The sequence below is a fragment of the Rhineura floridana genome, chromosome 15 (assembly GCF_030035675.1).
Source record: "Rhineura floridana isolate rRhiFlo1 chromosome 15, rRhiFlo1.hap2, whole genome shotgun sequence".
NCBI classification, from domain to species: Eukaryota; Metazoa; Chordata; class Lepidosauria; order Squamata; family Rhineuridae; genus Rhineura; species Rhineura floridana.
Window position 1 is genome coordinate 28127930 of NC_084494.1, and position 55406 is coordinate 28183335.

At 46.7% G+C, this 55406-nt stretch overlaps 1 protein-coding gene across 2 annotated transcripts; it reads left to right on the forward strand.

Annotated features, from left to right (window-relative positions):
- Positions 1-6250: 6250 nt before the first annotated feature.
- Positions 6251-36785, forward strand: VSIG10L (V-set and immunoglobulin domain containing 10 like). 2 transcript variants are annotated; one of them, XM_061596587.1, is made up of 11 exons: positions 6251-6411; positions 16036-16365; positions 21528-21791; positions 23146-23433; positions 24322-24579; positions 25244-25519; positions 27723-28010; positions 30402-30524; positions 32144-32205; positions 32904-33035; positions 34440-36785. In XM_061596587.1, exons 1-11 carry the CDS (start codon positions 6345-6347, stop codon positions 34521-34523), a joined length of 2172 nt encoding a protein of 723 aa, XP_061452571.1. In that variant the 5' UTR covers positions 6251-6344; the 3' UTR covers positions 34524-36785. The 2 variants fall into 2 exon arrangements, with proteins under 2 accessions (XP_061452571.1, XP_061452573.1); XM_061596589.1 differs by lacking the exon at positions 21528-21791.
- Positions 36786-55406: the final 18621 nt, after the last annotated feature.

A 55406-nucleotide genomic window follows, 5' to 3' on the forward strand; every position in this document is an offset into this window, starting at 1 on the left:
ACTTCAGGTTGGAGAGGGGGAATTATATGGGTTTCCTATGGAGCGGGGCAGGAATTCCCTGCATATACATAGCAAGTGTGTTGGAAAAGGCTAGGCTAGACCTGTTCTGCCTGATAACTAATTTTCTCCATGGTGGGGATGAGAGTGGGGTATATGGTAGGTACATTCAGTCGTACGGGTTTTCCCCCCTACCGTCAGTCTAAAATGGTAATGCTGAGAACGTCTCCTGTTCATGCAAACTAGATCTAGCAGGCGGTTAAGGCCCAGAAAGGAAACATTTTGTAGTTTTTCTAGGAATTTTCCTGCTGCTTGAAATTATCCCAGAATGGCTCATGGTTCCTTCTCCCAAGTTGGACACAGAATGCTCCTCTTTTGGTGATTGCATTAGACCAGCGATTCTCAAACGGTGTGCCCAGGCACACTGGTGCGCCCTAAGAGGTGGCTAGGTGTTCCTCAAATATTATGAAAGTATATTTTAAAGATGAGAAGAAACTCATTTGTATAGGGTAAGAATAGTTTTCTATAGTTTATTTTTATTCATAGTCTAAAATATATTGATATATTTCTAATTTTGTACACGAAGTGCGCCAGAAAATTTTTATATGTTTCACAGTGCGCCGTGAACCAAAAAAGTTTGAGAACCACTGCATTGGACAAATTCATGAAGGATAAGGCTATCAATGGCTACTAGGCACAATGGCTACGTCCTCCCTCCACTGTCAGAGGCAGTATGCCACTTGCTGGGAATCACAAGTGGGAGGGTGCTTTGCCACTGTGATCCTGCTCTTGGGCTTCCCATAAGCATGTGGTTGTCCTGATGCAGCAGGACTCTTTTTATGTTCTTACATGGCTGAAGGGGGCATTTGGAGGTTTTAATTTTGTTCACAGGAGATCTCAGGCAGCAATTATCGGGCAAGGCCCAACTCTGCGTTGTTAAGTGCATAGATAGGCAATGTGTTCAGACAGTCTATTCACATTGTATGCCTCGTGTATGTTGGCTGGCTTCTTACCGGGCTATGCTGCCAAGTCCGATCTCTAAAACATCAGGATGGCACAGGAACAATCCATAGGGACAGACGATGTTTTAAAGTATGTTACAGTGCGCCTTATTTTAACTAAGTTAAGCACTCCACTCTACCCATTCCCCTTGCAGCCCCTGCACAAGTAGCCCCCTCTCCTGTCTTCATATAATGATAAACCCCAAAGGAGGGGGGAACTTACAGCCAAGGGAGATGTGACCAAACGTTTTTAAAATTGATCCATATCAAAGAACATCGCACCAGTTTCAGCAAGTAGGAGGATTCAAGCTTTGGCAGTTATTAAGTGTCTTGGCTTAGCTGGTAACCTGGCACAGTACTCTAGAATAATGATGCATTCTAAGCTTCAGAGTGCCACATGTAATAGATAACATACACACACACCCTGCACCAGCAACAGGCTTAGGGTTCCTGCCAAAAATTAGGAAACTTTTTGTTCGTTTTGCCGCTACGGTAAGGGATATAATTTGGATTTTCTGCTGCAAATATGTAGAGTCTTGAGCCATCTTGGAGCAGAGAGTTCCACAGGCCCTGTTACAAGCAGTATTGAAAAGACAGTTGCTGTGTTCAGGTTTGACTCTGCTGATGCCTGTGGTCAAATCCTCTCGGTCAGGGGTAGCCAACATGGTGTGCTCCACATGTTTTGGGTTAAGGTTCCCTTCAGTGCCAGCCAACATTGCCAGTGATCGGGGATGATGGGAATTGCCCAGAACACCTGGAGCACACCACATTTTAGCTACCTCCTGCTCTTGATATTTCAGTCCACTTAGGGTATCTCTTATTCCATAACTCAGTTAGTCCACCATTGTCTATAGCTCCTTCCATGATTTTGGTTTGCCTAGTCCGTTGCAGCATTACTCATACCACTACCTAAAAATGATTATTTTAGGGTTTTTTTCTAATTTATATGAGTCCAAGGTGGGGGGGGAGTTGCTGTGATTTAAATAGCATCTCTAGGATATTTCAAGGTAAAAAATATACTTCTGTCCTCTTGATACCAAGAACTGCATTTCCCATCAGCCTCTTTGGTAGCTGAACTGAATTCCTGCCCAGTTGGTGTTGGACTACAACCTGGGAGACCAGAGTTCGAATCCCCACACAGCCATGAAGCTCACTGGGTGACCTTGGGCCGGTCACTGCCTCTCAGCCTCAGAGGAAGGCAATGGTAAACCCTCTCTGAACACCACTTACCATGAAAACCCTCTTCATAGGGTCGCCATGAGTCAGGATCGACTTGAAGGCATTCCATTTCCATTTGGTATCACCGTCATTGTAACCAATTGTACCTGCAGGCAACAAAAGTGAATCTTTGCATTGATGCTTGTGTTGGACACAGCCTATGGTGGGGATTCTTGGTATTTATCTCACTACAGAGTTGGGAAGCTGGTAGGATGAAGAAGAGAGGATTAAAATGTTTTCAAATGGTGCCTGATGAGTTTTGGATTTCACTTTTAAGTGATTCACATTGAAATCAGAGCTTCTATGAAGAGCAGGCACGAACCAACAAAGGTATGTGGGATTCTTGTTAAGCCCTCTGTTGTGGGCCTTCTGTTTTATATTCCAAGGGTCAGCTCTTGCTCTCATCTGGCGTTCCAGCAATCTTTTCCCTTGCTCTGCAAGCACTCCAGGCCTCAGAGTGTTGACGCTCTTTCCCCCTTCTACAAAGGATTTTTGGCAAGTATTAAGAGGTAGCAAACCTCTGGCTGTTTGCTTGCTAAACTGGCCTGTGCTGGAAAGACCACAATAGGGTGGGGCTTAGGAGAATTGGTCCTTGATGACGAATGGCAGCCCTACCTATTTGAACCAGCTGCACACTTACTGTATGCTGACCTTCCCTTTCTTGAAGTCAGGATGGGGAGAGATTCCAAAGGAGGCAGCCAGGCAACTTCCAGTAGTTGGGTGATATGTGTGTGTGAGTGAGTGAGATGGGATAGAAACAGCCACAGTGGCTGCGCCCCAGACCAAGCCTAGTTGTAGGGGAAGAAAGCACCCCAATTTAATAGTATTTAATGTAAGCTGCCTTGGGAATCCTCCTGGATCAAAAGACACAGAAGGTTCAACTATGATGTGAGCTTTCAGTTCACCCTCCCAGTAACCCCACGAGACAGGTCACTGCCAGGGCTGTATAAACTCCATGCTAAATAAACATATTTTTAAAGTTGTCTGCCCTGTATAAATAATGCAAATTTTAAGCAATGCTAGTTCAGCATCTTTCCTGTTTTGCACTGTTTGGTTTTGCTGGGCATGGGGGTGGGGTGGGGGACAGACAGAGAGCTTTGCATGTGCCTGACCCCTGGAAAGTTCACTCCGTTGCCCCTTAGCCTTCTGTGATTTAAGCAGGTATTTCCCATGTGTTTTCATGCAGTCATAAGGGCTAGAAACTTGGTTGAGTCCCCCCCCCCGTAATATCGTTGGGATACTGACCTCTGCACAGTACCACATTTTGGCCTTTTTCTGTGCTCCCACAGAATCCTAGCATATGCACAGCATCTTGTTCCTCGCTACTCCGTCTCTGTCCATCAGCTAACCTCTCTCACTGACCTCCAAACACTGATCTTTTTTCCCAGTGGCTGAAGAACAGCTAAGTCCTGGCTATCCTGTCATATAAGAAAACAGGATGTGTGTAATGAAAGCACCAGTTTCTGCTTCAAGGATCTAGAGCGCAGAACAGAAGACCATCTCTCTCTCTCTCTCTCTCTGTATATATATGTGTGTGTGTGTATATATATATAAATAATGGGGTAGGGTTTGTTCCCTAATATTAGTAACGTTGCCTAGCAGCTACTCTGAAATTTTGCAAGAAAATTTGACCGACAGCAGTTGGTGTGACGACGTTTCCCCTCGGACTTGCCAATTTGCATAAATTCTAGGTTACGAGAGAGACTCTACAAACCTAACCCAACCAGCTTGTCTGCTTTGAAAGGTGATTCAAGCTTGGTGCCTCTTACGGATGCACAAACCTGACCATTTCTGTTCTCTCAGTTTCTCATTTTTCCAAACTTAAATCCATTTCTCCACATTTCTACAGCAATATGCGAATCTTAGTTAAAATAATCCTCATGAAAATTTTAGTGCAAATATCTCCTAATACATACAGTTTTCTATGCACGCACATTATCCTAAATATAATGCACTTTTGTGCGTTATTTTTACTAATACAGTCATTTATATGCACACATTAGATTAGTACATGCATTTTTTTACTCTTTACTTGCCTGGAGAACTGTACTGCAAAATTCTGCAAAGTGCGAATTTCAAAGGATGGCTGAGTTTCAGTTCTCATATTGTTTCAGAAAGTGCGGCTTGAAATGTGAACTGAATCAAGATTCTTGCCCATCCCTAGTGTCTCCTAAAATCAAAAGGCTTATATATTCTCCTCTGTATTATGTCCAGCCATAGTCAAATCAACTCTGTGCTGTGCCCTTAACTGCAACCCAGTCTCCAAACTCCTTCCTTGGCCAGGGAGAAGCCCTGCTGCAGGCCTGTTTTGTAGAGTTATGCCAGGGAGTTGTATATAACCCTGTTGTGTATACCTGTCCCTGATAGCTGGGTGAACTCTGATACCATTAATCGCCATTAATAAGGGTTCCATACATAATGCATGATGTCAGAAGTGGGTTCCAAGCTCATGATTGGAGCGAAGATTGGTAGCTTGAAGCTGCCTGTGTGCTTGTGCTTTAGAGAAGGGTTCAAATGGATCCAAAGCAAACGAAGATTCAGCAGGGACATCATGATAGCCAGCTTCCAATATTTATTTTATATCCCTCCCTTCCTCCCAAAAGGAGCCCAGGGTGGCAAACAAGTGATAAAATACTAAAAACATCTTCAAAACACAGCATCTTTGAAAACATTTAAAAATCATTTTTCAAACCATTCCAACAGATGCAGACTGGGAAAGGTCTCTACTTAAAAGGCTCGTTGAAAGAAGAAGGTCTTCAGTAAGTGCTAAAAAGACAACAGAGATGGTGCCTGTCTAATATTTACGGGAAGTTAATTCCAAAACACTTAAGGTCTGCTTCCTATGTTGTGCAGAACGGACCTCCTGATGAGATGGTGTCTGCAGGAGGCCCTCACCTGCTGAGCACGGTGATCGACTGGGTATGTAAGGGGTCAGACGATCTTTCAGGTATCTGAGGGGCTGTCATGCAGGAGATGGACTAGACATGATTTCTTGCTCCAGAAGATAGAACTAGAACAGGGGCTCCCAAACTGTGGTCTGTGAACATTATTCAGGTGGTCCATGTCGTGTCTGTAAAAATACAATTAAAAAATCTTACAGGGTTGTACACAGCACATTGCAATTGCTGCAACAGGCAGAAAAATCATCAGGTGGTTTGCCAAGACCCTCAGCAATTTTTGAGTGGTCCGTGGGGAAAAAAAGGTTTGGGATGGAAGTTGCAGGGAAGCAAATTTTAACTAAACTTGAAGAGCAGCTTCAAGAGCTGTTTCTCAGACTGTCTTGCAAGGTAGTGGCCTTTCCTTTCGCTAGAAGTATCTACATAGAGGCTGGCAGGTCATCTGTCAGCAGTGCTGCAGTTGCATCCTGGGTTGAACAGAGAGTGGACTAGATGACCTCCCAGTAGCCTTCCTTGAGTTATGAATCTATGATAATACACACAAGCTGGCTCCTGTGTCTCTGGTTGCCCTTGCTCATTCCCACCAAGCTTCTGCTGGGGTCGGATAATTCTGCTGCATTCAGATGTTATTGGATCATTGGATCGCCACAGCTGCACATCCACAAACACTGGCAATGCCTGCAGAGATGCAGAGGGTGGGCTCCTCTTGTGTGGGGGCCGTTTGTACTCTTGTGCCCCAAGGCTTTTTTTTCTTAGCTTGTGGAATGTGCCTTCATTTTTAATTCAACAAGAGTATAGCGTGCTTCAGAGGATTGGAAAACATTCTTCTAAGCAGCCACTCCTTGCCAGGAATGCTCCCTGCATAACTCCTCTGTGCCCCGCCAGCCTGTGCCTGCCTGCTCCAAATCATTCCATACCTCAATTACGAAACGCTTGACAACTCGGCCACTGATTCTTTTACACTTACGCTCCTCCCCACCTGCAACAGTCCAACAGGTTTTCCTGCTGCATGATTCGAATAATTGAGCTATTGTCATCCCTCCCCTGGGTGGTGGGGGGAGGAGGAAGATCAGGTCTCCTCCTGGGCCTTGCCACTTCTTCCGCTACCTAGTGACACCTGCCTTCCGGCAACACCAAATGGTTCTTCCCTGTGGCGCTCAGTTGAGAGAGTCCTTCCTAGAGCCAGCAACCCATATTACGCCTCCTCCTTGCCCCGTTGGGGCAGCCTGGCATGGCTTACTGGCATTCCGGCACCTGTCTGTCTCCTACCCTGATCGGCTGGGTTCTGTCACTGCTGGGTGAGTCGGAGAAATTTGCTCTAGGGTTCCTTTCCCTTTCTCCCCACCCTTCCTCCTCCTCCAAACAATCAAGTCTGATCTTGTTGATACCTGAGAGAATTTGAGCTGTATTGGGGACGGAGAGAGGATCTGTCCAGGGCATCTTAATATGGTTAAGATGCTCTCCCCCCCCCCTTTCCCCGGAGGGCCAGGTAATAAAGGGAAATACTGGCCGGTGTCGGGCCTATCTTGCTACGAGTGCCAGGTTTCATGCAGAACAAGCCTCTGTCTTCTGTTAACATTTGAGGGGCAAGGGGAAAAAATGGTCAAGTGCCACTTCTCCTCTTGCGGCAGGATTGCACAGCGAGCCCTTGTTTGAAAAGCCACCGTGCTGTACACCCGTTAAAGCCACCTGTGCAACTTGCAGCCCGCGGAGCCGAATGGAGCCCATCCTGTTGGAGTCTTGTGGAGGATGCTCCATTAGGGCAAATGGGGCACTGCCCCACCAGACACAGTCTCTCCCCTCGGCCAGTGCCTGCCTGCCTTCTTACTTGCAACCAGGCCAGGGGGTGGCACTGGCTGTGATAGTTTCCTCCCCCTTCGTCTCTGTGTTGCCTTTGTAGAGTTTGTCAAGGAAGAGGATGGAGACAACACTAGAGTTAGTAAGGTCTGTCTGTCACTGGCTCTGGCGGCCCCACGAATCACTGCCTCTGCTTACTGTGGGTCTCCTTGCCTTCTGCCCTACCAGTCCCAATGGGCACGTGCGTGCCACCTTTGGACCTGCTATGTGCTACAACTCTCCACCCTCCCCTTTGTTTTGCGGTCTCCGGTAGACAGCAAAAGCCAGAGCCTTAGCATGCTGCCACAGGTTGCATTGAACTTGATGGCCACAGAGGCCTGCAGTAATGGCACAGGAAAAGGCCTCTTCTCCCACATTTTAGCCCCTCCTCAATTCAGGGGATGCTTCTGGGGCAGTTTTAACAGTTGCAATCAGAAAGGGGGATAGCTGCCCCGATGCGCTCTTCCTAGCGCCCTTGAACACGCAACCTATAATAACCTACCTAGAGGAAGAAACTGAGTTTGAGAGAAATGAAAAACCTGGCTGACTTTTTCAGGAGTCATAATTGTATCTCTGATGTTTTCCCTGATTAGGAAATGCTCGGATTTAAAGGATTCCGGTTGTAACTATTTGCGTGGTGATTTGAACCCCTTCGTTGCTGTCTCAAACAGGGTGGCTACTTAACATATCAAGAAAGAGGAAATGCGTTGCCCAAAAGAGAGAGGCCGAAACAGGACACCAGTTTGCATATGTGAATATATATATGTAGAGATGCCAATTTGGCAATGATCACTAGAATTTAAATAAAAATACATCTCGCTATGGTGGGAAAAGCTGTGATCAGATGACCTGTGTGCCTGTAGCACTGCCTGCTGTGTTCAGGCGCTGTTGATGGGCAATTTCAAGCGCACTGATTCCCCCTTCATAGGGTTCTTTATCTTTTATAAACAGGCAACCCTTCAAATATAGGTCGCTCAAACAGAGGGCTGTCCTCTGACATCTCTTCAAGTCAGACATATGGCCATCCTATTTTAATGCTGTTTTTTTCCAGTTTGATCACTTTCCAAATTGGGAAGAGTTATTTGTATATATCATGTTAGTCTCCCCCTCTTCCTCTGTGGCAGGTCTGGGGAACCTTTGGCCCTCTGCATGTTGCTGAACTAGAACTCCCATCCTCCCTGGCTATCAGCCACGCATACTGGTGCTGATGGGAGTTGTAGTTTGGCAACAACTGAAGGGCCAAAGGTTCCCCACACCTGCTGTATGAGATTAGCTTGCCAACAACCAAAGGAGGGGTTTTGGGTTGAGATCAGGAGTGACTTGCCTAGTGGCCACGCAGGAGATATTGTCACTGGACAGACGTTTGAACCCAGGTCTCCTTGCCTGGACCACTGTTCTATTCACTGCACCACACTTGCTCTGACTAACTAAGGCCTCATCTGCACCGTATATTTAAAACAGTATTACAACATTTTAAACTGTCATGGCTTCCCCCAAAGGATTCTGGTAACTGTTGTCTGTCAGGGGTGCTGAGAGTTGTTAGGAGACCTCCTGTTTCCCTCCGAAGAGCTCTAGTTCTCAGAGTGGATTAATAATCCATCCCTCTTCCCAGGGAATGCAGAACTGTAACTCTGTTGAGGGGAATGGGGGTCTCCTAACAACTCAGCACTCTTAATAAACTACTATTGCCAGGATTCTTTGGGGGAAGCCATGACTGTTTAAAATGGTATAATATAATTCAGTTCTTTCTTTCTTTCTTTCTTTCTTTCTTTCTTTCTTTCTTTCTTTCTTTCTTTCTTTCTTTCTTTCTTTCTTTCTGAGTTTGACATTTTCTCCCTTTAAATAAAAATTAATTTAATAATAAAAACATAAAGCAGTATAATATTGCTTTAAATAGTGCAGATGTAGCGTGTGGCACTGAGCGGTGGTAATCTGTAGCCTAACATTCTCCTCCATTGGCCTCCACACACAAACACACACCAAATCCCATCCCCCCAAAAACTCGTTTGGGATCTTTTCCCATCCCATGCTTTGACCTTCTAGTCCACAGTAACAATGCCCTTGTGGAAAGTAGGCTGCAGAGTTGTTGGCAAAACTCAGATCATTTTGACTAGGTTTGGGGGGTGTTGGATTTTGAGCACAGGGCTAGCGCCAGAGGGCAGCCAGGCTGGGCCCTGGTAAACAGCCCCTGCAGCCAAGAGGGTGGGAGGATGGCGTTCCTGTTCTGTGATCCATGGCAGTGTCAGGTCCTGCAACCCACTTTTGCCACAGATCATGAAGAGGGACCTCCCAGGCACTCCCCCAATAGAGACAGTGTGGACTTCAACAAGCCCACCCACATTCCCCATCTACCTCTCCCATCAATGTAAATGCCGTGCATGGTGTGCACACATGCCTGCCATCACCCAAGACGTCCCCGCCACCATCTTAGTTGATGGCAGGCTTGCACGCTATGTGTGTCTGTCATACTCATGACACGAGAGGTAGGTGGGGCACGCGGGCAGGATTGTTAGCCCCATGCTGCCTCTGTGTGGGGTGTGTGTGCTGGGCTATGGCACAACAGGCCCAGGGCAGGCTGGTGCCCATGGGTCCAGTCATGCCTGGTGCCAACCCTGTTCAGGCATATAATTAAAGTGATACCATGTATGAAATGGTCTCATGCTGTCCCAGAAGTCATGTCATGCTCATTCTGACTCTCCCACTATGAAACACACCTTCCCTGCCATTCCTGAGGAATCATCTGAGGGGGATTGAAATGTGAAGGCCTGGGGGGGAAAACCTGGCAAATTTTAGCGGGAAAACCCATCCCCCCTTTTCCCCTCAAAGGCTCCCCCCCAAATGAAAAACAACAGCACGTTTCCCCCCAAATATTTCTGTTTTTTCCCCTCTGGACCTCTCAAGGGGGATGCTCCTGATTTGTGCTGGGAGGGTGGGATGCATGTCGCAAGAAGGCCTCCAAGCCAGGCATAGGGAACCTGTGCCCCTCCAGAAGTTGCTGGAGTGCAACTCCCATCAATCTGCCAATTGGCTATGCTTCCTGGGGTTGATGGGAATTGGAGTCCCACGCCAAGACCCGTATTTTCCTGCAGAATGTTTGTGAGAGTTTCTTCAAGGTTGGTTTCATTTTTTTTCATGCAAGCATTATTCATCTGTAATCTTGCTGGAAGCGTGAGGCCACTGGGCCTGCCCTCTCCACACTTAACCTTGCTGCATTCAGTGGCAGGGTTGAAGGGGGCTTTGTAAGCATGCTCACTAGATCATACTTACAAGACCCCTTCAGACCTTGTTGCTAAATGCGGCCAAGTTGAGTGGAAAGCGATGGGGGCATGCGCGGCCCTGCGCCTCTAACTCAATTGCAGATTAACAATGCCTGAATTGCATCCCAATGATGTATCTGTAATCTACCTTTTGTTAACTTTGGGAGTAAGAATAAGCTGTCTGTAGAGTTGACAGCAGGAAAGTGACAAAGGCTTCCGTCTCCTAATTTGGGTTGTAAGACGCATTGCAGTCTGATATTTGCTTCTGAGTAGGAACAGGGAGGATCAAAGGGTAAACTGTGTGAGCTGGGAAGTGTGTGTGGTCCAGCATCTACCTCAGCCATGAAGTGGCCTTCAACTAGCTGCTATTCTCAGTCTTTGCTTCTCAGCAACCTTGTCGGTTGTGTGGGGCATAATTATGCTGACCATCCTCACAGAGCTAAGATGACTGAGGTAATGTAAGTAAAATGACTTGAAAAGTCTATTCCTGCTCCGTCTTCCATCTCGCCAGCCATGTCTTCTTTCATAATACTCCATTCCATCTCTCCCTCCCCCCCCCCGCACCATCCCCGTTGACACTCAGCATCCAATGGCCCCCGAGCAAGCTCAGTTCTTCTCATGGGGTTGTTTGGAGGGAGGGGTGGATTCATGGTGGTGTCATTTTGCCCCTTAAATATTTTTTCCCCTATAGATTTTTGCTCCCTCCTTCTACAAACCTTGGGGTTCCCCCAAGCATTCTGATGTCTCTTTCTGGCTTCTTGGTAGTTCTCTTTTTGCCCTCATAACTCGGCACCTTAGTTTGCCATTAGCATATACAGCAGTGTTCCCCAACTTGGTGGTCTCAGATGTGCTGTCCTGGCTGGGGCTGAAGGGAGTTGTGATCCAAAACATCTGGAGGGTGCCAAGATGAGGAAGGCCTGTGTACATGATAAAACATACAAATGATGCTTCATGCGCACCCTACAGGATTTCACTGCCCATGCCCTCCCAGTGTGGAGCAACAAACCATAGTTTTAAAAATGGTGATGACAGGGGTAGCTAACACGCTGCCTTCCACATGTTATGGAATACAACTCCCATCATCTCTTACTATTGGCCATGTTGACTGGGGCCGATAGGAACAGTAGTCAAAAACATCTGAAGGCTACTGCATTGGCTACCCTGGGTTATGAAATACTAGCACAGGGTCAAATACACCTTAAGCGGTACTGGATGGAGTGTTTGTGTGCGAGAGAACAATATTCCAAACTGCCAGCTCTCCACTCTGTCCAACCTCCAGCCCCTTCGTTGCCACCTCAGTAAGGGAGACGAGAGGGCCAGCGCCTTTAATGACCACATGACAGGCAGAAATCTTATCACAGCATCTTCATTCCAGGTGACGCTTCCCCTGTTGATTTCTGCCTGGCACATCACTACGAAAAGGCCCAGGGCCTTTCAGTTTTGTTAAGCGAAAAGGAATGAGAAAAGATGGCCACCTTCACATCAGCCCCCTGCTGCCACCTTAGAGAACAGACTAGCGCAGAGGAACCTTGATGCCCACCTACCCACCCCCTCCTGTTAGATTTATGGCCTGCTCCCATCCATGCCCCACTCTCTTTCCCCACAGGGAGCCGGCCCATCCATTACAGCCTGTGGTGGATGCTGGGCTCCCACTGAGCCAATTTCCATCCATCTTCCCCTGTCGTCCCCCCCTGCTGCCTCCCAGCTCTCCTCACTCAACTCCCGCTAATGCAGCCCCTGGCGTGTGGCCGATGCTGTTGTTCAGCTTTTAATTTACAAGGGCTCAGACCTGCAGGCCCCGCCGACCCGGGGTTTGTTATATGGATGGTTTCAAAGAGCTGGAGATGGAAAAGAAGGGTCCGGATTAGACTGGGCAAATAAATCCGAGTATGTTGTTGCTGTCCTCTCAGTAGTGTTGACAGACAATAAAAGGGCTTGTGGAAGGAAATGAGAAGGGGAAGGACTTGAATATTGAGAGAAGTTGTTTGTTGCATCATCTCCCATATTATCGGCCAAACGGGAGAAAGGGGGGAGAGAAGGTCACAATGCCACCACGAACCTCCCCAAACTGAAGGGAACACTGGAATATTGCAGTGACTTGTGTCACAAGCTTCAAAAAGGGAAGACCAGCTCTTTGGGATGGGGGAGAAATTTGATTCAGTTTGCATTTAAAGCCAAATGTGTCAAATTCATACTTTCCAAAGCAATATGAGAAACTAAAACACAGTCATCCTTCAAAATTCACACCTATCCGAATTTTGAGATGCAGTTCGCCAACCAATGTTTACAAGAATGCATATTTTTAGGGGAAGGTGTGCATAAAAAATGAATATATTTGAGAAAATAACATACAAAAATACATTATGATGGGAGAAATCGCTTGCAAAGGTGTGTATATCAGTCAGAACTGCAGCCCCAAATGTGTTTGTTAGGAGAAATTAGCACTAAATTGGTGAAGAATTTTCATGAGGATCCACACCAATTGCTGCGGAAACCTGGAGAATAGAATTTAGGAGTGGAAAAAATGAGAAAACCAAAACTGACTTATTTTTCCATTCCCACTGGTTCTTAAGCTTGTGAGTTTTATATTCTTGGCCCAGCTATAGGCAAACAAAGGGAAAGAGAAGGCTTCTGGGTATGGATGGGGGAGAAATCTGGTTCGGTTCACATTGCAAGGTGAACCTGCCTCATTCACACTTTCCGAAACAATACGTGAACCATAACACAGCCATCTTTCAAAATTCACATTTCTCCAGATTTTGAGATGTGGTTCTCCTGCCAAGTATAATGCCTTCAGGCTGACAGGTGTTCCCCCACCCTTGGTGTGGAGTGTCAACCAAGGATGGGGAACCTTTGGCCCTCCAGATGTTTCTGGACTCTTAACTCCCATCAGCCCCAACCAGTATGACCAATGGCTGGGGATGATGAGAGTTGCAGTCCAGGAACATCTGGAGGGCCAAAGATAATCTCTGGTGCAGACAATCCTGAGCTAGATGGACCAATGGTCTGACTCTGTATAAGGCAGCTTCCTAGAATCCTGGTCAAGCCACGTTCTGTCCGCATGGAGGAATCCCTACTAGCATACCTACAGACCCCTTCATACTTAACACCAATGATGCATTGAGCAGAGGTGTGCAGCCAGTACATGTACTACTTATGTGTACTTTATTTGTTGAATCCCTATCGGTACTGAATGCTCATATCGGGATAGTAAAGGTGTACATGCATTCTCCAGTGCCTCTATGACTATTTTCGTGATTCTCTCATGGCTCCCTCGTTCCTTTTGCAAAGTTGCTATCCAAGAAACGCTCCCTCTGGTTGCTTCTCGAATGCAGAAAGGGCCAAGCCTGTATTTGTGAGCCAGGCAACTCCAACCTGGGGAGCGAGGTCAGAAAGAGGACCATGAGATGTCCTCCGATTTTACCTGTGCTCTGAGCCGGTTGTCTTCTTTGGTGCTGCCCTGGGCCCCTGTGGTAGAAAGGATGGGATACACATTGATTAAATAATTTAATAAAATAAACATGTCAATTGCTCTTGGTAAGAAACATCCTGCTCTGGATTCCCACCTCCCCTGGGCTTCCTTCTGTGTGGTCTCCGATAGCTGCAGTGGGAGCAGGTTAGGGAAATTGCAGGGCTGGGGCAGGCTTCATGGAGTACAGGCCACAGTCTATAGGCTAAATATGTTAGGCGAGGGCTTTTTGTCTGGATGCAGATAAGCGCCTGTCAAGTCAGCTGTGTGAGAAGGCTGCAGCTCATGAGCCGGTGTAGATTCACTGGCCTCCTATTTTGCTGTCTGAGGGGAAAGCTGTGTGGCAGGACCAGCCCTGCCTGCTTGGCCCAGACGGTGTCAGCTGCTCTGCTCCCAAATCTCATCTGGGGTGGTTCTGGGGAGTGCTTCCAGGAAATTGCTACTATGCTAGTCAGCTGGAATCTGCACAGACAGAACTATATGTCATAAGAAATGTACCTTTAAGAGCGGGGAGATGAACTTATTTTTTTCCTTCCCCTTCTCGTTTCCTTTTCCTCATGTGCTGTGTCTTTTTAGAATTGTAAGCCTGAGGTTAGGAACTGTCTTACTACTGATTTATTTGAAAGCTCTCTAGGAGCCTTTTTTGGCTAAAGGGTGTGGTATGAATACCTTTAATACAGAAATAAAACGACGTGTCACTATTACGGTACAAATGAACGGCATGTATTAGGCGGTGAGGAGACTATAGAAGTCTGCTGGCCCCTGCCCTGGCTAGTCAGGGGCCCATTTTGAAAGGCCTTCCCTATCAAGTTAAATTAACTTGAAATTTAAATTATGTAAACGTATGCAAATTTAAAGCAGCTGTTGGAAAACTTTGGGACTGAGCTTTAGTATTATTGTTCATGGCTACATAACATTAATTCGAGCTAATTAGGAATTAAAGCTGTACATAGGCTATAGGTTTCTTTTTTTGAGAGAGAGAGAGAGAGAGAGAGAGCATTGAAGGTTGCATGACAGGCATTGTTTTCTGTGATGTATGCATCCATTTGTTTTGTCCCATCATCCTCTCCAAACAAACAGGTTTAGCAGGTTTTCGAAGCACAAATCCTACAAGACCTGTTTAAAAAAGAGAGAGTTTGGCGGCAGGGTCATTGCACGCAAAGGCAACAAAAGACTTTTACATTTGCTAAATAAATAAATCAGATATCTCTGTCATCTTTTGAAAACTCACAAAAAGGCTATTGTCTTTATCTAGGATAAAGTCTGTATCTCCCATACCTGAAGCTAGAGGAAGTTGTAATCCAAAATATCTGGAGGTTGGCGAAGGCTGATCTAGGAGATCTGTTCTGTGTGTCAATAACAGAAGTTATTGAGTTATTGCTTCAAGTTATTGTTGACTTGGGATAACAACAAATGTAAATTGCAAAGTGGGGGGGGGCAAGGAAGAGATACCTAAGACTTGTTGGTGCCTGAAAATACAAACAACGCCCTGCTCCCTATAATAATAATTAAAAAAATGCAAATAAATACATTAAATAACAAAACTAACTTGATATTTATTCAGTTGTTTATATGGGGTGGCACAAGAAAAGGCACAGCTCCCTAACTTTGGGGGACTGCCTCTCTTTGCTGCTGTTCTTAGAAGGCTAAAATGGGGGAAGGGGCACTGTACTCTGGCAGTGGGGCTCATGGATTTTATTTAGGACCTCTCCTTCCATTTCACCACATAATTTAAGCATAATTTTGTGAGCCATCCAAATAGCACATGTTGTTGTGTGGTCATACAAATGCAGTCAGTAAATGAAGAAATCTGTTGCACTCAGATCCTGTTTGCAGACTTCCCATTTGGGGCATCTGGTCGACCACTGTGAGAACAGGATGCTGGACTAGATTGACCTGATTCAGCAGCCGGGCTCTTCTTATGCTCTTATGATTTATTGTCCTTTAATGTTAACCTCTAGTCAATAGGGGGCAATATGCCAGTTGCCGGGAATCTCAAGTGGGGAGAGTGCTCTTGCGCTCAGGTCCTGCTTGCGGGCTTCCCATGGGCATCTGGTTGGCCATTGTGAGAACAGGATGCTGGACTAGATGGGCCTTTTGCCCTGATCCAGCAGGCTCTTCTTACGTTCTTAATGGACCCCAATACTAGCCCTGTGTAATGGTAGTTTGGTCCTTTACCCTCACAACACCCCTGTGAGGTAGGTAAGGCTGAGAGTAAGTGGCTGGCTCAAAGTCACCCAGTGAGCTTCATGGCCGAGTGGGGACTTGAAACTGGGTCTCCTGAGTCTTGGTTCAACAAGCCGCTGCACCACGCTGACTAAAACAAAAACATCTCTCTCTCTTTCTCCCTCCATGTTCAGTCCCTTTATTCCTTGCTCTCCCTTCATCCCCCCTGGTTGTACAAGTGGGGGATTCTCTTTCCCTTCCCATCCCATTCTCCTTACCCCCCGCTCAGATCCAAACCACCATTATCTGGAGGAAGAATACCACCACTTTAGCAATGGGGTATTTGAGCCCCAATTTCACTGTGGTGGTGGCTCCCAGCTTCCGGCCTCACTTCAGGGTGAACCCTGTGCTCGGCAACCTCAATATCACAGCAGTGACCACCTCGGATTCTGGGTTCTACACAGTGGAGATCTCCCCGCTAGGGAGTGTGGTACAGAAGGGCAACATCGCTGTCAGGGTGTATGGTGAGTACTGAGTTTTAACACTTTTGACGTGCGAGTCCCTTTCTTGAGCCCCTTTTCTTTGCCTCCAGCCTCTGAAACTACAGCCCCATCCACATAATGCATTTAAAGTACTTATGACTTTTATAGTCTTGGCTCCTCCCAAAGAATCCTGGGAAGTGCCGTTTGTGAAGGGTGCTGGGATTTCTTAGCAGACCCCCGTTCCCCTCACAGAGATACAGTTCCCAGAGTTGAGTTTCCTCAGAAGGGTGATTGATTGTTCCACCACTCTGAGAATTGTAGCTCTGTGAGGGGAAGAGGGGTCTCCTGAAAACTCTCAGTGCTCTTCACTACAGTTCCCAGGATACTTTGGGGGAAACCATTTAAAATGGTATCATAGCGCTTTAAATGTATGGTGCAGATGTGGCCTATATTAAAAAGGAAGCAGGAAGAGGCTCCTAGCTTGGCTAGTCAACTGCCCCTGTTTAGAACTCTTTTGTCTTGCTACACCTGGGTGGGGAACTGGATTTGGCCAGCAGACTAGATCCTTATTTCCCTGGTTGTCCGCAGGCCAAATTTGACAGGTGAGTGGGGCCATCTACCTGTCAGTCACCTGACACCACAATGACATCAGGTGACCTCTTTTTGCATAGTGCAGGTATAGGATATGGCTTGCACCAAATGGCAATGTGGGCCAAATGGGGGAGGGCTGGCCAGCCTCATTTGGCCTGCAGTCCGGAGCTTCCCCATCACTTTGCTACCCCCAGCATTCTGTCAAGGGTCGGCTGAAGGAAATTTGCCACCTGAGGCAAAGGACAAGATGGCGCCCAATCCCCTCTCCCCATTCCATGTACGGAAGCTGACTGGACTGGCAGTTAAATTTTCCTTCAACACTGCCGAGAGGACAGAATCCTCCACTGCACCTGGGATAATGGGCCAGAATAGGAGTCTCCTAACAACTCTCAGCACCCTTCACGAACTACACTTCCCAGGATACTTTGGGGGGGAGCCATAACTGTTTAAAGCGGGAAAATTTATTTTTATTTATTTTATTTATTTTATTTCATTTTTAAACCGCCCATAGCGAATAGCTCTCTGGGCGGTGTACAAAAGATTAAAAGTACAGAAATACAAAATATCACAATAAATAAACTGAAACAAAGAGATTTAAAATTGTAACATTAAATGCTTTAAAATGCCTGGGAGCATAGCCAGGTCTTAACCTGGCGCCGAAAAGATAGAAGCGTCGGCGCCAGGCGTATTTCTTCGGGGAGGCTATTCCACAATTCGGGGGCCACTACAGAAAAGGCCCTAGATCGAGTAACTGTCCTCCGGGCTTCCCGATGGGTTGGTACCCGGAGGAGGGCCTTAGACGCTGAGCGAAGTGACCGGGTCGGTTCATAGCGGGAGAGGCGTTCCACAAGATACTGCGGTCCCACGCCATGTAAGGCTTTATAGGTCAAAACCAGCACCTTGAATCTGGCTTGGAAGCAAATAGGTAGCCAGTGCAAACGGGCCAGAACAGGTGTTATATGCGCTGACCGGCTGGTCCTTGTCAGCAGTCTGGCTGCTGCGTTTTGCACTAGCTGAAGCTTCCGAACTGTCTTCAAGGGCAGCCCTACGTAGAGCGCATTACAGTAATCCAACCTAGAAGTTACCAGAGCATGAACAAGTGAGGCGAGGTCATCCCTGTCCAGATAGGGGCGTAGCTGGGCTACCAACCGAAGGTGATAGAATGCATTCCTTGCCACCGTGGCCACTTGCGCCTCCAGAGACAAGAAAGGATCGAAAAGAACCCCAAGACTACGAACCTGTTCCTTCAAGGGGAGTGTAACCCCATCTAGAACAGGGTAAGCATCCACCATCTGGGCAGGGAAGGCATTCACCAACAGTGTCTCAGTCTTGTCTGGATTGAGTCTCAGTTTATTATCTCTCATCCAGTCCATTATCGCGGTCATGCAGTGATTCAGCACATCCACAGACTCACCTGTAGAAGATGAAAAGGAGAAATAGAGCTGCGTGTCATCAGCGTACTGGTGGCAACGCACTCCAAAACTCCTGATGACGGCACCCAGAGGCTGCATGTAGATGTTAAAAAGCATGGGGGACAAAACCGACCCCTGAGGGACTCCACAATGGAGAGTCCAAGGAGTTGAGCAATGTTCCCCAAGTACTACCTTCTGGTGACGATCCACCAAGTAGGAGCGGAACCACTGCCAAGCAGTGCCTCCAACTCCCAACTCCGCGAGTCTCCCCAGAAGGATACCATGGTCGATGGTATCAAACGCCGCTGAGAGATCAAGGAGAATCAACAGAGTCACTGTCCCTCTCCCGACAAAGGTCATCATACAGGGCGACCAAGGCTGTTTCAGTGCCAAAACCAGGCCTAAAACCGGATTGAAACGGATCCAGATAATCGGTCTCATCCAAGAGCACCTGGAGCTGACCGGCAACCACCCGCTCCAGAACCTTGCCCAAAAAGGGGACATTCGCCACCGGTCTATAGTTGTTCAGGTCATCTGGGTCTAAGGAAGGTTTCTTTAAGAGAGGTCTTACTACTGCCTCCTTGAGGCTACTAGGGACTACTTCCTCACTCAAGGAGGCATTTATCACTTCCTTGGCCCAGCCGGTGGTAGTAGTCCTGCTAGCCTTCACTAGCCAAGATGGACAAGGATCTAGAGCAGACGTGGTCGCCCGCACCAATCCAAGTACCTTGTCCACTTCCTCAAGCTGCACCAACTGAAACTCATCCAATAATGAAAGACAAGACCGTGTTCTGGACACTTCAATGGATTCGTCTGTCATAACATCGGAGTCTAGGTCCCTACGGATGCATGCGATTTTATTTTGGAAGTGCCCTGCGATGTCGTTACAGCGAGCTTCAGATGTTTCAATAGTATCTTGAGGACCAGAATGTAAGAGTCCTCGTACAACCCTAAAAAGCTCTGCAGGGCGGCAGAGAGATGTCCTGATAGAGGCAGCGAAGTGAAACTTCTTCGCCGCCCTTATGATATGAATGTGGCCCTATTGGGGTCAGGACAGACTGTGTGGCAAGAAAGGGAAATGACTGGGGTACTTAGGAGGAACAGCTGGGGGCTGCTTCTGGGCCCCTACTCGAATCATCTAAAGGCAGCGCTGCCTGGATCCTGCCTCCTCTGGTCTTCAGATTGCCCCCACTTCAGGCTTATGAAAATGTGACCACAGAAAACCAGACACCAGCAGCACTGTAGACAATGTCAATTTCACTGAAAGCAGGTTGCCCAGTTTCCTTGTGCAATGTCAGCACACCTAGCCTTGCCTGTATGCAATGTGCTGGTGTGCTGGTGCTGCACACATAGCAGTTGAGGGTGGTTTTTTTTTTTTTGCCAACATGTCCTCTAACATTTCATTGTATGAAAAGAGGGTCATGTTTGCATGTTTGCTCAGTTCCCTTACTAAGGATCAGCAGCCCACATGCTGTTATGCATGCATTACTAAAGGCTCTGCTCTTCCAGCAGCAGACTTATTTTCATGTACTCTGCCCTAGAGACAGGCAAGCTTTCCCATGCTCATCTTGGATTAACTGAGTCAAGCAAAAAACACAAAACAAAAACCAGAGGAGCTCTGATCTTTTTTTCCCCCTGAGCTAGTCCAAGACTCAGAAAAACGACCCACTTATTCGCCTTTGCATTCTTCTCTTTTTCAAGAGGGATAATTAAGAGACCAGTCCAGCCTTGGGCTGCAGAGGCAAAAGCCAAGAGTGAGGAAGCCTTGCAGATTTGCCACGCTGGCTAGGCTCCCCCAACAGTGGCTGGTGCTCATTGGGACTGGTAGGGCGGAAGGCAGGGAGGCCAACAGCAGGTGGAGCCAAAGCCAATGACAGGCAGAGCCAAATAAGGCGGTACACACCATACATTGGAAATGTATGGTTTCCCCCACCCCAAAAGAATCTTGGGAACTGTAGTTTATCCCTCACAGAGCCGCTAGCACCCTTAACAAACAACATTTCCCAGGATTCTTTGAGGGAAGCCATGTGCTTTAAATGTATGGTGTGTGCGCAGCCTAATTCTAGGTTTCCCCCCTTCCTCCTCCTCCTCCCCCCTAATGAGTTCTACAAGGGCAAAACTGAAACTAAGTTGGAAAAAGCTGACAGGCAGTGCCACCCTCTGGATTGGTTGTTTACTAGGTAGACAAGTGGGGGCTGGCTGGGGGCAGACTGAGATTTGTGGGGCAGTGCCTCATTTGCCCTAATAGACCATCCTCCACTGAGCTCCCCCCCCAACTTCAGTTTTTGCCCTGTAGCCTCTTACAATTTCTGTGTTCAGTGCAATGAGGCATGGCTGGCCATGCATCTTCTGGCACATGAACTCCAGCTGCCAATCTGTCTCTCCCTTTCCCTCTTTCCTGGCCACCATGGCCATGGCCATGCATGCCCTTGGGCATCTGCCCTGGCACCCGCACGCACGCCACACCTACTTACCTTTCCCTTGAAATGAATGCTGCCCGCGCTATGTGCACATGCCTGCCATCAACCAAGATGGCAGCTGAGACTTCCCTAAGGGGCTGATACCTCTGCCGCCATCTTGGTTGATGGTATGCACGCGTGCTACACATACGCATACCTGCCATCAACCAAGATGGCAGCAGGGGCCAGGCCTCTGGCGCCAGCCCTGCTGGCTACACAAAACTTTTGCCAGCCAGGGAAGCCATCAGTTCTTCTTCAGCTCAGATTTTCATTAGACTTTGGGAAGAATCTTGTGCAGCTTGGCTCTCCTTACAGAGAGCATAAAACCAGACTCTCCTTTTGCGGCACGGTGCAACAAGGCCCTGTATTTCTTTTCCAAACCTAGTTTGGGAGAATTCTGCTTAAATCTGTATTCTGCACATGCCTGACATTGGGTGGGGGCTGTTTATGGGGCTCAAGAAGCGTGTGCGTGTCTATGTAGAAGGGAGGTGGGAGGCAGGTCTCCTATGTTCACTGCTCCATCTGGGAAGGAAGTGGGAGTTAGTGGCTAGAAGAGGGGTAGCCAGGATGGTGCCCTCCAGATGTTGTTGGACTACAACGCTCAGCATCCCTGACCATTGCTGGCTGGCGCTGGTGGGAGTTATAGTCTGACAATATGTGGAGGGCTGCACATTGCCTGTTTCTGGGCTAGAGCAATCCTACTGGGGCAGCTCACAAATCCCATTCCTGTACGTTTTCTCAGAGGAGGTAGGCAATGTGTCTGTGACCCCACCATCTGCGAAGGTGACAGAAGGAGACAGCTCAGTGTCCCTGAACTGCACCCCTGTCCGAGGCTCTATCTCCTGGACCAAGGATGGGCAGAACCTAGATGAAAATCCCCGATACCTGCGCTCAGCTGGCTCCTTGCAGATCAGACGCCCGCTACGTACTGATGCCGGTGTCTACACCTGTACCATCACCAACCCTTTCAGCAATGGGACCGGCACTGCTAACCTCACTGTCTACTGTGAGTACACACTAGAGACAACAGTTTTTCTATTCTGAGGCCATGTCGCATAGTAGTTAGAGTGTTGGATGTAAACAGCAGAGATCCAGGTTCAAATTGCTGCTTAGCCACAAAACTTACTGGGTGGGCCAGTCACCGTGTCTCAACCTAGCCCAACTCACAGAGTCGTTGTGATGATAAAAAGAGGAGGTGGGTATTCTTCCTTGAATTTCAGTTGTTCGGTGACAAACAACAGGGGAGGTTGTCATGCCCAACCTATGGGCTTCCCGGAATCATCTGGTTGGCCATTGTGAGAATGGAATACTGGACTAAATGTGCCTTTAGTCTGAGCCAGCTGGTCTTTTCTTAAGTGATTATGTTCATCTTTGCATAATGTGTACTGTGGCCCTCATTTGAACCAGCAGCTGCAAATGGATCTGAAAACTCCAGAGTAGAGGAAGTTGATTGGTTGTTTTAAGGGCGAAGTGGCATAGGACTATTCACATATCTATCCTGTTCCCAGGCAGCTTTTGCTCCAGGCTGCATAGGAATGTAGAAAGCTGCCTTATTCTGAGTCAGACTCTTGGTCCTTCTAGTTCAGTATTGCCTACACGGACTGGCAACAGCTCTCCAGGATTTCAGACAGGGAGTCTTTCCCAGCCCCACCTGGAGAAGCCTTCTGCATGCAAAACAGGCCTTCTGCATGCAAAACAGATGTTCTACCACTGTGCTATGCCCCTGTCCCCGAAGATCAGATAGTCTGAGGCTGTGAACACATCATACATTTAAAGCACATGGCTTCCCCCAAAGAATCCTGGGAATTACTTTGTTAAGGGTTCTGGGAATTGTTGTTCTGTGAGGAGTAAACTGCACTTCCCAGGATTCTTCGGGAGGGGAATGTGCTTTAAATGTATGGTGTATATACAGTCCTAATTATTCATAGGAGTGCAAGCCCTACTTTTGCACACTGATTCTCCGTCCTTGGGAATGCACCCTGCAAAATTGCAGGGTGTGCTTGCGGCCAATGGCTCGGGTAGCCGTTTCTCCATGCTTCTCAGGGAGGAAAGGCAAGCATCCCAGCCACAAGCGGAGGAGAAGCCATGCAAAACTGGCTTTGCTGCATTTTCCCCAGTGCCTGGGCAACACAGCAGACCATAACACCGCCTTTCTGTAGCTAAACGGCCACTCCATCAATTTGAATGGCCGCATTCGTCTGTGAGGTCACAACCTGGATAACCAAAGCTGTCAGGAGGAGGTGGGGACACTGCAGTTAAGGCCTGACAGGCGGATTCCTTGCTGTGTCTGTTTTCTATCTCAGAAAGAGACACTACACTGGTGCAGTATGACATGGCTGTGTCTTTTTGATTCCTCCCAGATGGCCCAGAGACCCCGATGATTACAGTCTCATCGTCGGACCGAGACTCCAGCGCAGGGCATTTTGTGCTGGTGAACAGTACCGTGAACCTAACGTGCCTGGCGCCATCTGAGCCCCCGGCAAAGATCTACTGGAACGTGGCAGATACTCAGGACCTCTACGTGCCCTCCTTGCCTGTCCTGCAGCTCCCCAAGGTGCAGCTGAATCAGGCTGGGCCATATTCCTGCTTGGCCATCAATCAGCACACCCAACAGCGGGTTCGAAACACTCACAGTCTCATTGTTGCCCGTGAGTTGGATTGAACATTGGTCCTCCTGCCCCACTAGGAGGTCTTCGTCTCAAAGGCAGGGAGTCAGGCACAGAACAGCTGTGAATGTGTGTGTGCGTTTGTGTGCATGTGCAGATAGATAGATAGATATAGATATATGTAACTGTGATTAACAAAACAGATATATATATATATAAGCATTCACACACACACACACCAGGAAGGTTTACAAATGAGTGTGGAGTGTTCCCTGTACTTCAGGCAGAGCTTGGAAAAGTTACTTTTTTGAACTCCAACTCCCATCAGTCCAGTCCAGTGGCCATGCTGGCTAGGGTTGATGGAAGTTGTAGTTCAAAAAAGCAACTTTTCCAAGCTCTGTCTTCAGAATCTCATCAAGTTCCATCACCCCCAGTTTTCTGTTTGTTTTTTCCTGTTCTTGTAAACCAAGAAATGGCCTATCCAGACAATGAGATAGTTCTCTCTACGATTCTTATATCTGTATCTCTCTTTCCTCATCCTCCTGTTCTAGGATACTCCATTCCATTCCCCCCTCTCTAGTTTTCCACACACCCCGTAACAGTTAGTATTCTGTAGTCACTGAGCATGCTCAGCCTCACTGGAAAGTGCAGCACTTCCTCAACGTTCCAAATGTGCCTTCTGTGGCCCAAAATGGTTGGCTACCCTGGCCTAAAATTGCCTGACTGCACAACCACTTCTGCTTCTCCCTGCTCTGCCCTCCTCTTAACAGGCACTGGTTCTGACAGGTGCATGTGTGCAAGAGTGGTGTTCTGCTTGTATTGTTTGAACATCTTTTCCTCATTAAAAAGTATTGTTCCCCCCCTCCCCTGAATCTGGGCAATCTGATTTGTGTGAATTCGTGAGCCATTTCTTTCTTTCTGTTCCCTCAGAACGACCTTCTGGATCCCCTCGCTGCTCTGTGACTTCAGCAGACAACGGCACTGCTTTGCTTTTCATCTGTTCCTGGCCTGGGGGATTCCCTGCTCCCCGCTTAACTTTTCGGGGGCTCCCAAGGCAAAAGGAGGAGGTTGGCACCTCCAAGCTGCAGCAGCTGCTGGTCCCTCCGCTCCCAGCTGAGCTCAGTGGCAACAGAGTCACCTGTATGGGACACCATTTAACAGGGCAGGACAACTGCACCTTGATTCCAGGTAAGACAAGCAGCTACTAAACTGGCCACGGCTGTGCTACCAGAAGCTCAGTTGTTCATCTTTGTCCGAATCACAATCTTCCATCCTATCCTACCGTACAGGGCTGTTACGAGGATAAAATGGAATAATCCCCACATTTGTTGCCTTGAAATCTTTGGAGGAAGAAGGTACAAATGTGATGAATAATACTGAAAAGGTACACTGAGGCAAAATAACTCACCTTATCAGGCAAAATGGACATTATGAAACCAACCTGTGGTAACCGGTGTGGTAGAGTGTCAGACTGGGATGCAGGAGATCAGGGTTCAAATTCCTACTCGGCCATGAAGCTCGTTGAGGACCTTGGGTCACTATCTTTCAGCCAAACCTACTTCATAGGGTTCTTGTGAGGATAAAATCAGGAGGGGGGAAACCATGTTTGTATGCCCCCTTGAACTCCTTGGAGGAAAGGTGGGATATAATGATGACGATGATTATATTTATATCCTGCCCCTCCTCCCAGAAGGAGCCCAGGGTGGCATACATGTAATATTATGTATTTATTATATGTCATAATAAACAATAATAACAATAATTAATGACGTGAGATTCAGGTCTAAATTTGTCTTGTTTCGAATGATGTGAAATGTTTTACCAAAATAACTTGCTTCCCCCCACCCCTCAGAAGCCCCCTCAGGGATCTCGCTCTCATTCCGGACACACAGCGATTCCGAAGAGTCAGTTACCATGGAATTGCATTGCCAAGGCACCTTCAACCCTGTGGAGATTGACTGGTTTCGGGACAAGGGGTCACCGATCCCTGTTGGAGGCCATTATGAGCTGAGCCCCGACAGAACGCAACTCACCATCTGGAACTTCACTTCCCCACAGGACCTGGGTGATTACAGTGCCACCTGCTACAATCCGCTGGGATCCCAACATTCCAACCTCACCATCCTTGGTAAGAGATCCTTCCACCACCACTGATTTGCATACAAGTCCTTCCTCTCTCCAAACATGTCTGTTCCTTTTCATGGGCTCCCAGCACCAACCCCCTGGTCTGTACTGTAAATAGAAACCAGGGAGTTGGGTGGGCTTGAGAAAGAGCATGCGTACCTACCATTTTGAATTCTGGCAATGAGAAGCTAGAAAATAAACATGGGGGCACTGTGATGTTCCTGCTTATAGTGTAAATATGGTAAGCGCTGTTTATATAGAAGACATATGGTAAGTGGAGTGAAAGAGGAGGGGGGAGTACATGAGCAGGAGAATGCTGGATGATTGGCTGAGCGTTTGAGTGGCTGGGAGTATAAATGGAAGAATGACAGTTGAATCTGGGTGGATGTTAGTAGGGTGGAGAAGAAGGTGTTTGGTGGTGAATGTTGGGAGTGTGGAGAAAGAGGTGTTTGAGGGTGGATGTTGGGAGTGTGGAGAAAGAGGTGTTTGAGGGTGGAGGTCAGGAGTGTGGAGAAAGAGGGAGTTGGAGTTCTGATTAATAATAAGTCAAGTACAAAACAGGAATAGATGAAACCATACGCTTGTGAAACATTCTAAAACTAATCTTGTTATTTCTGATGTTTAATAAATACTTATTTGGTTTACCAAAGGCCTGATCCTTGGCTGGGGGGTATGCATACCAGAAGAGAGGGCAAGGTAATTACCAAGGCTGAACAGAAACAGTATCTAATGGTGGCAGCGGTGAAGGGAGGAATAATAACAATTCAAGTATCCAGAGCAACCCAGAGTTGTATGCGTTATCTATAAAGATACGGAGTTGGGAACAGCATAAGCACGCAGTCACAAAAGTAACCAGCTAGAGAGAGACTCAGGCAAAGTCTCTGGGAGTATTGGTTATAGGACGTGACTGGTGGTGCTGCCTAGCAGGGGAATCTAGTGAGATCTGTGCTAGAGCGGAGTGAGAAACCATATAAAGGACGGTCTGGACTGGTGGTATCCCTGGTGGTGCCTAGTGAAAGGCAGTAGCCACAAGCAGGTGGGAACCTGACAGGGAGAACCGGCGAAGGACGTCACAGGCACCATTTTGAATGAGGGCATGGATGCTCACTTTCCTAGACAAAGTGAGATGGGGAAGAGAATCAATCAATAAGTCTTTTAAATCATCATCCTCCAGCCTGAGGGAGAGGCTGTGCCACAGGTGTGGAGGACCTTTGGCCCTCCAGATGTTGTTGACCTACAACACCCCCCCCATCAGCCCCAGCAAGCATAACCAATGGCCAGGGATAGTGGGCGTTGTAGTTCAGCAACGTCTACATTCCTCACACCTGCATTAGATAGATAGCCTGAGGATGGCAGAACCAAAGACAAGCACACTCTGGCCTCTACCACCAGCCACTGGGAGAACCATCCACCAGCTGCTCTGTTGCTTGCTTTCCTCTTTCCTCCCCATTCCTTTTTCCTTTTGTGTTATGTCTATTCACTTGTGGGCCAAAGGTTCCCCACCCCTGCTGTATTGGGTGGCTGGGTAGCTCTAGGTTTGAAGGGCGATTTTGCAAGTGATGGGCCTTCCCCATATTGGTGGGCCCCAGGCTTACTTTAATTAATTTCCCCCAACAACATTATTTTCCTGATCTAAATCATCCCACCTGCAAGCTGGAGAAAAAAAAATGCAGATATGATACAGACAGGGTTACTACCAGCTTGGGGGGAAAAGGGGGAGTGATGCAGGCTGCAATCCCATATCCAGTTTCCTGGGAGCAAGCCCCACTGCAGTAGGTGGGAGTTACTTTTGAGAAGATATGTTTAGGATTATACCGGTGAACCACGAAATGGACTCTCTCTCTCTGTGTGTGACATGTCAAATATGCACACTGCTGCTTTTCCAATTACCAATTAGTTGGGGGATCCGATCACTGAGAGGAATATGGCAGGGATGGGAAATCTTTGGCCCTCCAGATGTTCCTGGACTGCGGCTCCCACCATCCTCAGCCATTGGTCATGCTGGCTAGGGGTGGTGGGAGTTGGAGTCCAGAAACATCTGGAGGGCCAAAGGTTCCCCATCCTTGGCTGACACTCCAAAGCTTATGGTCCATCTACCACTGTGCGATGGCCCTTCCCCATTAAATCTTCTGTGCAGTACCTGGTTTGGCCCTAAGCGGCAGCCCCATGTTGGGCTGTACCCTCTGAGAGTTTCCCTCTCTTGGCAGGTCCTTCCATTTCTGACTGGACCCTGTCTCGTGGACCCCATCCTGGTTCTGCCTATCTGGCCTGGACTGTGCCAAATGGATCAGCGGTGACCAGCTTCTGGATCCAGATGCAGGACCCTAAGCAACGCCGTTCTGCTGAGGAATGGAAGACGGTGGAAGTCTTAGGAGCTGCCAACCGATCCACTACTATTATGGGTCTGGAACCCCAAAGTCCATATTCCTTCCGGGTTGTGCCTCGTTTGGGATCCCAAGCTGGGCGTGCCTCTAGCATTCAAATCCTCCAACCAGGTGTGTGTTCCTGACACACGAGACATAAGGATTTGGGGGTGAGGACAATATTTCAAATAGGTCTAGAAAAGTTCCTGGTCATAACAGAATGTACCAGCCTGCACTTGCATTGTTAGAAGAATGCATTAGCTTTCATTGTTGGAAGATTCAGGGCAGACAAAAGAAAGTACCTCTTCACACAGGCTGGCAACCAAGAGGTCTTCTGTATCTTTAAAAGCTGTGCAGGGGGAAGGGAGAATTCCACCTTGTGGTTTTTCCCATTGCAATGTTGCAAGAAAACCTGCACTTGGCTGAATTTTCTCTTCTCTTAAAGATACAGAATCATTCTCAGGCCCTGAGCCTGGCAACCCTACACAGCGTGCAGGTAAACTGTGGAGTTCACAGGATGGCCACCAACTTGAATGGCTTTAAAAGAGGATTAGACATGGAAGATAAGGCTTCCCATGGGCACCTGGTTGGCCACTGTGAGAACAGGATGCTGGACTAGATGGGCCATTGGCCTGACCCAGCAGGCTCTTCTTAGGTTCTTATGCACAGACACACAGAGTCTGCTCATGTTGAAGAAACAGAAATTGCAGTAAATAAGTTTAGTTAAACTTTTCAAGCTGCTAATATTTACATGCACCTCCACTGTATTATTTCACAGGGACTTAATAGGATCTGTGAATGACACTAAAATTTATTTCCAGATTTGCACGACATCCATTCCTCCCAATGGACAATCCACTGGCATTCATTTCAACAACTAACCACATTTTTATTGAACATTTATATAGCACTAACCCCCATGCGGCCCTAACCTGCAGATGAACAGAATTGGGGCTAAAAGGGCAAGGGAAACTATAACTGCACAGAAGCAAAGTTGTAAGCAAACATGAAATGTCAGACTTCACACCATTTCTACTGCTCCCATGGTATGGATATTAAAGCTGGAGCCTTAACTTACAATATCCATGCTTTTTGATGCATAACTTAATCTGGGAAAGTCTCAACTTTTCACTTCAACCAAAGTGCTTTTTAAAATATATCATAACCTGAATGAAAGGGAAATTCTCTTCCAAATTGTGCAAGCTTCGTCGTTTGGTCGTCTGATGAAATTTTTTACCTCAGGTGACCAGGCCAGTGGCTAATGAGCCTGGTTTAAGGGAAAATCAGAAGAGTTGGGTTTTTATGGGACTGAATTGACACAAAAGGATGAAAATGCTTTAAATGGCTTAACATAATTTTAACACCAGTACTAAGCATTCACACCTACTGCTTTTTAAAAAGCACTTCACAGCTGTTTTATATGCTTGACCATGATTGTTCAAAATGAAGCTCTTTAACAAAAAGTAGGATAAAGAAGAGCTACTCCAAATGTTCTCCTGTTTTAATCTTGAGATTAAAAAAACACTGCTTGCAGAGAATCAGAAATATTTTTCCCCCAACATTCATGAAGTTTGTGGCTATCTGCCTTGTTTTGAATTTTGTTTGCTGCTGCTGTTGTTCCTCCAATATGCTTCTGCTTTCTTAAAATTAGTAATACTTGGTCTTCTTTATGAGAATAGTCACATGGGTGATCCTGGCCAGTTGGGGATCTTGCAGTGAACATGATAGATTTGACTGTTTGATGACATCCATAAGGCCAAATGAAGGCAAATGAAAGTGAGAAGAATGCATCCCTGGGATAGTCACATGACCAAACCTAGCCAGTTGTAAAAATTAATAAGATGTCATCATGAAAACTTTTTTAAAAGAAAGCTACTATTCTCAGAATGTTCAATTCCATGTGTGGCAGCACACAGACCTGATTATAACTGTTATGTGAATGCTTGGATCACTTCCTTGTGCCCTTTGTGGGTCCAGCCACCCCACCATACTTTTGGCCCAGAAAGCAAAGTTTTTCCTCTTGGCCAATAGAAAATGTCCTGTCATGTGGCCTATGTGGCTCCTTGTACAACACTTTCCTATTCATATTACTTGGTTTGGACAGTTCTCCCTTTTATGTTCTGCAGAGTGTTTTGAAGGTCTACAGCAGGAAAGGGGGATCTGCAGCCATCCAGCTATTGTTGGATTCCATCTCCCATCACCCCCAACCATTGACCATGATGGCTGCAGATAAAGAGCTTTGGAGTCCAGCAACATCTGATGGTCCACAGGTTCCCACCACAGGCCTGCAATTTCAAGGAAAGCAGCTGGTGTAATCAGATTCCTGGCTTCAAAATGTTTCTGGCTCTAGATTCCTTGCCAATTGGGTCTCAAATCAGACGTTAGGACAACATTTACTGGAAAAGTTTCAGTGTCAGGATATGAATATGTGAAGTTCAGAAGTTCCTCTGTGGTTGAGGTAGAACAAGCTTCAGGGCTCCTGTGTTTCTGATCCTCACTTCTCCTTTTTCCTGTTCCTCGCAGATTCAAGACTGAGTGAGGGTGCAATTGCTGGAATAGTGATCGGCTCCATCTTTGGGATGCTTCTGATCCTTGTACTCTTGATCTTGTTGATCTGCCTGATCCGGCCAATCTGCCTTCGCAAAGGTGGGCTGAATCATAAACCACTCAGACACGAAAAACTGATTGGTTGATCTTGGCCAGTCAGAGGGTAGGAAGCATATCACAACATATAGGTGGGATTGATTGACCTCCTTTTCAGCTAATTAGATTCAAAGCACAAAAATGCTACTCAAGCTCAGACTAACCAAGGCTCAGTATCTTGGAAGGTCAGGTTCAAGGAAGGGAATAACTACAATACTTTAAACCACTTTCCCCACCAGATTTTAAGGTCTACAGCTCCCATCAGCCAGTGGTCAGGGATGACGGGAATAATCAGAGTCTAAAACATTTCGAGGGCACCAAATTGGTGAAGGCTGTGTTTAATGCCGGTTTTCTGCACTTGATCACTTTGATTTTTCAAACCACATATGTTGTTCTCTAATTATAATATTTGGCATAAAAGGCCTTGCTCTTCTTAGACCTATCACATACATCAGTATCTAATATTACCTCCCTGATGCTGACCAGTTTGGATGTAGCGGTCTGCCATTGGCTCATAATTTCCTTTATTTCCAGTGATTCGGCACGAGTACTGTTGCTTGTACAGCTAAAGCAGGACCACCCATGCACAAGAGGGAGATATAAACTAGGGATGGAAAGATCTGTCAATTTTGGTTCTCTCCCTTTCTCATTTATTCTTAAATTCAGTTCTCCACCTTTCTGCAGCAATCTGCGATTTTTTAAAAGACATTCTCGTGGAAATTCTTCAGCATTTTAGTGCAAATTTCTCCTAATAAGCACATTTTTGTATGCAGTTTTGACCAACACACACATTTTTGCAAGCAATGTCTCCGATATAATGCATTTTTGTATGTTCTTTTCGCTAATATATTCATTTTATGCACACTTTCTCCAAATATATATACACATTTTTGTAAACGTTGGTTGGAGAAGTGCATTGCAGAATTCAGATAAGTGTGGATGTCAAAGGACGGCTGTGTTTAAGTTCTCATATTGTTTTGGAAACTGTGAACGTGATAGATTTGGCTTTAAATTTAAATTGACTCCTGTCAAGAGAGTTGTAGTTCAGCAATATCTGGAGGGTGCCACTTTAGCTTCTCCTGGATGGCAGTATCCTGGAGGAAGGTGTGGCTGACTGACTGAAACAGCAAAGAGGAACACTCCACACTGCAACATTTTGTTGCAGATCCCCCTTGTCATAATAGTAATAATAATTCAGGAGCAAAAACGAATCATTTAGTCCTGGACACAGAAAGTTGCCTTATACTGAGTCAGGCCACTGGGTCCATGTAGCTCAATATTGTCTACATAGATTGGCAGCAGCTCTCCAGAACCTCAGGCAGAAGGGTCTCTCACCCCTACCTGGAGATGCTGGGAACTGAACCTGGGACATTCTACATGCAAAGCAGATGCTCTACTTTGGAGCGATAGCCCTTCCCCTGTAGTGAGCTAATCATAGTTGAAGGGAATAGGCAGTTGCCTTGGTGTCAACCAATCAGAACTTAGCTGCAGACCTAGTTGGCCAGGAGGCAAGGGCTGAAAGGGGTTCATTTTTTCACAGGGCATTTCTTTGGGAACTGGGAGATGGTCAGTCTGTCAGTCAATGTAAAGCTGTAGTGACGTTGGCTTTTCATCCCTTGCAGCCAATGAAAAGGAAGTCTTCCCAACACCTCCTGAGAAGAGACAACACTACCTGTCACGCCAGGTAAGATCAAATGAGATGTAAGTGTAATTGTGTCTGAGAAGGCCATTGTGTTCTACCTGTGTGGACTGGTTGGGAAGCTGACCTCAGAGAGGAGGCACCAGTTGTTTGGGGGCTAAGAACAATTTGATAAGCAGAATTCAGTGGCGCAGCTCTCCCAGGACTGAAGATGAGTACTTCTCTGTGAAGGGGGAAGGGGACTCCCTGCCCATAGAAAATGACATAATGATTCAGCTGGGCTTTCTTCCTGACCTGCTAGTTTTCTCTGTGCAAGGTAGTTTATTTCCCGTCTCCCCTCTGTGCGGGAGTATTCAGACATGCAACCCCTTGTCTGCAGACTGAAGTGGTATAGTCCATGAAAACCTTTGCTGCTTTATTTTGATGATGGTATCAAATGGCTCTACATCCTGGCCTATTATAGAAAATCACCTCCAGATTACTATAGCTTGCATGTGTCACTGTGGAAGCCTATGTTAGGCAAGTGACTAATACAGTTTTTCCAATAAATAAATCAGGGGTAACCAATATGGTGCCCTCCAGATACTGCCAGACTACAACTCCTATGGGCTGCAGTCACCTTGGCTAATGGTGGGGGATGATGGGAGTTGTAGTCCAACAACATCTGGACTGGGTTGGTTAACCCTGAAATAATCAGCCCCGCAGTGAGTGAAATCATTCTCTCTCTCCCCACTTCATTCCAGTTCCCAAATGGTAACAAGCTGGAGCCAAGTGACCCCTCTTGGGGAAATCCTCGCTGGTCATCAGGAGACTTTGACATCTATGCTATTACCTACGAGGAACACCTTCGCAAATATGGTGGCCCAGCCACCCTGGTAAGTTCTCTGCCAACCACTCTGTCTCTTAAGCTACAGCAGCTGGTTTGGGCCATAACCAAGCTATTCCCATTCTTCTGCTTCTACAGCACCACCTGGTGTCCTGCTGGGGCTTGGACTGATACAAACCATTAACGAGGGGTTTCCCCTCCCATTCCCAGTGCCATTCCCTTATTTATTATTCATTCATTTCCCAAAACTGCCCTCTAATGTCCTTCTTTTAGCGTAGATCGATGATCGATTGGCAGAAAGTGATGGACAATTTCAAATGCCTGTGATGCGTGTGCACCTTTTCTGTGAGAGCCTTACACTCTAGGTCACAGATAGGCAATGTGGTGCCCTCCAGATGTTCAAGGACTTTGACTCCCACCATCTCTGACCATTGCCCATGCTGGCAGGGGCTGATGGGAGCTCAAACCCAGTGACATCTGGAGGACACCAGGTTCTCCACTTCTGTATATAGGAATACAAGAAGTTGCCTAATACTGAATCAGACCATTAGCCTATTGAGCTGAGTATCATCTGCGCTGACTGGCAGCAGCTGTCCAGGGTTTCAGACTGGGGTCTCTCCCAACCCTACCTGAAAATGCTGAGAATTGAGCCCTGGGACCTTCTGCATGTGAAATAGATGCTCTACCACTGAATTACAGCTCTAGGCTGTCCTTCTCTACCAAAGACTTACTGTGTCTGAGCAGTAGCTGCTGCAGCTGAGTGGGAATTTAGTTGACCCTGTCGGAGTGCCGCTAAATGGGATGAGCAGCCCCATTTCTGGGTTTCTGAGGAGCTGACCTGGCAGAGCTTTAAAGCATGTGTAGGGAACCTTTGGCCCTCCAGATGCTGCTGAACTACAGTTCCCATCAGCCCCAGCAAGCATGGCCAATGGCCTGGGACAATGGGAGTTGTAGTCCAGCAAACTCTGGAGGGCCAAAAGTTCTTCACACCTGCTTTGCAGGGCTAAAGAACAGTTGATGACAAATGTCACATAGGTTGGATTTAACCACAAGTTGTGAAATTTCACCTGAACTGCAATGTGGTCTGTTTTCTTGTAGTGGCTGGCAGGCAGCAGAAACAGAAGGTTTATCAAGCCAATAGAGATGTACTATCAATACACTGCAGGGGTAGCTGTGTTTCCACCTAGGTGGGCTACAACTTGCACAGATGTGACAAAGGCAGAAGATAGCAGTTTGGCAGGCAGGACAAGGACAAAATGACATGTGGTGTTAAACACATGGTTTGCCCTCAGGTGCATGGCACCACCACAGAGAAAGCCCATGGCTGCATGGCTGGGGCTCACAGGAGTTGTAGTCCACAACATGTGTAGGAGGCCATGTTGGCTAGCCCTGTCCTACTTCCTTCTCTTTCTTCAGTTTTCTGATCTATTTCTTCTCTCCCAATTCTCTGTAGCCCATTAGCACCGCAGACAGCAGCTCTCCTCTCCCAGCTATACAACCTCACAGCAGGAATGTGCGCAGCGCTACTCAAGTCTGACGCTTTGAAGATCCATCTTGGAACTTGGGCTGAAAGCTACAAGCCAAGCACAGCTTTCAATATGGGATCCAGGCACCTGCACATTGAGCCATGCTGTCTTCCTATGGCTGCTGCTTCAATAAGGGACTGAGTGTGGGGGATATGAGACCCAAGCTTCTGAAATTAGAGCTTTGGTTTCCGGGCATAATCATATGAATGTGCAGATAGCAGCAGCCTAGCTAGCCTGGTTAAGGAGAACCAGGCATCCAGGAGGATACACTGTGAGTAGACTGAATACGACGAAATACTCTTGGGATTCTGAGACTTCCACTGTGGCCGCTTTAGGGATCTTTGGGAGTGGAGTTCACTACCAAACAATTGAGTTGTAGGCGTGAAACAAAGGGGCATCAGAGAGCAAGCAGCTGAGTGGATGACGAAGAGCCCTAGGCTCATCCCTTTAGCAGAGGATGGAGTAAAAAAGTAAAGGTAAAGGTGTCCCCGCACTTGTAGTGCGAGTCATTTCCGACTCTTAGGGTGATGTCTTGCAACGTTTACAAGGCAGACCGTATATATGGGGTGGGATTGCCAGTTCCTTCCCCGGCCTCTCTTTATCCCCCAGCATATGCCAGGTACTCATTTTACCGACCATGGACGGATGGAAGGCTGAGTGGACCTTGACCCCTTTTACCAGAGATTCGACTTCCTCCTTCCATTGGAATCGAACTCTGGCCGTGAGCAGAGCTTCGGCTGCGTTACCACTGCTTACCACTCTGCGCCACGGAGAGGATGGAGTAAAGGAGAGTAATGGAGGAAGCTGCCTTAGACCATCGATCCATCTAGCTCAGTGTTGTCCACACTGACTGACAGCAGCACTCCAGGGTTTCAAGGAGGGGTCTCTCTCAGCTCTGTCTGGAGATGCTGGGGATTGAGCCTGGGGCCTTTTGCATGCAAAGCATGTGCTCTGCCACTCAGCCGTGGCCCTTGATGGAGCACCGATGCTGTATAAGAAGAGTTGGACTGGTAAAAGGTAGGGCTGCCTCTTTGGGGAAGAAAGGTCTTTTGAGTTGCTGGCTCAAAACATGCCTTTTTACAAGACTTCAGAACAGAAAACTTCTTATATCCAAAGTCTGCAGTGTTGCATCTGCCAAAATTCTCCTTGGTGTTATCAAAAGTATGCGACTGGGGCCGCACGCCATCCTGTGACTTGAAATCCTACCTGGACTGTCTGTTTTGGACATGTTTGGAAACTTGAGTTTAAAAGTCCTATTTGTGGCTGGTTTGAAGAAGGTGGTAGTGAAGGGGTGGACACAACTTCCACATTTGGTCTGGACTGACAAAGAACTGGAATAGATGCTTCCTTCTCAATGTTGATTTGTGGGAAATAATGGGATTTCCTGGTCTTTGGTGGTGGTTAGGAGAGGGATTTCTGATTCTAAGCTATTTTGGAAAAGTTAATCTTTGGAATTTGCTCCCACAAGAAGTAGAGATGGCCACCAGCCTGGATGGCTTTAAAAGAGGATTAGACAAATTCAAGGAGGATATTGGCTTTCATTGGCTACTAGCCATGACGGCTATGTTCTACCTCCACTGTTGGAAGCAGTATGTCTCTAAATACCAGTTGCTGGAGGTCACAAGTGGAGAGAGCGCTGTTGCACTTCTTGTGGGCTTCTCACCAACATCTGATTAGCCACTGAGAACAGGATGCTGGACTAGATGGGTTTCGGCCTAATCCAGCAGGGCTTTCCTTGCGTTCTTTTATTTTAACAGTGTTTGTAGAGTGGCCATGCATTTTACTTTACAGAGGACCATTTTTTCCAAGAACATTTGTTGTGGTTCCTTTTTTTGTGTGTCTCATAATTACAGTAATGTTATCAACAGACGCAGGCTAACTCTATCCTTCCTTCCTTCCTTCCTTCCTTCCTTCCTTCCTTCCTTCCTTCCTTCCTTCCTTCCTTCCTTCCTTCCTTCCTTCCATCTTGTGAAGGAAATGGTGCCTTTGCATACATTCTTAGTACTTTTAATTGTCTATACCTATCACCATTCTGTATGTAGAATCAGTCAGCCGGCCAGAAATACTGGTGATCCTAAAGGAATAATCATTTATGATCTCAAGCGCCTTCTCAGCTACTAACCATGATGGCTAGGCTATGTTCTCCCTCCAGTGCTGGAAGAAGTTTGCCTCTGATTACCAAGTTGCTGGGAATCACAATCGAGGAGAGTGGCTCTGATTCTGCTTGCAGGCTTCCCCTACATGGGGCAGTGAATCCGCTCCAGATTTTAGTCCAAACTTTCAACTGGTTGGCCACTCTGAGGAGAGGATGCTGGACTACATGAGACTTTGGCCTGATTATTATTATTTATTATTATTTATTAGATTTCTATACCGCCCGACTAGCATAGCTCTCTGGGTGGTGTACAACAGAAAATACAAATACATCTCATAAAATCCCATATTAAATACACCAAAAACATGTGAGAAGGAAAACAATCTAAATCAAATTTTAAAATTTAAATTAAAATGCCATAGAAAAGAGGCAAGTCTTAAGCTAGCGCCCAAAAGACAGCAGCGTCGGTGCCATACGCACCTCATCGGGGAGACTGTTCCAGAGTTCGGGGGCCACCACTGAGAAGGCCCTAGTTCTTGTCACCACCCTCCGAGCCTCCCTATGAGACGGGACTCGGAGGAGGGCCTTCGAGGTAAAGCGCAGTGTCCAGTGGGGCTGTTTGTGCTGATCTCTGCAATATTATGAGTGCACCATCCTCCCAGCATGGACAAGGGGATGCATTTTATTAGTTCATCGCTGGTTTGTTCTGTCCAACAAACCTCTGCTTTTCTGTCCCTGTTATACTATAGATCTGCATGCTCATTCATTTGTATCTGTGTGAGGAATTCTTAGCAGAGGTGGAGGGTGTGAAGGGATTCTTTGATATGCTTCACTTTGGTTTTGCAGAATGAGTTCGAGGTTTGGGATCTCCCCCCCCCCCCGCAATTGTTAACAATGTTAATTTCTTCCTAAATGGAATAATTTATATGAATTATTCTGTTAGGAAGAAATTGGCATTGTTAAAACTCCAGACAAAATAACATAACATAAAATAAACCCACAACCCTCCAGCTCATTGTGAAGAGCCAAAGTGGAGGATCAAATAAGCTTGCTGATGATGTCTCATATTGTTGTTCTCCAGAAACAAATAAGAGTTCCTCTTATGGCCAACACGAAGGGGGCTGCATTGCTAAGAAAATTAAAACTGCATTATATATTAACACAGTTTTAATTTTCTTAGTAATACAGTCCCCTTTGTGCAGGCATTAAAGAGAGTTCTTATTTGTTTCTGAACTGCAATACGAAGCAATTTTAATGAGTTTTCCTCTGCAGTTGGGTAACTTAGATGGGGTGACAGAGACACAATCTGGAGAGGGACAGGAACCAGGCACCAAAAACATGTAATAATAAGGGCAGTTATTAAAATAACATTTTCCAATTATGGGCTAATTAAGTTTGTTTTGAGGACTGTAGACTGAAAGCCAGATCAGTGTGTTTCATTCCAAGGTTTCAGTGCAGGGGTTGCCAGTCTTTTGGGATCAGGGGCCACATTTCAAATTTTGAGAGAGTGCTGAGGGCGCCAGTCATAAAGCAGCTGCCGTGGGGGCATGGCCTAACACAAAATGAGAGAAAATACACATATTGATGCTTTCCCCCCCTCCCTTCCGGCAACCTGATGTTTTCCATGGCAAATCAGCTATATCCTGCTGGTCCTTATTGTAAAGATATAGCTATTAAGGCAAAAGAACTTTGCTTTCCTCAATGCCTCTGATTACCAGTTGCTGGGAATCACAATTCCCCACTTTTAAACCAAGCCCTAGGATGCTATCCTGTACTCACTTACCTGGGAGTAAGCCCCATTAAACACAAAGAGACCTAGATAGACATGTATACCATTGTACTGTAAATTAACTACACCATTAATTCTTAATAAGTACTTGGACATCATCTCCTGCACATCAGGAGTCATGCTGGAGTCTCTTTGCAAAGTTTTAATATTTTGCATTTGTCATTTGGGGAGGAGATTCTCTGACATCCACCTGCACGTATTGTGTAGTATTCTTTGCAGAAAATAACTTATAGGGAGTATCTAGAACCCACCACAGGTAAGGTGTATCCCGGTTGCTGGGTAAAAAAGAAAGGCAAACTGCCAAGAGGGACCACTAGAAAATAAGCCAGAAGCAGGAAAAGTACACTAAAGGGGAGGGGAAAACAAGCTCTTTAGGACCCCAGGGATTCCTATTGCTTGGTGTCCAAACAACTTACTTATCAAGCACAGCTCTGTCTTCACTCATTGGCTAAAAACACTGGCAGGTGGGAGTAGCTGGGCTGGTTCATTTCACAGAAATCACATATAAGGGTACCTGCACATTTTGTTTCATAACTAGGGTTGCCAGGTTCAATCCCTGAGACTGATCCTGTATCTTTAGGAGAAAAGAAAGTCAGCCAAGTGCAGGTGTTCTTGCAACCCTGTAATGGGAAAAACCACAAGGTGGAATTCTCCATTTCCCCTGCACAACTTTTATTTATTTATTATTTTATTTATACCCCACCATTCCTTCCAGCAGGAGCCCAGGCTGGGCCTGGCAACCAAGAGAACTTCTGTATCTTTAAAAATTGTGCAGGGGGGAGGGAGAATTCCACCTTGTGGTTTTTCCAATTACCGGATTGCAAATACGCCTGCACTTGGCTGACTTTCTCTTCTCCTAAAGATACAGGATCAGTCTCAGGGATTGAACCTGGCAACCCTATTCATAACCTTTTTTTCCCAGGAGGGTTGGAGACTTACTTTTTACAGAAAAGAAAGCTCAGAGTCTGGGGGCCCTTCCTGGGGGTGCCAATAAAGATATTTGTGGGCAACAATGGAGCATATGAAGCACCTTTACAGGTAAGGAAGAAGAAAATGGGAGAGACATGACTGGATGGCAGCAGCCATCAACTTCTGCATAACGAGCATTTGCAATGAGAACTGAAGGAAAGCCCCCTCTGGCTCCACCCATTGCCCAGAAGACCTCTGAGGAGGTCATGCCCCCTCTTCTCTCAAGGAGGACATCACAGCAAGGGGGAAGCTAACCTGGTCCCAATCAAGTGGCCAGAGGAGCAGGATGCTTGAGGATGTCACCGCCTGCAAATTCCACCATGAACGCACCTCTCAGGCTAATGGGCCCATCGGAACGGAGTTTTCTGCTAGTTTTCATGCTCCCTGGATATTTCAGTGCAGTTCTTGGCTCATAGAAAAGGACCAAACTGCAAAGGCTTTTTAAAGAAAATTGCCGATCAGTCAGAAATGGCACAGAACAGAACAGATTTCTGGGTAGACATATGTGAAAGTTGCACAGAAATAGACTGATTTACCCATCCTCATAGAAAAGGAGCATCCGTACCTCCTCCCTGCTAGAAAGGGCACCCTGTGCCAGTTGCCTTGGACTGCAAAACTGAAGAAACTCCGGCATTGGCCAGAGGGCTAAGGGCTGTGTGTGTTGTTTTGTATTGCTACAATCTGTAGTAAGCAGACTGATTGATCCAATCAAAGGGCGGAGTACTTGTCTTCAAATTACACAAGTAAAAAATGGCTGGGACTTTAGTAGTTTATTTAAAGGACCACCGTCATTCTTCACTCGGGCCCATGCCAAGTTTTAGCGCAGGGATGGGGGACCTGTGGCCCTGTAGATGTGATTGGAATCCAGCTCCCATCTGGCTTTGCCAGAAGGATTTGAATCTCTCCAGTCCTAGACCAACAACTTCACCACTCTACCTCAGAGACACTGTTCCTCTTGGTCAGGTGTGTGCAGACATCAGGCTTGCTGAATCTAATACTCTGGGGTTTTCTTTACTAGAACTCTGAAATCTATCAACCAGAGCCAGCTGCAAAATTGTGGCTAGCAGAACTCAGGAAGCTGCTTTATATTGAGTTGGAGCCATAGGTCCATTTATCTCAGAATTGTCTACATTGACTGGAAGCGGCTCTCTGGGATTGCGGGCAAGGCACATTCCAAGTCCTACCTGGAAATGCCAGGGATTGATACTGGGACCTTCGATATCAGAGGTAGGGAAACTGTGGCCCTTCAGATATTGCTGAACTACAACTCCCACCATCCCTGGCCATTGACTATCCTTGCTGGGGCTGATGGGAGTTGTAGTTCAGCAACATCTGGAGGGCCAAAAGTTCCCTGCCCCTGTTCGACATGCAAAGGAGATGCTCCACCACTGAGCAATGACCCTTCCCCAGGGGGGCAGAGCCAGGTGCAAAATGGCAGCTGGGGTGGGTGGTGGAACCAGTTGTCTGCTGTGCCACATGAGCCACACACTGAGGTTGACCCACATATGAAGGCCAGGGCCAGCCCAAGGCATTTTGTTGCTGGAGGTGAAACACCCTCTGCTCATTTCCACTACGAGATCCTGACTGGATTGGCAGTTGAATCTTACAGTACTTCAGCACTGGCAGTGGGACAGCGCCCTCCACTGCACCTGAGGGCAGCAGGCGAGTATAGGGGGCACAAGGCAGCCATGTGGTACACACACCTCTGTCCTCCAAAACCCCACAGATGATCCCCACGCCTCCAGAATCTGCCATCTGAAGTGCATGTCTCGTTGTGCCTAATGGGAGAGCCAGCTCTGATGCAAGCACATATTTCCATACCAGTTGCAACAGATAAGGGATTCTAATTTAGAGCATGTAGAGGGGGAGCCATTTCATTGTTGCCGCTGTTGAACAATTGGGAGTCAGATTCCCTTGCCGATCTATTGCAAATCACTCTGTGATCTAACACTAGATCTGGATCTATCTTCTGCCCATCCCTGCTTTCGGTGACTGTTGTCCAGTGGGCCACATTCCCTGCTGTATTTGGGCTCCTCAAGATATCTTCTTTATCATGCCTTCAAAATTATTTGCGCTCATGATGGCATTGGGACAGTTACACACAACCTCTTTTCAATACCATTTCTGCATGCAAAGATTTCAGGGCAGACATACTGTTTTCAGCTGGTTCATGTCGTGTAGCTTCCTGCAGAAATCAGGTAACTTTTCAAACCAGAAATATTCCAGGAGCTGGGGTTTTGTTGTTGTTGTTGCTTTGGTCCCTCTGTTGTTGTGCTGTAGCGCAAGGGTGCCTCTCCAGATGGCAATAATCCCCAAAATATTGGGGAAGCATCGCAGAACAAGTAATAAAATGGAACGACATATGGACGGCCCAGTATAAATCCACCGCTAATGCACTAGTATTGCGTCAATGACATGTTATCACCACCTTATTCCAGTCTTCATCTGTAGTGGAATTGTCTTTAAAGAAATTTTTAAGATGTTTTGTTTTTAAGATTTTAGTGCTTTACAATCTGTTTGCTGCCCTGGGCTCCCTTTGGGAGGAAGGACAGGGTGGTAGTAGTAGTAGTAGTAGTAGTAGTAATAATAATAATAATAATAATAATAATGCAGAATACACCTACAAAAAGAACCCACCAGTCTGGGGTGGGGGCAGCTTTGTGCCCTTGATTTCCTCTGCACACCTAAGTTCTCTCTTTTGCAAGAGTTTCCTTTATCCTTCTTGGGTTTTGCCATGTTGCAAAGGGGTGCGTGGGGGACCCGCCGTCATAAGAACACACAGAGGCAGTTTGGAACCATACAACACAACATGCCCTGTTCTTCTGAGATATTCACCTAGAGTTTGGTTTGCTTCCCCCTACACTCCATCGCAACTTCCGAGGGGTGAGCTTTTGTTATTTAGCCCTGCTAATCTGTCCTGATGCCTGACTCCCTCCTGGCTCGTCAATCATTTTTGTTGCTTTTAAATGGGAGCCGTGATGAAAGCTAAATGAATAGCAGCTCCGTGATGGGCAATTGTTCTGATTGGAGACAGCCCAGGGGAGGGCAGAAAGAAAGAAAAAACTGGTTAGGTTGGTCATGAGTTGAGAGAGGGGCTGCAAGGAGACTGATAGGCACCTTGCGCTGCGAGGGACAGACCTGCAATGAGCGCATGTTGGAGGTGCTCACAATTACAGTCGCAAGAGTTTTCTTTCAGCACATACAATAAGGGAACTATTTGCAAAAATGAGATCAGGATATATGTGTGCTATGTTGGAAACCATGCTCCAGCTATGTTTTTGCCTCCACAGATGGAGGCAATATACTTCTGAATGCCAGTTACTGGAAACTGCAGGAGGGGAGAGTGCTGTCATGCTCAGGTCTTGCCTGTGGGTTTCCCACAGTCATCTGGTTGGCCACTGTGAGGACGGGGTGCTGGACTAGATGGGCCACTGGCCTGATCCAGCAGGCTCTTCTTATGCTCTTATGTTCTTAGTTATACTGCAGCAATGGGGATGTGGTTGGACTACAACCCCCATCATCCCTAACTATTGGTATTTGGAGTCCGACATCAACCAGAGGGCCACAGGGTACATCTGCAGTAACCTTAGGTTCTGTGCCATCTGTGTCGCCTCCCCTCCTTTACCCCCCCCCATTTTCTTTGTTGGTTCTCAAAATGAGGTGTAAGAGCAGAGGAAATTACTTTATACCAAGCCAGACGTTGGGTCAGTCATCTAGATCAGTCATTTAATTTATGAATTAGCACTGTCCTACAGCTGAGGTCAGGGCTGGCTATGCCATACAGCTGAATGAAGCTACTTCTTTGGGTGGCACTGATAAAAAGAAACTAATGAAGGCAGGAAAGGGTTCTGGCACTGACTGAGGTGATGGAGCACCATTTAATTCTTCTGCCTCAGGCCCTGCAATCTCTCAGGGGGCCCCCGTTTGGAATCTTGGGATCATTGTATCCATCTTTAACCAGCTATGTATTCAGTTTAGGGCAGAAATAGCCAACAGGGCACCCTTCAGATGTTCTTGAACTCCAACTCCCATTATCCCAGACCATTGGTCATGCTGGCTGGGGAGATGAGGAGTTGGTTAGGGGAGATGGGGCACTGGAGGGCTGCAGGTTCCCTAGCCGTATTGGCTTACTTGCTCTCTGCACGATGTTAGCATGCCGTGAAGGTTGCACCCAGACTACAGATCCCTGGGGTGCTAAGAAGGAACTGGAGGCGAGGTGGTCCTCTGTAAAAGAAGCATGCCAGGAACATTCAGTGCTGTGCCACAAAGTTTCATGTGTCCTCCCAGTGTAATATTTAAACCAAAGATGGGAAACCTGTGGCCCTGCAGATGTTGTTAGACTGCAACTCCCACTAGGCCTAATGGGAGTTGGAGTCCAACAACGTCTACAGGGGCACAGGCTCCCCATCCCTGCACTTAGACCTGGCACACAGCTGAGTTAGGAATGGCTGTGAATCTTTAATTGCATTATTTGAAGTCCCAAGTTATTTATATTTGTGTATTTGGAACACTCTTTGTGCAGCACTGCATGCTTCCGTTTAATTTAAAGGGGCCGGCCTCATCTGCCTTCAGACCATACCCTGGGACTCCATGACCATTGGCCATGCTGGTTGGGCAAGCCAGAGGGCTGCAGGTTCCCCATCCCTGAGTTAAACCAGACATTATTCCTGAGAGTACGGAATAAGAAGAGCCAGCATAGTGTGGTAGGTTTGGACTGAGGAAGGCTGGTTGCACGTGCACAATGTTTACTGGCTGACTTTGGGGCAAGAACCATCTCTCAGCCTAAATGCCTCACAGGGATGTTGTGGGGAATGTGTGTGTAGGGGAATACTACAAATTTCTTTGGAAGAAAAAACAGAATAAAAATGCAATGAGAGGTGGAAGACTCCTGGGGGGGTAGATCAGACATCGCCCACCTGGTGCTCTCCATATGTTGCTGGACTACAGCTCCCATGAGGCCCAGCCATCACGGCCAATGGTCAGGGATGATGGGAGTTGTAGTCCAACAACATCTGGAGGGCATCTGATTGGAAAAGGCTAGTATATGCCATGATTCTGTGTGAAAAACTGCGGTGGGGGACATAAGAGGGTGAAATTGCTTACCCTTGTTTGATATTTTTTCTGCCACGATCAGTTTGCTGCATTAGCATCCAGGGATGGGCAAATCTATCCATTCCACTTTCTCTCTGTTTCTCACTGTTCCAGGCTGAAGTGCAGCTCTCCACATTTCCACATCAGTTTGCATTGTTGTCTTTAGAGTCTCCTCACGAAAATTCATCAGCATTTTAGTGCGGATTTCTTCTAATATGCATGTTTTTGCAAAACAATTTCCCCCGATATAATACATTGCTGTATGTAGTTTTCACTAATCTATTCCTTTCTATGCACCCTTTCCTCTCATATATGCGTTTTTGAACACATTACATGACTGGAAACTTGCACAGCAAAATTCAGAGAAGTGCGAATTTTGAAGGATGGCTGCATTTCAGTTTGCAGATTGTTTTGGAAAGTGTAGGGAGGTTCGCCTTTAAATGGGAACTGAATGGGATTTCTCCCACTAAGATCTCTGTGCTCTGAGCAATGGGTAGTAGCTTCTATTCCCCGCCATCCAGAATCCGCTGGGAATGACATTATGCCACGAAGCAGTAACATTTTCCAAACAACTTTTGGGGAAGACAGGCTCTCTTTGCCGCTAGTGAGCTCTCCCATTTCACCCCATTTTGTCCAAACCCCCCCCCCCGCAATGCTGAATTCCCCTCGCCTGGTTTTAGTGTTTGGGAATGGGAGGGATGAAATTAGAATTTGCCCTGTTGAAAAGCGTGTGGGCTGAAACCCGTTAAAATCTCTGATGCCAGAGTGGGAAAGAGAGAGAAATTCTGCACATGTGGCCAGCATGCACAGCGGCTGCAGAATTCTTGATGGAAAAATAGACTGTTTTTTTTAAAAAAAAAAAAACACCAGCAGAAGATATATTTTTACTCTGGGCCGTAGATCATAGAGATTTAAAACAGGGGTGGGGAAACTGTTTTCGGTGCAACAGCCACACTCTTTTCTTAATGCCCTTCCAGGGGTCACTCGTTAGAAGGGGAGAGAAAAGTGGGCTAAGCAATCCATGTGAATTTGTCCACTAGGCTAGTTTCTACACACTCATCCATACCTCTCTATCCTCCACCCAGACCAGCAAAGGGCATTAGGAGAGTTCCAGGACTCATTCCAGCCAGGCAAATACACTTGGGGGGGTGCAGCCGGAGAAGTGAGTGGGGGGTTGGCTGGGCAGAGTTCCAAGGGCCAGCCTGAGAGGTCGGGAGGGCCACATTCAGCCCTCAGGCTTGAGGTTTTCCCAGCTCTGGTTTAAAGAAAGAGATGGCAGCCAGTTAATTTTTTAGTGCTGGACCAGCCAGGGAAGGGGAAAAGCGGGTTTGTGAGAGTGAACATTCATGCGCATTTTAGAAATGTTAGTTTTCTTCCAGTATGAGACGCGAGGCATCTTTGGGGGTCTTTGAAGCAGCCCTTTGGCACAGCCTGCTTTCTCACTCCCCCTTCCCAACATAATTCATATTTCCGGACACATGGAATACATGACTCTCTTTCATGGTTTTATTTGATTTTATTGGAAAAAGAAAGATTTTTTTAGTACTTTAATTTGTTTTATTTTTTCTTTTCCTCATGGATTTGGCAAAAAATAATAAATTAATTAAAAAAGAACCCAAAGAATCAGGAATTTGGCCGCAAAGTCACCCCTCTTGGAGATGGATTCGAGCCCCCTTTGCTCGAGGTGTGTTCAAATCCTACCTCTTTGGGATGCCTACGACGCCCCTGCGATGGGTGTGGCCCCCAACGGGCCGCATGAGATGGAAGACAAGGTGGTTTGTTTTGCTTGCAATAAAGTTTTTTTTACAATATTTTTGTCATTTTTTTAGAACGTTGAGGTACAGCATCCACCAACATGCCCCCGACCCTACCCAGCTGCCCTCCTGCCCCACCCCCTAACCTCTGTGACAGTTAATGGAGTTGTGGGATCATTGATGGAGTGGGTGGTCAAAGCTGGCCTGCCCTGAGCCGTCTGGTCAGCCTTCCTGCACCTTTGCTCTTGCCCTGCACCAGCTTGGGCTGTTTGCCCACCCTCCACTCCTCCTTCTACATCTTTGACTTGCAGTACAAAATGCCTTGCTGGATCAGGCCAAGATCTTCTCCACTGCCTGCAGCCGCCTGGTAATCCAAGGTATACTGCTACTGGACATGGGAGTTTCTCTTCTTGGTGACTTTGGCCCCGTCAACCTTGATGCCCCCGTCCTTTGTGAATCTGTCAAATCCTTCTTTAAAGCCCTCTAAAGTTAGTGGCCAACTCGCATCTCATCTTTCTTGTGGCTGTGAGTTCCCCAGGAGTCCATAACAACCCATCCATGCTGCTAGCTGCCTCTGTGCCCCACTCAGGCCTTCCTCCTCTCTTTCTCCCCTTCTGATCCTGCCTCCTCTTCCGTCCCTTCCATTTGCATGCCTTTGACCCTGCTGCTGACACACCTTTCCTGCGACGGCTCTCGTTCAGCCCTCCCCTTTATTACCTTTGCTCAGCTCTCCTTCAAATGACTGGAGCCTGCACCAGTATGGAGAGACAGTCCAGGGCCTTTCAAGCCATCAGCCTCTCTAGTGACATGGCAGACAAAAGGAAACTGTGGGCCCAGATAGGATAGCGAAGTGGCCACAAAATAACAACAGCCTGATCTGGCTCTTGTGCAAGGATGGAGAACCTTTTTCTGCCCACGGGCCACATTCCTTTTGGGGCAACCTTCTGGGGGCCACATGCTATTGGTGGGCAGGGCCAGAGGCAAAAGTGGACGGAGCCATGAAAGTGAATGTGTCCTTTTGGATGGTAGGCTCGTTTCTACACCCACCCACACACCCTTCTCTGTCCTCCATCTAGGCGATCAGGAGGCATAATCAGAGTTCAAGGGCACAGTCCAGCCAGGTGAAAATGCTCAAGGGGGACGTGAAGCCAGGCTGGTGAGAGGTGAGACCTCTGTAGTGGAGATGTGGCCTGGGGAAGAGTCCCGAGAACCAGACAGAGAGTTCCCGATTCCTGCTCTTGCGCCTGGAGAGGCATCCTAGTTGTGCCTTCCAGTGGCGGCTGGTGGCTCTATGCCAGTGGGGCAGTGGAATCTGCTCTGGGTTTTTGTCCAGACTTGAAAGTTCAGACAAAACCCAGGATTCCACTGCCCCACTGATATGGAGCCACCAGCCACCACTGGTGCCTTCTATCCCCTGCCCCTCCATAGTATTAAGTCATTAAGAATGCCACATCCCTCTTCTCCATCTCTCCGTCCTTGCCATTCTCTCATTTTGCTGCTTCCCAGAGATCTTTGCTCTCCATATCCTCCCTTACAAGGACTCCTCTCTCTCCCTTCTTTGAAGTTCCCATTAGGGACCCCCAATTTGTATATTTATTATTCGGCAGGGTGGAAGCAAGGCTTCTGTGCTTTTAAGGGCGGGCTGATGTGCAGACATCCGTAGAGGATCCTGCTGTGAATAGCATCACTTGCAGATTTCTACAGTTTGGGCTGCTTAAGCACAGGAGGAGGCGAGAGGTGTTTCCTCCACTCTCCCTCTTTCTTTCTGATCAGTGGATAACTCTAGCTCACTTTCCAGTTCCAATGGTCTGCCATGTGACTTGAAAGGGCTGGCATGGGGTCTGATCAGCTCCCCAGTGCCCAGATGTGCTCCTGCACTGGGTTGCTGCCATCTTTTCTCTGTGCTGGGGCTCCTGTTCACTGAACAGTTGTGCCTCTGGCAGAGAAAGTGAGTGGGCTTTTCCTGTCTCTGAATCTCTGTGCCATGGAAAGTGGCACCTGTTGGACTGCATGATCACACAGCTGTTAAATGCACAAGGGACTGTGTCAGATGGCAGGAGGAGACATCTAGGTCTGTAGCAGCTGCCCTGCAATGTTGTTTTTGCTGAGAGCAGCAGCCATGCTCCAGAAAACCTTGTCTCTCTTCTCTAACAGCAATCTGGAAAGCAACCCTGAACACTCTCCGCTGCATTGCTGAATCATGCACAGTTACAACATGGACTCAGCCGAGAGCTACCTGCTCCATCAGAAATCACTCGCACTCATCCCTTGGATTTTACAATACGGATATGGTGCATATCAATTCGTGGCTTGCACAAGTAAACACACATGCAGACAAGGTGTAAAGTCTAGGTAACACCTGGAGAACCTCCTCCATAATCTCTTTTCAATTTGCAACATTGGTTTGCTCATGGTTTGCCTACAGTTGGTCCACAGATTACACCCTGTTCACACATACATGGCATGGAGCTTGCAACACTGCTAACATTATATTAGTCAATATCATTTAAATATTCTCAGACATACCACACCCAGTGTTTATGCTCCAGCCAACAATGGCTTTTCACATGCTTTCCATAGAGTTTACACTCTGTTTCCACATGCTTGATGAATTGGTTATATCCAGTTTGCAAAGAGACTGAACTCTCCGCAGCACACATACTTAACAACTATTTTACATCTGGCTTACATGTGCTCCAGAAATCATTTACATCCTTTTTGTTTTGCACATACTTTACAAGGTGTGACTTTTGGAAAAATACCAGCCCTCTGCTTACACATGCTTTATGCAGAGTACCCAAACGCTTTTTCACATGGTTTACATGGAGTTCACACCTTGCTCTGCCTGCACTTTATAATGAGTTTGCATATGCTTTATAATGAGTTTGCACTTTGTCGGCATGCACTTTACACAGCGGTTTACAAGTGCTTTACACAAAGTTATGCTTTGCTTACATATAGTTTATACACGGTTTGCAACTGTTTAAACGATCCTTTGCTTACATGGGCATCACAAGTTTACATGTTCTTTGCACGCGCCACACCTTTAGAAAGTGTTTTTGCACTTTACAGATAGACTGAGAATGTCTCATTGCTTTGATTTATTAACACTGGTCAACTAAAACGGTATTATTGATTTAGGATACTAGCCAAGGTATTCTGTGCTGGTACAACAAGGCATAAATATAGCGAATCATAATAAGCTTAGTCCCAATTATACCATGAGCAGGTAGTGGCTCATGTGTGTATGTGTGTGTGTGTGTGCATGTGCATGTGTACATTTTAATTAGCACTGAGACATACTACATGTGGATTTTCATGTGACTTACACATGGTGTACACATGGGTTGACACATAAGTTATACATATGTTTAGGAGTAGTTTGCACCTGGTATTCACATGCTTAGCACATGATGTACCTATGATACTTTTCTGGGGAAAAACTGACTGTGATTGGCACATTGTTCAGGAAGTTATATGTCACACAGTTAACACATGCTTTACTCATGGTTTAACCTGCTTTACTCACTGGTTTCTCATGCTTTACACTAATTGCTTAAGATGCACTCATGAACTGAACATTGCATCCTCATGACTGGCACATTTTCTACTCATGCTTTACATGTGACTTACTAATGGCTTACAAATTGTCCATTTGTTTATTCAGATGTGGCTTACGCACAAACAGGGACATGCATGCTCATTGCTTGATCTTGGACCGCCCTACAGATGATTGCTCTGAGCCCGACATGTACACATGACCGTAATCCAAGCCGACACTCACTTCACACACATGGCTATAGGCTTCTACAGGTTAATTGCACATGGTCGACACACAGACTTTTTACAATATGCATTTCTTAGTCATCTCTGCTATGGCTGAACACGAAGTGTGTGTGTAAAGCAGGATCATAAACTCATGTAAACATTGTCAACTTAACATCTACTTGCTAAGATAATAGTAACATTGGAACTCACACCAGGGTCATTTCAGAAACACTGGCAGGTTTAACAGTCAGCGAGGTCACAGAGTGCATCTTTTCCATCCATGACCTCTGCCTTCCATCCAGCAGTGACCTCCAATGTTACAGGTAACAGGGGATTTATTATTCATTTTGAGCATGATAGATTACCATGTATTGTTAGTTTTACTAGCAGTAGATGAGCTACCACTTCTACGTAAAAATATTTGGAACTCAGTGCCATTGGCACTGGAAGCTGGGTTTGTGTGGATCAAATTTATTTATTGCACCGATTTTACAAAAAGAAGAAGAAGAAGAGGGGGGTACGTTTGTTTGGGTATACATGTATTTGACTGTTCAGCCAACCTTCTCCTGAGGGCTCAGAGTGGGTAGCAACAGATTAAAAACCAATATAAAATCCTGTTAAAAATTCAAACTTGCATCCAATTAAACAGCTGTGAACATTGCATATATTTAAAGTGCCTGATCCATTGCTGTGTCAAACCATGCATCTCACCCTCCCATCCCCCTGCAATCCAGCCCATGCTGAAAGACGCGGAGGCTTTGGAGAGTCTCTAAGGGCTGACTCCTCACACCTCCACATCCCTCCTGGATTTTCTCATTTGCAGCTCCATGTGTGAGCTGACTCTACTGAAAAGTGTTGGTGTTTTGAGGTGATGTGAGCATTCTCTCTGTGGCGCTGGATCTGCAATGAGACATTTGAACATGGGCAAGTCTTTGCTTGACTCTGTGGCTATCAAACGACAGGGAGGCATGCATCTCTAGGGCCCAAATCTCCATGGGAAGGGAATTTGAGAGCTGTGTGACAGCCTCTCGGATCATTGCTCTGTGCGCTTGTGCTTCAGAGTGTGCAGTACTGATGGCATTGCTACAAGGGTGCATTTGGTCACTTTCAGGGAATGTGATGGGAAGTGTTATTTGTCATGAAGCTACCCAGGCCCATGTCGGCCCCCACTGTTGCTGTGAGATGGCTGCACTGTTCCTTGTGCTGTTGTGTCACCTCCTCACTGCAACAAACACACAGCTGAGTCCCCTGAGTTGCAGAACGATCTACAGAACAGTTAAGACTCTGGCAAATGTTCCTTTACATTCCTAGAGAATAACAGTCAACCACTGAGTGCATTTTCCTGCCTACAAAGAGCAAACCTCAACATATCGATAAAGACAGACAGGAGTGGAGGTTGGAGGCAAAATGCCACGGAAAGGTGGTTGGGAGAGAATCTGCCACCATCATAACACGAGGCATAGTTTTGTAGGCCTCCACTTCGCTTGTAAGTAGGATATCTTGTTCTCTTCAGTGCTGGCAGGAGGTGAAGGCGGGAGAGGGAGGAGTTGGGATAATTAATGCAATATTTTTAGTGCAGATGTTGCTCAATCCCCAATCCTCTCAATTTTACTGCTAATGTCTCTCACTCAAAAGCCATTCTGGTGTACTGGATAGCACATCAGGCTTGGATGGGGAGACGACAGCCCATTTGGCTTTAAAAGCTTATTGGGCAAACTTTCTCAGCCTGACCTGCGTCACAGGGTTCCTGTGAGGACTAACTTATTTAGTATTTAGTACTAAGGTATTGACTAAGGTGCAATAAGGTATTTACAGGAAAGACAAGATATAATTGGTGAATGCTGGCCTTTCTCCCCTGCCTTACCACTCCAAGCCCAGTTTTCCCCGACCCTCTGCAGGCTCCCAGTACTCCCTGGTTGAGAACTCTCTTGCCATCAGTACTATTCCTCTATGCAGGGCAACAGCAAGCTATTTTGATGTGGCACATACACACCGTGGTCGAACAATCAATTCCTCTTCCCAGGGAACTCTGGGAATTGTCACTCTGGGAGGGGAATAGTGGTCTCCTAACTCTCAGCACCCTTTACAAACGGCCACTTCCCAGGATTCTTTAGGGGGGAAGCCAGGGCTGTTTAAAGTGATATGATACTGCTGTAAATGCAGAGCTTGGAAAAGTTACTTTTTTGAACTACAGCTCCCATCAGCCCAATCCAGTGGCCATGCTGGCTGGGGCTGATGGGAGCTGTAGTTCAAAAAAGTAACTTTTCCAAGCTCTGTAATGTATTTTGCAGATGGAGCTACCGTGAAGGGGACTTGTGAGAGGTGAACATGCTCTGGGCAGGAGTTCCAAGGACCCAGGAAGCTCTCCCAGAGTCCCCAAGAGACCTGCGTTTCTGTGCAGAAGAGGACATCCATGCCTTCCGCTGAATTGCTGTGACCGCCTAGACCTTCCTCCCATTCTCTCTGCCTTCATTACTTTGTTCCTTTGCATTTGTCCACAAAAGGAGCCAGAGGTATTATCCTATGGGCCTCCACACACATTTACCTTCTGTGGCAGCTTCTTTTGCTGTCGCAGTACAGCCAAGGCCAGCCTCAGCAACCTCGACAATTTTCCCATTTGCACCCTGGAGTCGTCCAGAGCTGGGAAGAGTTTGATCAGCCAGTTCTGCTGCTTGGAACTATGGAAGATCGCCTTGGTGGCCACTTTGGATTTGCAGAAGGTAGCTCCGTTCGGTGCATAACTAAGGAAGGGCAAATCTGCCCATTTTGGTTTCTCTCACTTTCTCATTTTGTCCACTCTTATGTTCAGATTTCCACTTTTCCCCAACAGTTTTTTTTTAAAGTCATCATCAGCATTTTAGTGTTAGTTTCTACTAGTATACATATTCTTGTATGCAATTTTGCCCAATGTACACATTCTGAATATAATGCATTTTTGTATGTTCTTTTCACGAATATATACATTTTTATGCACTACCCTAGCCTATGCATTTTTGTACACATTACTTGGCTGGAAACCTGCATGGAAAAATTCAGAGGAATGTGAATGTCAAAGGATGGCTGTGTTTTTAGCCATGCATTGTTTCATAAAGTGTGAAATAGGTATACCTGACTTTAAACGCAAACTGAATTGAATTTCTCCCACATCCCTATCCATGGCACATCCTCGCATCTCTCCTTTCCATTCTCCTGTCTGGTGTCTGAGGGATAGTTTCTTAGTGGTTCTGAGGGCCACCACCATCCTCACTTGGGCGCCTGTGGAATCAGCCATTGCCTCCTACTGTCCAGCTGCTGTTCTTGCATGGCTGAATAACATTAGGGCCATGTTTATGCCCAAGTATTGTGACCAGGATGCTAGTTCAGGACTAATGATTTTGCCAAAGTGAGAAACTGCGCTAGAATTTTCACTGAACCAAAAAGGCAACTCAGGAAGTAATACTGGCTCTGAGTCTGCCCATTTGTGATTCTCTAGAAGCATGTAATGAAGCAAAGCAATCCAGAAACATTCCATGTACTCCAGGAAAAGTCTTTGATCAGAATTCTAATATTAAACTAGCATGGCAATTTAATTGCGCTAACTTTTCTGGTTATGTCAAAGGAACACCATATGTTATTACAAAAATCAGAAGAATAATTGGATGAAAACCTGGCAGAAATCCATATATAGACTTTCCAGAGGGTAGCTGTGCTAATCTGTTGCAGCAAAAGCAGCAGAGTCCTGTGGCACTTTAAAGACTAACAATTGCATTTAATATAGCATAATCTTTCATGGACTGAAGGATCATATGTGATCCTAAAACGCATTTGTAAGGAACAAGGTAAGGCTATGGTAATGTATTTGTCTTCTTGTGGGAGCAACTGATTAAATATATTTCCTATACAATGGGAAACATGGTGAAGGAATAGGACTTAAAACCATTTTGTGTTTGATTTTTGGTCATAAAATTTGGGTTATAAAATGGTTGCTTTTTGCTTTACTAGTGTTTGTGCATATGAGGGTCAAAAGCTCACAGGAAGTTGTTCATGGGAGGATCAAAAGTTAAAGGGGGAGCTATATTGCCCAGGAAATTTTGCACAAGGTGTTCAGCCTAGGAGTCTGGCAATTAAGGAGAAATAGAAACTTAACCAAGACTTTGCTCTCCTCCTGATTGGTAGAAGATTCATAGGAACATAGGAAGCTGCCTTATACCAAGTCAGACCTCTGTTTCATCTAGGTTGCTATCGTCTATACTGATTGGCAGTAGCTCCCATAAAAACGTAAGAAAAGCCCAGTAGATCAGGCCAGTGGTCCATCTGGTCCAGCATCCTGTTCTCAAAGTGTCCAACCAGATGCCTATGGGAAGCCCACAAGCAGGGCCTGAGCACAACAGCACTTTCCCCTCTTGTGGTTTCCAGCAACTGGTATTCAGCAGCACACTACCCCCAACAATGGCTGAAACCTCTTTAGGGTTTCAGACAAGAGGCAATCCCATCCCTATTTGGAGATGCCTGGCATCGAACCTGGGACCTTCAGCATCCAAAGCAGATGCTCTACCACTGAGCTACAGCCTTCTGTAGCCTGGAAGATGAATTGAATATAGTGTATGTAATTCAAGCTGAAAAGTAGGGTAGTTAGAAGGTTGGGAGTCAAAAAAAAACTTGAAGAACTGGAGCTGAAGAGCTGCAAGCAAGAAAGGGCTGAAACTTTGGAAAGTGTTCGAGAACTCAGTTGGACAATGCAGCAGAAAGGAGCCTAGAAAAGAATACAAAGAGACTCAGATGTTGCTGGCAGAGCTGCTGCGGATCGTACCGCCCACCCATTCCCTCGCTCCTCCTATCTTTCTCTCCTGTGTTTTGCGGCTGCAGGCACAGCGCTGCCCTTAACCAAGATGGCGGCTGAGGTCTCCCTCAGGGTCTGAAGCCTCCACCGCCATCGTGGTTGAAGGCACACATGCATGCTATGCGTGCGCAGGGCTGCCATCAACCAAGATGGCAGCAGATGCTTCAGCCCCTTAGGGAAACCTCAGCCGCCATCTTGGTTAAGGGCAGCGCTATGTGCATAGCCACAAAACACAGAAAAGGTATGCAGAGCGAGGGAATGGGCAGGCGGTGCTATCTGCGGCAGTGATTCTGCTGCTGATCGCAGAAGGGGAGCGCTACTCCCTCACCCTAAAGAGGGGCCCCTCTGGTCCACGGGGTCCTTGGCCAGGGCCCAACCTCGCTGCCCTTTAGTGCCAGCCCTGGTTGCTGGGAATCACAGGTGGAGACAACACGGTTGCACTCATGTCCTGCTTTTGGGCTTTCCACAGGCATCTGATTGGCCACAATGAAAACAGCATGCTGGACTAGATGGGCCATTGACTTGATCCAGCAGGCTGTTCTTATGTTATTTAAAGCTGAACTGAGGGAGGCAAACTGATAAGTATTGGCTTGTTTAAGTTAACAATCT

Excerpts from the sequence above, each read along its gene's own strand:
- VSIG10L (XM_061596587.1), top strand. The coding sequence starts at position 6,345 with ATGGCTTACTGGCATTCCGGCACCTGTCTGTCTCCTACCCTGATCGGC. Across the intron at positions 6,412-16,035 it reads CTGGGTTCTGTCACTGCTGG|TCCCTTTATTCCTTGCTCTC; the intron begins GTGAGTCGGAGA and ends CTCCATGTTCAG. Across the intron at positions 24,580-25,243 it reads CAACTGCACCTTGATTCCAG|AAGCCCCCTCAGGGATCTCG; the intron begins GTAAGACAAGCA and ends CCCACCCCTCAG.